Source organism: Anarrhichthys ocellatus, unplaced genomic scaffold (assembly GCF_004355925.1).
Source record: "Anarrhichthys ocellatus isolate YVR2014 unplaced genomic scaffold, GSC_Weel_1.0 scaffold23, whole genome shotgun sequence".
NCBI lineage: Eukaryota > Metazoa > Chordata > Actinopteri > Perciformes > Anarhichadidae > Anarrhichthys > Anarrhichthys ocellatus.
Genome location: NW_022280053.1, coordinates 468,832 through 520,781, shown reverse-complemented (window position 1 = coordinate 520,781; position 51,950 = coordinate 468,832). Strand labels below are relative to the sequence as shown.

Genomic DNA, 51,950 nt, shown 5'->3' with positions numbered 1-51,950 from the left:
GTGTGTGTGTGTGTGTGTGTGTGTGTGTGTGTGTGTGTGTGTGTGTGAGAGATTGTCCATGTGACCAAAACTCATAGAATCAGGAAAATGTGTAAAATGTCGGGGCAGGCTGTGTAACACATTTGCTTGTGTTAACTGTTCAGTAGCAGACCATGGATCAGCTGATAAATGTAGCAAAATGGCACTTTTTAAACAAAGTTTTAATTTTTTTTTGTTGTTGAAAAAGACTCGTATGGACTTTTATGAGAAGAGCAGAGGGGGACGAGACTTCCGCATCCTGCCTTCATACTGTTGAGCATTATAGTGCAGACGCAAACTTGATCCTTACTGTGGGGCAGGTGAAACCATGAATGGACTCACCATTTCATGTACATATGTGAAAATGTGCAACGTCACGAATCAAAGTGCACCATACCAAAAAGGATCAGTTCCCGGTTAGTCATATTCTGATCTGCTATGCAATTCTTTCTCCGTTTATTTCTTCAGAATTGTGTTTCATTCTGTCCCAACCCACCATATAAGCTTGTTTTATTGCTTGAAAAGTATCTTTTCCTGTGTAAATATCCAAAAAGGATATTTTGTCGAAACAGTAAAAGATACAGTAAAAAAAAAAGCTTATGATTTTTAAAAGATAATAATAGCAACATACACTTTATTATAGATTACTTTAACAACTGGTATAAAAATGGTGATGAGTATTTTCTTTCTTCTTCTCAGGCAGAGCCTTTTGAGTATTTGAGCCGCTTCAGTCACAAGTACTATTTCTTACAGAGCTCCATGCAGGTCTTTGTTGACACGGACAAAGAAAGCACTCATAGGAACGAGATGATGCGATTGTACAAACCCATATATAACCGTCACAGTGCAAACAGGTATAGATTTATTTTGTTATAAAATATATATGTTCCCACACGAGAATATATCAAAGCAGACCGGTGTTTTCAACTGATGGATATTGTTATTAAAAAGATCGATATACATTGTCCACTTAGTATTTTTCTGTATCAGAAAATCACTGTGTTTACATGGGTGGATCGGCTCATTTCAGATAGTCTTTAATTTCATATTTCAACGAGGACGTGTGCCAGTCACATCCTTGACAGACAAATGTAACCACAGCTCAACTTAACTTTCTTTCCCACTTCTTTATTCTGGCTCTTTAAAGGTCCAAGTGGCCGGTACGTGTGTGAGAAACCCAGTGGAATAATCATCGTGAAATATTTAGAATGAAGCCACCGGAACTACCAATGTTTCATTCTCATTAAGTCTAACCGATGTGACAAACTTCACTCACTCAAATGACAGCGTCTGCCACTAATAATAATATATATTTCAAACATTATTTAGGTATATTTTTATTCCCACACTAAAATGTAATCATGCTCTGCACAGCTGTCGAGTTAAACTGTTGAATATATCTTTGTGTGACAGATTAGTTGTAAAGAAACACAAACATTAACCTTAATGTAATATCGATTAGTTCTTTTCAAATTTGACTCTTAATTCTCTCCATCTTCGGCACAACTTCTGTTCGTGGTGAAAGGAAACGGACTTTGTGTAACTTCCTCTTGAAACAAATGTAAAATAAATGATAAATGATGCATTTGACATAACTGGATATGAAGAAATGTGTCAGCGTGGAAACATTTGATCATTTTTTTCGTTTAGTGCATTTATTTTACTAGACTTTATTTACCGCCCCAACAACTTTTCTTTTATTCTTATTGTCAAAAATATTTTCCTTATTTTCTAGTACTTGGACAACATGCACCATTATTTTCTTTGCCCCAGGTCTGGGTTGTACGGTTATTTTAGGTGTCTTCTTTCTTTTCTGTTCTTTTCTTTGAGGCTCATCTTGTTATGGGTGTCCCAGACATAATGATTAGATTGAGATTTACCAGTTTTTCCCCAAGTTATGCTTCAAATCTGTATTGGGCTTTGTTAAAAAGGAAATAAAACACTTCTTTTTAAGAAACTGGTCTTGTTTAAGTCTTATTGAAGTAATGCAAATATTCACAATGTTTTCCTGTTCTCTCTGACTTCTTCAACATATTATACGATGACTTTTTGAAATGCTATACGATGACTTTTTTCGACATGCTATACAAACTGGCTGTCTGATGCCCGGCTGCACAAAAACAGAATGGATGAAAGCAGCGGGGGGTCGTGACTGTTGAGCCCACATCTTCACAGAGACTTGGCTCCATCGTTCATCCCGGATGAAGAGACGAGAGGAGGTGGACTCTGTGTTCACATCATGATGCTTACACAGTCAAAGTTAATGGATAATATTTTCCTCATTTTTAATTTTTAATGTGGAGATGTCAGCCCAGAGAAATCTTTTTGTTTCAGCCGTTTCAATTCCTTATGATGCAAATTCAAAAGATGTACTGCTGGAATATACTGCTGTTTTTGTTTGGTTAGTCATGTGTTTACTGTGTTAAAAATGGGCTTCAACTGTATTTCGTTGTGCAGCCCTGTGTTGCATATTCACAATAAATTATCCTTGAATTACTTTTTTCAACTGGCAATACAATGATTATTTACTGATTCTTAATGACAAACTATTCTATGATTTTTTTTCATGACAGGCTATGCTGTGACTTTTTACTGAATTTTAAATAACATAATATATTACGATTTTTTCAACATGCTATACTATGACTTTTTTAGAATTTTTACGACATGCTATACTATGACTTTTTTTACATGCTATACTATGACGTTTTTAGAATTTTTACGACATACTATACTATGACTTTTTTAGAATCTTTACGACATGCTATACTATGACTTTTTTAAGACTTTTTTTACATGCTATACTATGACGTTTTTAGAATTTTTACGACATGCTATACTATGACTTTTTTAAGACTTTTTTTTACATGCTATACTATGACTTTTTTAGAATTTTTTTTACATGCTATACTATGACTTTTAGAATTTTTTTTACATGCTATACTATGACTTTTTTAGAATTTTTACGACATGCTATACTATGACTTTTTTAGAATTTTTTTTACATGCTATACTATGACTTTTTTAGAATTTTTACGACATGCTATACTATGACTTTTTTAGAATTTTTACGACATGCTATACTATGACTTTTTTAAGACTTTTTTTTACATGCTATACTATGACTTTTTTAAGACTTTTTTTTACATGCTATACTATGACTTTTTTAGAATTTTTACGACATACTATACTATGACTTTTTTAAGACTTTTTTTTTACATGCTATACTATGACTTTTTTAGAATTTTTACGACATACTATACTACGACTTTTTTTGAATTGTTTCGACATGCTGTACTGACTTTTATGACATTTTTCAACATGCTATACTGTGACATTTTTTGAATTTTTACAACATGCTATACTATGATGTATAGCATGTCATAGTATATACAACCTGAGCGTAACTTCTGGATTGCTCCACTCCGCACTTTTAAACAGCGATAGGATCTCAATGGGATTTCAATGTGGACACTGGAGACACATATTTAAGGTGTAAACTTATTCAGGTTAAATCATATCTAGATACAATCTGGAAACGAGACTCATTTTAATGCAAGGTGTAACGGGGGTAATAGTCTTGTTTTGCATTTCATGTTAACATAGATATGAATCTCTTTTTGCATTTCCAACAATTCAAAATCCAACTGTTCTTCCGCCTCTTAACTTTAGCAACCTGCTAACTGTCAAACAAAACCAGTTCTTTGGATGACAGCTGGAAGCCTTCGCCTCGTGTTGTGAAATATCTTTGATGTTTTTAAAGCAACAAACTAACTGAACGTGAGTGTCATACCAGGTATGCAACAAAGCTACAGCAGAATGTTCCCAATGTTCCCTTGTCTTCCTTTCATGGGAAAGTGGTGGAAAATGTATAAATAAATAGTTTAATCTGTAAAGAGTAACTTATAAACCTATCAATAGTCCTACAAATCAGTTAACATTAACTCCAGCAACTTTAAAATGTTGCTAACACACTTATGCATCAATAAAAAGCAATAACTCTGCATAGTGATTATTTTACATCTGTCAATACTAAATGTTATGAAATACTACTATTGTGAATAGTATTTGAGTTAAATCTCAAATGCAGGACGATAACATGTAATAGTGTATTTTTACATTGTGGTGTTGCTACTTTTACTTAAGTAAAGGAACCGGATACTTACACAACTGCTCTGAATGTATTGCAGCCACCTAGTTGGGGCAAATAAAGAAAAATATCTCTAAAAATGTAGGTAATACATCAGACAATACATTTATCAGAACAACACGTTCATCACTGAATGTCAATCATTGTTGTATTCCAAAATATGACAAAAATTGAATAAAATGGTCATTGTGAAATAATGCGATTAACTAATTCTCAACAAAACAAGAGTGTGCAGTCAGTTATTCACTATTGCACAAATGCTAATGAGAGGAAGATGTGTCTCTTACACAGACAGTATTAGGAATTATTGAAAATTATATATATATTATTCCTTTTATTTATTATTGATAATGAAGTCTAGAGTCTGGCTTTACATAGTTACATAGTTTACATTCCGTAAGCAAAAGTACAGTGCTATCAGTAAAATCTACTTGAAGTATGAAAAGTAAAACTACTGAATGATTCCTTTCAAAGTGTTGTATCAATATAGATTATTATATTATTACCGCTTGTATCACTGACGACTGAGAGCATGTAATATTGTACTTCATCGATGTTAGATACTTTATAAGCACTAATGGGTGCAATGGTAGTATAGTGCTGCACCGCAACACAGAAGCATATCATACATTTTTATGTAACTAGTAAATGAAAGTGTTAAATGCATTTTGTGCAATACAAAGTACAATATGTAGTAGAAGTATAAAGTAGCATAAATGGAAATACTACAGTAATACAAACTTGAGTGAATGTAACACTCAATAAACTGCAACAATTTGAAAGTAATTTTAAAAATTTCCTTCCTTTTCCACTAATGTCATTGATTTGAAATATATGGCAGTGACAATTAGCAATTACTGCATATTTCAATGCTCAAAAAGTACTGATCTGAAACTTGTGCTATATGAGGTGCCTGTATTCTGAGGACGGAGCATGTGATTTAATGCAAACATTATTATGTAAAGGACATCGCTTGTGTTTCAACAAACAAATCTAGCAAGTAAGTCTGTGTTTTTGCTTGAAAGGTAATCCGATTTAATGCAATCATAAACTACTATAAAATACACATACATCAGCTCTACTTTGACCCACTGCAAGAGAAAAAACAGGAACAGCAGTGCATCCTCTGCATTTCCACCAGGTTAATGAAGCAATACGAGTTGTGCAAGGGTGAAAAACGTCACAAGTCGACCACATCTGCTCTGGACTCGTTTCTGGTGAAAGGTGACTCTCAGTGTGGATCAATAAATAACATGTAGCATAACCACCGCCATAAATATTTAAAAAAAGTAGAGCATTTTAATGCTAGTGCAAGTGGCAATTTCATTCATGTGCTATCATTACAGGCTACTTCAGTGTTAAGAGTATTGGGGGGGGATTCTACAGCTCCAACAACTGTGATTAATGGGCATAATCTGCAGGGAATATTTAATAGCATGGGGTTTGTAATAGTTTAGAGTTTGAATAAGGACAGAGCCAATGGGTCGAGATATTTCAGGTGAATCATACATGAAACTGATACAGCTTGCTTGAAGCAATTACAGTGAAATGCCGCTATTTTTTCTTCAATCATCTGCCAGACAAAGCAAGTCATCGTACGAAGAATTCCCATTTTCGTAAATGTACTTTTGACTTTACTTCTTTTTTTTTTGTCTCTGGTCCTTTAAGAAGAGGAATTCTTCCTCCTTTAGGTCACAGACTGTAATGTAGTCAGACCAGTTAGAGAGCTGTAAAGGATGAGGTTTGAAGATATGCCAATGGGTTCAGACGGCTTATCTTTGAAAACCCCTGATAGAGGCAGCACATGCTCTGGCAATGTACAGCACCCTGTTAATGTTTAACAGATATATCTGCAGCATTGATGAGCAGCTCTCAGAAAGAGATCTCAGGGATGTGATTGGGGAACAAAGTCCATCGATCGTCTCCCTACAAAGTATTGACCTGATCAGTTAGTCATTTTCTATCAGAAAGCTCCATTTACAGATTTAAAACGCCCTCATGATGTTTTATCTCTCTGGTGTGTTTAAACTATTTTGTCTCTTTTGACAGTCATGATAATTCTCAAAAAAAAAAAATCAAGAACAATCAACCATTTCCTTCTCGAGCACGTTGCCTCGATGTGGACGTTTGATTCACGTACCAGGACATTCAGACAAGAAACAAAAAGAAGTTCCATTGTCGATTCTTTTTAGGTTAGATGCAATTAAACCTGTCTTTTTTTGGAAACTGACACGTTCCCGGAAGCAGGTTTACCGAGTGATCCAGATAACTTTGATGAGTAACAAAATGGGACCCGCCTAAAATCTGGAACGCTGGCTGATGTACAAAGAGACACGTTCTGGAAACCTGCTTCCTAGAACAGGACCTTTAAGTGGAGACCTGTTTTCTTAGACTGAAGGCAAATACCAGGAAAACAAACTGGGAATGTTCCATAAGTACATATAGGGCAGACTCAGACATGGTGCTTCCTGTCGACTGGCCCAATGTCACCCTGAACCCCCCCCCCCCCCCCAAAAAAAACATAAACAACCTCAACCTCCACGTCTCACATTAAATAAAATGACTTTATTACCTATAGTCACATGCTGCTGTGTGCATCGCACCATGTGGCCGCGCTGCAGAAGTGTCCACACTGTAAATACTCAGATTGTTAATGAATAAACCAGGCCATTATCCTGACTCAGCAACTCTCGCAGGCGCAGTATGTGGTGTCTGCAATCAAGAAAGACTATATGCCTTCACATCTGCCAATCATTTTAAACTGATAGAGGTGACTGCGGGTCCTTGAACTTGCGCAGACGGGTCAAAGCCTTTAGGTTAGGAAATAAAGCTGAAATAACTTAAATAAATGACTCCCTCTCAAGAAGTTAAGTAGTTACTCAAATGTAGTTTTAGCTCATTAAGGCAATTAAGGTGCTTTAAAACCCAGATTGCAGCAATTTGCGTCAAAAATCATCTTCTTGGAGTCATAACTCAGAAACACAGACATGATACACATATAATTAGATTCAGGTTGACTTATGTTTTACCGAAGATATTATGAACTCGGATGTCAATCGATCCGGTTAGAAATCATAGAAAAAAAGACGCTCCTTGTAATTTATTGGGACATTTTTAGGACTATTGGTGTTTTGCAGTAATGACGTATGGCACCGCTAATTCCACATATTTTAATGGTGACAAAAAATGTAACACGTGTAGGCTAATAAAGAGCCTATCTAATCTAATTAGACGGGGCTGCTATGTGTCCGTGTCATTTCCTGTTCACGTCCCCAATAGTCTATTAATTGTGGGAACTGTAGTTCTAAAAATTAAAGCATGAAAGAAAGAAAGAAGTAAGACTAAAAATGACAAAATCAATCCACTCTTTTCATGTCGCCACATTTAAATCATAATCTGATGGCAGTTGGTGGGTTGTTTGGTCAATATTAATAAAATCTGATCACAGTCATGAATAATAGATGAGTTATATGAGTTATATCCTGTTATACCTTAAGATTATTAACTTTGTTGCCTATTTAATCATAATATTTGATGTTATATGAAAATACTTAAGTTTTAAAGCTACATTTTTCTGTGGCTTTTACCCCAGAAAGGTTACAGACTAAGAGGAAGGTAAATGCATGATGCTGTCCCCAGACTATGTTCAAAGATCATGTTTGGGGCGATAATGTAATTGCTAATGTTATATGGGCCTATCAATAATTGAAGTGGCAGGGTCCGCCCGGCCCGCGATGACATCAGCTCTGATTAGTAGAAGTGTGTGGATGGAAGTCAAAGTGCTGAGAGAAGGCCAGACCATAAATCGTGATTCCATTACTGCACGCCTTAATTTATGAACTAGTCGGTCAGGTCACAACACAAACAGCAGGGACAACAGAGTCTCTGCTGCCCTAAAAAACAAACAAGGTTTCATTTTATTTTGTACCGTTTCCTCACAAATATCCCAAATGCTCTTTGCACCTTTGTCTCACGTCTTTGAGCTTCACTCTTACGTGAAAACCTAGAGAAAGATAGTTTTCCATCATGATACTTGTGAGCACATTTGAGCCACTCCTCTCTCACGGTTTGAGCTTGTGGCCGGTTCAGTCAACGTGATGGAAACGTCTCATTGTGTTGTAACTTCGCTTAACCGTCACAGTTAAGAAACTGTGGTTTGTGCAGTTTCAAAGAGGAAATCTGTGAACATGGAGGAGGGTGTTGACTATTCGCCTCCGGTTTTCTCCTCTTCCTTCTTTGCACATCGTCTGCTTCGGGTTACTTGCTATAAAATCACATGATGATGCACTGCACTATCATTCTTTTGTCATTTTTGCACTTTATTAAATCCTCATCATGCTCTTTATATTCTATATCACCTTAACATATCAGTATTTCACCAGGCCACATGTTCTTTCATTGTCATTATCAGCCTCTGCTGATCTTGATTTTAAACAGTTTCAGGCCTCATTCAAAGCTTCCGTTTTTTATCAAAGATTTTAGGACAAGCAATTTGTGGCTTTGCAGATATGAAGGCATATAGTCTATTTTGATTTAATACATTTTAGCTCGTGACAGAGGTGACTGCAGGCCCTTGAACTTGAGTAAACAGGTTAATTAAGGTTTGTGGAACAGGAAAGTGCTTTATTTATTCATTTTAAGTTGGAATAACTTAGATATTATATATTAAAATCTATAAATGACTCAAGGAGTTAGTTAGCGACCAATGATTTACTGTGTTCTGTCGACTTCACTCTCCATTTTAATTGAACTCATATGTGAAATATGAATTTTCTGTAAATCAATGAAGAATTAGATTTTCCTCTATTTGCTCCTCCTTTCTCCTCAGTTCCTCCGCAAACTCAGCTCGTCTTTCATCCAATATAAAAGGAGTCTGATTGAAATCTCGTTCAGGGTATTTACAGTATGTCTCCATCAGCTGAGGATGATAACTACATTTAAAATCATTTCAACAGGCTTGTCCAGGCTTGTGTTTCCTCGCATCTGGATTACTGTAACTCTCTTTACTACAGCCTGAACCACAAGTCAATCTAACAAACTAAGACTTTTACAACCAGGAATTTATTCCGCTTTCTAAATAATTACACAAGCACTTTTATTGGTATGTTTAATCCATGCTTTACTTAAATTATCTTCTAGCAGTCTCATAACTCCAGCATTTTTTTGTATCATTTACTTTTGTACACTTTGTAACTCTATTCAGTAAATAAAGTTTATCATATTATTATTAGAACTTTGTTATTTATTGATGTCCAGGTCCAACAGAGACAGAGATCAGTGGTTACAAACTGCATCTCTTTCTCTATTCACCACATCAACCATTGCATCGCAAAGAAAAAGAACCACAAACGATGAAGCGATCGAGGACCGGGAGCCAAAGAAAAGCAAGAGAATGCAGTTAAAACGCACCGGACGATGAAACCTGCCACCAGCGGACGGACCCTCTGAAACAGCACGGCACTTATCAAAAACGGACACCTCACTGGAATGACAGCTGATCAAATCTATGTTTAGCTATCGCAACACTGATGGGGATTTATAAACATTTCAAATGTCAAAGGCCACGGAGGAGCTGACCTCTGGGTTTGGATGCCAGGGGATTCATTGTGAAGCTAATCCCGTTTTATCCAGTCGGACCCTAAAATAAACCGAGCGCTCTGAAGAATGAGCCGTAATCCCCATCACCGAGCCCCGTGCGCTCCCGTTCTGAGCCGGGATGTTATGTCACAGTCGGTGCTGCGGAGCTAAAGCCATCATGAAATGAGGGCGAGCATACGAGCAGGTACAACAGATATCATAAAAGGATTTTCAGAGCTGATTTGAAATGTTTTACGCAACATATAAACAATCCAATTGTATGCACACAAACCCCACAAGAGCTGGAATTAACATACATACAAACACAGAATGATGGATTATCCTCCTTTTAAATTTAAAGGAATAGTGCAACATTTTGGGATGTACGGTTATTCACATTTTCACAGAGAATTATATAATACAAACGCTCGTGTTTGTAGCTTAGCATAAAGACTGGAGACCAGGGGGCAAACAGCTTGCCTCGCGCTCTGTCAAAATGTCAAATAAAATCCATCTACCAGCACCTGTAAATCCTACTTTTTAACACACATTATGTCTCGTTTGTTTAATCCGTGCAAAAACAAAGTGTAAAAACGGCAATTTGTGATTTTGGTCACTGGTACGGCCAAGAAATGGTCCAGCACAAAACCCTTGTAGACAATTTTGTAGAACCTTTGAAGGAGCGAGGCTAGCAGTTTCCCTCCGTTTCCAGTCTCTATGCTAAGCTAAGCTAACTAAGCGGTTTTTACCAAAATATCAAACTGTTACTCTAAGGAAGTAAAAAAAACTAAATGCAAAAGTAAAGATATTTAGTCTATTTCAAAATGCAATAAAGCCACGTACAACATGTCTTTTCGTTACAAGCTCTTTAGTCAGGATTACACCTCTCAATTCTATGCCCGAAGAAGACTTTTACTATACATTCACAAATGTGTGGGCTGATGGAATTTGTTAGCATTTTCTGTAAGGAGCTTTGGACCCAAAAAGCCCAGAAAGTCCAGATGGCAACTTGATGAGGTAAAGAAATTGGGGTTGTGATCTCTGTATATAGGACTGCAATAAAGCAGCTTGAGCCGTCATATGTGACGTTCAACACGCATGCTATAAACAGCTACAATCCTCTTAGGCTGCGGTCCAACTTGACGTACATCTGCAGCGACCTAATGAAATGTATTTTCGCCTTAATGCTCTCACTGTAAAGCTATAAGGAGGAATGAACATGCACAGCCATGTGAGTGATTACAAGATCACTTAATTTGGGCTAAAAAGGAAGGAAAGCTACTGTTCACAGAACAAAAGAGGTTAAAAATAGCTTTGAAGCTCAAATAATTCACCATAATGTAGCTGTGGGCTCTGCTTTCTTGGCTTTTAATCAGAGGTCAGACATCTGGCCTCGAGGCTTTGCATGCAATTGCTCCGCTTTTCTGAAATAGCATCAAATCTATCAATTCTGATCAAATCCTCAGTGATTAACTAAATGAGCTCTTTATGGAATAGGGATCCATTAGAGGAGATCGCTCGCCATCTTGATGGGTCACAAAGCCCCCGCCCCCACAAGCATGTTGTAAGCACATGGGAGGTCACTGACCCCTCTCTCATTTTCCACGCTTTCATTTTGATGACACGCCAGGTGGTTGCACCCATTGTTGAAGGCCACAGATGTCAGGAGATGATCACAACGATTGATGACGATATAATGGGATATCATTTCCCACAATCCCTTGTGACTCTATTGAGCACAAAAAGAGCTGTGCATCATTTTATGGTGGAAAAAAAGACATTGCATCACAATCAACTTCTGGATTGATGGATGAATATTGTCTTTACACCCCGTCTGGTGTCAAAAAAGTTGAAATTCTTTGGTTTTCTTCCATTTTTCCAAAAAGGTTCAGAGTTGTGTGCTCTAACAGGGTTGTTTTAACATGTTAGCAGCATGGCTCCACACCCAAATGACTCAACAACTATTAGAGTGATTGCCATGACATTTTCTGCAGACATTCCTGATGCTCGGAGGATAATTCCTACTGAATTTTCATTTTGTTACTTTATACTTTTACCCCACTACACTTTGCAAGCCAATACTGTACTTTTTATTAGACTATAAGATGTTATTTTGTAATCTTTTTATGACCCTTTAACATGAACTATTCCTACATACAATGATCGTCACCAAACAGATGCAGGCAGTAATAAACAGTAGTGGAAGAAGTACTCAAATCTTTTACAAAAGCAAAAATTGCAGAGCAAAAAAAATACTCTGCTACAAGTAAAAGTCCTTCATTCAAAGTCAAAGTAGAAGTACCACGTGTGAGTATGAAAAAAACCACAACCTAGATTTTAAAACAGTCAAAAAGATCATTTAAATTATTCATATTATGTCTGCAGGCTTGAATACAATATTAAAGTATATTTCTTTATACCAGAGTTATCTTCAATCTCAGCACACTGAGCATATGTGTGAGGGTGGAGTGGAAAACAGTGTGTGGAGTGCACTGACAAGGCCGTGAGCAGATGATTTAGATCCATGTTCACATAGTTCCAGGGACTCTGCACCTCAGGGCAGTGCCAATTCAAATATAGCACAAACTCTTGGGAAAAAGTTTCCTTGAAAAACATGATTAATGGCAGCCCAGCGTGTTTCTGCGAGGATGCATGGCGTGACTCATGCAAACAGGGATTTTCTTTTTCGGTAACAGACTAACCTTTGCTCCTATTTGACCTCTATGAATGTAGAGCGTTGCTTTCAGAACATATTTTACACCCACACCCACTTTTCTGGATGTTAAAAAACAGCAGCCAATCATACACGATTAATAAACATGATAAACTGTAATTTAACTGAATAGCAAGCAGACCGCGTGAAGTCAGACTGGTCGTTGCATTAGCAGGTTGCTGAGTTGGCTGTGTAAATTTGAGGCAGCTCTTTGTGCAAACAATGATATAACACTGTGCAAACAAGTTGTATCGCAATGTGTAGCAACACCGTGACAGTTCTGAGAACTGTTGGCTAATTATTTTGGTTCACATGTGTATTGAGGCAGATCCTTGTTGAACTGCAGCCGTACCTGGGAGGTATACATTACCCTATAGGACGCAGCTGCACAGCAGGTTTCTATACGTTAGTTATACTTTCTAGTGAAGATAAATGAAATGCCAACAAGACAAGTCTACAGCGATGCTAACTGTTAGCAGCTAACATTGAGGCTGTGTTGAGGCACCTTTAGGCTTTGAGGTAAATGCTAACACAAGCATGGACTTTATAAATAATCGTCTTTAAAAAAGATTTAAAATACTCATATCAAGCAGACATTGCACACACTGTACATTCCTTCTGTGTATACGTGTATAGGTATATCGTATATGTTGTTTTATTTTATACTTTTCCAATGGAAATATTTATAAATATCCTGTGTGTGTTGTGTGAAGAAGGGGCTGCAACTTGCATTTATTTGTGCAACCATGTGCTGTAAAATGAAAAATAAATTAATTGTGAATTTTGTGAATTTAGTACAAAACGGCCACTTAAAAAACTAGTTAGTGTTTTTCTAAGCATCTGCCAAATTGAGCTTGTGGGTGTCAAATCCTCATTTCACTTTTTTGATATAATTTATGTGTCAATGAATGTAGTCACGCTAGCAGCTAAATGCTAGCATCAGCATGCCAACATGCTGATATTTAGCACGCATAATGTCCATCCACTTAGATTAGCGTGTTAGCATGCTAACATTTGCAGGTATCTTGTCATAAACCAAATTACACAAAATAGTTTCCACCTGAACGCCAAAGGTGTTACAATTCACCATCTGGGGACCATGAATGTCGTACCAAATGTGACGAATGTGAGCGTCATGGTGGTGCTCGAGGAAAAAATCTAGAGGATCACCAACGTGATCAGGATTCATCGTCTGGGCACCGTGACAAAAAAAACGACCAATAGGCAGACATTGCCATCTCTAGAGCCACGCCACCAGAAAGGCTAAAAACAATAGCAATCTAAAATTTCCTTGTTTAGCTTTCTGGAAAATCTGCTTGATTTGGGGATATTTCACCAAGACAACCCATCAAAATACATATCGTCTCTGAACAGGGGCCGCTATCGGCTCTTATCTGTCGTCCTGGTGACAGGAAGTAATCGAGGGTCATGGGAAATATGGTGCTGCTGATTTTGACAAACACAAGTGCCAGACAATTGCATAATCTGATCTCCTCCTAAACATTGAGGGGTAAGATATTACAGATACTCTTCGAGCTTCATTACAAGGGTACTTGAGTCATGACCTCCGAGGCCTCATTTAAAAACATCTCGGGATGACATCTGAGCTCAGCGTTTTGCATTCGTAGAAATCCAGGTCAAGAGTTATTTCTAAATCCTGAACTTCATACGGAAAAGTCCCAGCTCCGTGCCAGCCGACATCTAGTATCTCCTCATTCCTCACAGTCATATTCTGACTACATGTTCCAACACACTAGACCCTCGACAGCTGAGAGTGTCGGGCTTCTCTCTGAACAGCACGAATATACTCAGAAACTTCCTGCTGTGATATGGACTCAACCAAACATTCAGTCCGGGTCCGATTGACCTCGAGGAAGATCGGATGCAGGGAAGATCGGACCAAATGTAGCCATTGAAGTGGGCTTCAAAACAAACATGCTGTACTAAAAAAAGAGAGGACACTGAGGTGGCTGCAGAGCAACACGAATGATCAATGAGGGAGGGTTGGTCGCCCGCAGGATGTTGAAAGACTGGAAAGAACCAGTACTGCCTGCAGCAGGAGAGAAGTAGAACATGCAGATCTTTCATATAAAATTCAATCATCTCTCTCTTAAAGCACTCGTGTTATTTCCAAGAAGTTGGGAAGTCTTCCGACACCAAAGTCTCCCCTAGTTACAGGTGAGGACTTCAGAATCTGGAAGCTAAACTATATGGATTTGAAGTGCAGAGCAAAGATATTGATTTTTTTTAAACCTTGTGCCGCTTGCACAAAAAGGCTCCAAAGGGCTCCAGTTGCAAAAAATAAATAAATAAATAAAGATAACACAGATTTTTGGACTTTGGAAACATGGAATAGATCCGATACATAAATACGAGGCTGCACTAAAGCCAGTCTGGCCGTCAGTGGCCGCCAGTGGCCGTCTAACAGGATTATCAAAGAACAAATTCAAACCAAGGCTTGGTTTCATGCATGTTCATAAAAGTCCCCAGACAGCAAAGTCAATATTAAGAGTTTTAAAGTTTCTTGTTTGAGAGTAACTCCCTACTCCTGCTATACAATTGATAAACTGAAATTTTATTTTTTAGAGGACTGAATGAAATTCTTTTCAAGCCTATAAATAATTCATATTTTTGAAAGCTCTGTAAAATATCATCCCAAGTAGCACAACAACCACATAAAAGTACATGTACATAGAAGTACATCTTACAGTTTTGCATGGAGAGTAAACACTGCCATCTAGTGGCACCGAAGAGGAAATCATATAAACTTGCCTTCTTTCGTTTTTAAAGAGTTCACACACACTTATCAAACCAATGTTTTTATTTGTATTGAAGGTTACAGAACATCTTTCCATCAAAATTTAAATATGAATTCAGTGGTATTAGTGGTCTCCAAATGGTCTCTTGGTTGTACAGTAAATACACGTCATTATATTCATTAAGATGTGTCATTTTCTTAATTTACCCTATAACTCATAATGAACATTGAATTAAATTTACGTTGTTTTAGAGGGTGTGACGCCTTCTGACTATGTGCCCTTGACATGTGACTGATTCATTTACACAATTTTACAATGAATTCCTCATACGATAACGGATGTTTGGTCCCAATAACACATGTACCGTATGTCCATTCATCAAACTCATCGCTGCTTTCAAATATACAATCATACATACGCAACAGTGCCAAATTTGGGAGAGCGACACAAAAAACGGTCCGACTCTGTGCCGTAAATGTCACCAGGTTCATTCCATAGTTTGAATTACATTCAGCATGATTGTCTTTTGTTTTGTGTGGACTTTACAGAATGATTTGATGATGAGGGAACACGGAAGTTCATGACTGCCATCGAGGCTTGAGAGTGTGTGTGTGTGTGGGGGGGCATAGACGATGACGGGAGTTCGCGAGTCTACGATCGCTTTTTTCTGCCCTCAAAATTTCTGAAGTTGGCCGGCCTAATCTTCATCTCTGCAAACTCAATTGAGTGTTCATGGCCCTTCCAGTGGAACCAGTTGATCCCCTGCAAAAAATACACAATGCAAATCGTGAGACATCTAACGCGTCAAGAATCGTCTTTCCTTAAACGGGACGTCCAACAAATCACAAACGTTTCTTTTTAACACCAAAAAAAGATGAGGCGTAAACATTTAAAAGGACGTCAGAAATGTTGGAATAAAATATCATCCCTATGCTGAGCGATAAAAGGAATATCTAAGGCCTCATGACATCAAATGTACGTACCTTACTGTGACTGCTGTCACCGTATTTTCCCATGAGGTTGACACGATGACAGTTTTTGTACCAGAAGGCACCTTTGTACGACAAGGCGCAGTTGGTGACGGCAATGTCGTTGTCGTTGTCGAAGGTGGAGAAGGGTCGACCCTGGTGGTACGTCATCGAGTCGCCTGGTGGAAATGTTTAAGAGCAAAGCTCAGAAAACACAGCTCATTATTCAATTAAAGACTAATAAGTAGTGTCATGGCGGCGTTTCTTTAAGTGCGTTTAGTATAAAGCTTAAGCCAGGAGACAATTAGCTTAGCTTAGCATAAACAGCTATCCTGTCTCCATCTAAAAGGAACAAAATCTCCCGACTGAAGATCAATAACTACACATATCACCTGGCACTATCGCCCAGAAAACGTGCCTAAATTTATATCCCCAAAATCAATCAGGAATAGCTTCTCAACCACAAGACTTTTATGCCTATTCATGGTCTCCTTTGAAAGTTAGGAAGCTAAGGAATATGAATCCATTGTAAGTAAACTTATTTCTACCAACATTTCAGAGTAAATAAAGATGCAACAAAAGAACTCGCCGAGTAAATTGGGTTTCGTCAAATCAACCAAGACTAAAATGTTGAGGATTGTCACTTTAAAGCCTTAATCATTGAGCTTTAGAGGTGCTTTAAAGTAACACCTACCTGCTGTTCCACTGTACGCCCCTATGTAGACTTTATAGCGTGTTTTTGGCTCTGCAATCGTGAGCTTGTCGTACTGAGCGTAGGCCGATTCCCCTTTGTCCCTCATGTCCACTCGCAGCTCATAATGGCCAGAATTCGTGATTTTATGGAGGTTGGAGAGACCTGTAATAATTGGATATGTGTCAGTTGGATAGAGGGGCTGACGTAAGAAAGAGAAAGAGAGGCGAAGGTGAATAATAAGAGCTCTTACCCAGCCAGAACTCATCGTTCATGTTACCGAAGCCAGCGGTGTAGTTCTTCCAATTCCTGAAGAATTCCAACTTTCCATTCTGGCGTCTGAGGAAAACCTGAAGAGCACAGAGCGTCAACGACAGCTTCGCAATAATTATAACAGGTTTCCGGATTCCAGAAGGTTGATTCACTCACCATCCATCCTCCGCCATCAGTGGTCATGTCACAGTAAACCTGGATGGGCTGGCTCTCCTCTCCTCTCACGTAGACGGTGTACAGACCAGAAGTCGTCTCTCCGTTCAGTAAGATCTGAGCACAGTCCTTAGGGCGTCTGTACAGCTGTCCAACTAGAAGCACATATTAAAAAGACATCAGCTGCTTTATCTTCGAGACAGCACACAGTATCGTGTGAGAGTGGAAAGAAAAGCAAAGAAAGGAAAAACAAAAAGGCTTTTCCATCGCTAGCAGCTCAGACAGAATGAAAAGTAAGCACAGGTGCAGTATCACATTAAAGGAAAGGAATTTACGTTGGAAGAAGTCAAATATTTCTATCGAGCATCTGGACAAATCACCAGCTTTCACTGCTACAAAAAAAAAAAAAAAAGTACCGGCAAGTTAACACTGCTTTTCTAGGTGCATACACACAAATAAATAAAAAACTAAAATGTGTGTTCTTGCATGCGTTTTCATCCTTACTTGTAGTGAAGACGGTGGTCACGTGACGACTCCTCTGGGCTCCAGCGATGGCCTGAAGTCTCACGTTGTACTCTGTGGAGCCGGTCAGCTGAGCCATGCTGTAGGAGGACGCTGTCGGGCTGAGCACCACTTCCTGAATCCATGAACGCGCATACACAACAAGACAACAAGACATTTACAAAGAGCAGAACCACACTGGAGGTTCAACCACAACATGTGCACGTTTGGCCTGATTGCTCATCTGTTTTTTATACTGACTGGTTCATTTTGACTTCACTTTGGTATGAAAAACTACTTCTCAGAGGTAAATATTGTATTTTTTACCATGATAATATTTATGTAACAAATTTACAGTTGGTGCCCAAAAAGTGTTGCATTCATGGGCTATGGGGGGAAAAAAATCTAACTTAGAACACAATAAAATAAAAACACGTGAAGACCGTGAAACATATTTTTTTGAGTGTCGTGCATTCAAAAGCAGATTTCAGATGTCCGAGTTTCCTTGAATGCACCAAAAAATAAAGTTTTTATTTGATAAGTGATTCCTTGACGGTGTAAACAGAGAACAATGAAGTTATATAAATCCATAACAGGGTGGCATGCTTTTGGAAAATTGTCGTCAGTAAGCATAAATTTATGCAGTCTGTGTTTTTTTAAGGTATAAACAAGAAGAAAACAGCAGTGATTGGACTGATGCGGGGATGTACGCACCCTGATTGTACCATCAGCTGTGGAGAAGGTGAGCGTGTAACCAGTCACAGCAGCCTGCGGAGGTTTCCATGTGAGAGTCCCACTGTCAGTTTGAATGTTTACAGCCGTCAGATCACGAGGAGGATCCACATCTGAAAAATACAACAACACACTGTAGATTTATCATTAATCAAAATAAGAATCAATACAACATTGAGTTTCAGGGCTTCTCTCTCTCTCTCTCCCCCCCCCTCTATGAGCCTACCGGTGGTGAATTCAGTAACGGCAGAGTCGCTCTTCTGAGCTTCCTTCATAGCATGTACTCCAACTGTGTAGTGGGTTCCTGGAACCAAGGAGCCCATCTCAAACTCCACCGTGTTCCCAGAAACATGCTCCACCATATGGGACACTGTAAGGCAGGACACACCCACCAATCAATTAACCAAACGTCACAGTATCAAAGCAAAATGTGTCAATCACACACACTTTGACACACACTGAAAGAAAAACTGTTTCACTTGTGTTCTGTACAAACATCTTCTCGGTTCAACCTGTTTACTTTCTCCATTCAAGTCAAAATCAACCAGGATTGAAATCTTAAGGAGTGCAGATAATAGATAGAAAAGAAAGAGATCACACCTGTATCAGCGGTGTAAGTAATGACGTAGCCATCAACAGTGGCCACAGACGGCTGCCACACCAACAGGGCTGAGGTGTCGGTGACGTTAGCTGCAGCCAGACCCTGAGGTCTGTCCAAAGCTGGAGGACACACAGAGACAATTCAGTTTACTAGGAACAAGTCAGGGTTCCTAGTAGTAGTAGTCTGACACAGACGTGTTGTATAATAGAAGAGGAAGAAGAGGAAGAGGAAGAAGAAGAAGAAGAAGAAGAAGAAGAAGAAGGCCAACCTGTGATTATAGTGTCGGTGCTGGGGTCACTTTCCTCAAGACCCTTCACAGCACTCACAGTCACTCTGTACACTTTTCCGGGGGTCATGCCGGGCAGCAAAGCCTCAAACACGTCTCCGTCCGTGGTCATGATCAGTGGGCTTCCTGTGGAGGAGAACAGAGTAAAATATGGGTCCTGCACTAAAAAACACATGTTGTACATTACAAATGATAGAATCATTTGATTTGATGATTTATCTGCAAGTGCACTCCATAACTAACTCTTTTATAGTTTTATATATACAGTATATCTCTTATTTTTTTTTACTTTCTCAATTTACAGCATAAGGAGGCTACTTATTTCTGTCCTCGTGATGCTGTAACAACCAAATTTCCCAAATTCCCTTGATGGGGATCAATAAAGTATTATATACTTGATCATCAACCAAAATACTGGACAAATTAACTATTCTTTGCTTTTCAGCGCACTATTTTATAGTTCTTATTATTCTATATATGTTTAATGGTTACATATCTTTTCTGTTTAATTCTCTGTCTGTCTGAAGCACTTTGTAAACTTGTTTTGATAAATGCATTCAAATAAATTATTATTAAAATCAATAGGAGGTGGATAAGCACAATCTGTCCAATAGTTGTCAAGAAAAACTAAAACGTCATCCTCATTGTGGCGCCAGAGGGAAATTCAGATGATCAACAAAGTCAATAGGATTCATCCTCTGGGGATCATGAATGTCTACACAAAATGTCATTGAAATCCAGCCAATAGTTGTTGTGACATTTCAGTTTGATCAAATTCAACTCCAGCTGAACTGTGAAAGTGAATTAAAATGTGGAAATAAACCAGCAGTCATCTGACGGATTGACCTCCTACCTCCTTCAAAGGGCACGTAGGTGATGCGGTAGTTATCCACCGGAGAGCGAGGCATGGACCAGTGAACTACAGCCGAGGACTCCGTCACTTCAGAGAAGCTGAGTCCTCTTGGAGTGCTCAGGCCTAGTAAAGTATAGATGGATATGCACAGGACAAAACAAGATGAGTTAAAGTGAAGAAAATGTGTCCAATAACATCGCAAGAAAGGAAGACGCTGGGAGGATCCATCAGAGTGAGACATGGAGTGAAGCCTACACCAGAGGGATGAAGATGATTAGTGGGACTTCAGTTCTCATCTCTCCCAAAAGCTTAGTTGTTAGTTTTAAACTGCATACTTTGCTGTGTTGTTTGCATATACATATACCTGTCTGAGCAACCCCAGTAATAGGTTGGGAGCGTTGGTCCAATGTGACGCCATAGAGCTCGATTTCATACTCGGTGCCGCTCATGAGTCCAGTTAAAACCTTGGTTCGGTCAACGCCGCGGACGCTGTACTCTTGAGGGTGAGCTAATCTTTTGCCGTCTCTTATTTTGATCACGTATCGGTCGAACAAGTCTTCGTCAGCCGTCCACGACAGACGGAAACCGTCGGCCATGATGTCCGAGACAAAGAGATGCTCCACCTCCAGCTCAGCCTCTGGTTAGACAAGGAAAACATAACGTTGCAGTGGGATTTGGTGCTTTTATCCCCCAGCAATATTCATCAACTTCAAGTATGGAAGAAGTCAGGAAATGAGCAAGAAGGTTTTTCCAGGCGGCAGCCACCTCCACATCTGCCATGCTCAGGCGTCCGTTAGTGTAAAGCAGTTAAAAACCCCACGGCACACGGGCAACAAAGGTTTTGGCGGATTAAAATGTCAAGATGCTTTTTGTAAATGTTTATTGACGTCTGTTAACCGGGGTCACGTTCCTTAAAAGGCTCTAAGGGCTCTGTTGGGACGGATTTCGACAAACGCCGGTTGAGACGAGGGCCCCATGCGTCTTCGAGGCATTCAGTGCATTCAAAGACAACGAAACAAATGAGATTAGAAGTTAAATCAACTGACATGTCATGCTCAGAATGTCTTGTTGATTTATCAGTGTTTTCCAGCGTCTGATCATTTAAGTTTTTTTTCTTTAAACCCGATTGATGAAACCAGCATGGAGAAGAACAAAAGGTAGCAGCTTGGTGAAAGTAACTTTAAAGTCCACAGACGTACGTGTGGCGCCAATCAGAAATCTGAAGGAAAACACATTTTAAAATATGAACACAAACAAAATTGCTTGCTCATATTTTGGGAGCTTCACATCTCGTCCTCCCGGTGACGAAGCAAAACGCTTAAAAGTAAAGAAAAGTGAGATCGTAGTGGAGAAGAGTCGTGTTATAAATCAGAGTTAGGGTTAGGTCACGGAACCGAGCTGCAGCCTCACCATCCAAACATGGCGGTGAGCAAACTTCGCTGGATGACATCTTTTATTTTAAACTATCAAACAAAAAGCATGAATTTCAAAGCTATATATAGACCAGCCAGGGTGTGATGGTGAAACTTCAGTTTATCGATCACGTATTTACAGTAGTAGACACTGTTTTTTAGTAAGAGGAGGGGCCTTGCGGTGCACTGTGAGTGGTACCTGTCACAGCCACTGTAGTCAGAGGCCGAGAGAGAAGCCCCGACTCTGACACCCCGGTCAGCCTGACCTCATAGCCTATGCCGGTGATGAGGCCCCAGATGTCCAGGTGACTTTGGTTTCCTGGCACAGTGAACTCCTGAGGCTCCAGCAGCCAGCCAGAGTCAGTCACCACTATGTGAAAACGGCTGAAGCCGCCACTAGAGGGGGCTAATTCCTCCGGCTGCTGCTGCTGCTGCGGCGGCTTCACCTCCCACGACACACGGAAGCCGTAGGGGGTTATGTTGGAAATGGCCAAGTTTTCCACTTTAGGCAAAGGAGCTGAAGAGGAGTGTGTTTGATTTATTTATTTTTTCGTGTGGAGGGGGAACAAGATTCCGTCAGGAGGATAATGTGTGCAAAGATTGCAAAAGCATGTCATAAAATCTGTTCCTCCTGTGAGGGTCATCAGGAGGCAAAACGATGGGAACATCTGAATATAATATTAGTAGAAAATGGATGCAACCTCTCTTTCGTAACGCCACATTTTGAAGCTTGGATTTAATATCTGGAGCCATAAAACCAAGGCAAGAACGAGGATGTTACAAATCTCAAGATTTGAAGACAGAAACATCTTGTACAAAAGTGACTTTTGTAGTCAACGCGGGCATCGACTGGTTATTAGTGGAACTGCATCTTAACACAATTTCGGCTTTAGGTTTTAGCACAAATCATCAGCTAACAGAAATAAATATTAATATTATTTGGGGTTATTAACTCAAATTATCTCATGCATATGCTACCAATATGTGCTCATGATGCATGTCAAATTTGCTCTTATGAAAACTTACAACAATATTTATTATCTGCAGGTCTAAAGCTTGAAATGCATAGAGAGATATTCTGGTATGTTAAGATGATAGCAGGAGACACATTTCCCCAAAAGCTACTTTAGTCCTTTAAAGGTTTTGATGCAAAACCATTTTTTACAGACAACTACAAGAGACGCGAGTTTGAGACATGAGTAAAATACGTGGTACCTGTGACGGCGTGGGCTAACACAGAGGGAGTGTGGCGCCCATGAGAGATACCGTACAGTTCAATATCATAGCCTGTGGCGTCCATCAGGTTAGAGATGGTAAAGTTACGGGCTTCGCCGGGCAGTCTGAACTCCAGCGTATCAGACTGCTGCTCGGGGTCACTGACCCGGACAACAAAGCCATCAAAGTGGCCCGACACAGCGCTCCAGGACAAGCTGAGGTTATGTGGGCTCACAGATGAAGCAGCTATGGGCCCCAACTGTGGGACATCCTCTGAACAGAAAAAAGAACACGGCCTTTCAGTTATGCTGTGCTGGTTGAATCACAATGTGGTTGCAGTGCCAAAAAAGATAAAAATGCATGTAATGTGATACCTGTTGTAGCTACATCAAACAGGGGCTGCATGTTCTGGCCCCCGGCGCTGGCGTACAGCTTTATGTTGTAGCTTGTGCGCGCTTTGAGGCCGGCCATGACCGTGGAGCGCGCGTCTCCTGGCAGAGCGCGCCCCATCGCCTGCGAGGGCAAAGCAGACTCTCTGACTTCTACTATAAAGTTATCAAAAGCCTTCTCTCCTGTCCGCCACGACAGAGAGAATCTGTCTGAGGTAACGTTAGAGACAACTAGCCTGGACAAATCAGGCTCTTCAGCTACAAAGGGGGGGAGAGAAAAATGTAAAATATGTTGATTTATGGACATAGAAAGCTTGTATTTGTCTCCATGTATACAGGCCCGAGCCAGATCTGATAATAGGTGATCCTATTCTTTGTAATACACAAAATCAAAATACCTGTTGATGCAACAATACTGACAGCACTGGTTCGGGATCCCTTGTACGTCCCGTAGACGTAGGCTACATAGTCAGTGCTGGGCCTGAGCCCCGTTACGTCGTGGGACTTTACACCGCGGGATATGTTATATTCCTTTTGCGCCGTCAGCCAATCAGAATCAATTATCTCCAGGATAAAACCATCAAATTCTCCTTCAGTGCCGTTCCAGGAGATTGAAAAGCTCTCTGACGTTAAGTTTGAGATATATAGTTTGCCAACAACTGGTTGATTCACTAAAGAGAGAAATCATTATTAGATTTTCATTAAAAGACAATTTGCAGAACACATTCTAAAAGAGGTGATAAACTACTGGTAGCTCAATGGTTTGATTGATCACATTAAGATGTGTTACAGGACACTCAGCACCACCCACTTGCAATTGCTGATAGTCTGAGTAGCTTAAAAGATTAAATACATACATATGTTTTTGCAAAAGGTTTAACTTGGCAGCTTGACTTTTAAATAAATTATGCCTATTGCTTTTATATATATATATAAAAAAAAGAAAAAGATAAAAGGTGAAAAAAGCTGAAGAATACTGGCCTGCAGGTGTTTATATTAATGTGAAAATGCGGCAAAGGAAGAAATATAATCGTATAAAATATCTCTTTCATGCATGTGGAGGGAGATCTGAGATCAATTCTGTTGCACCAGAGTGATTCAAAGCAGAGGACAGCTCCAAAGAAACTTATAAAAACATATTTTCTACATGCGATGACAAAGTCAGTTGCTTGCAAAACGTGCAGCAGATAAATGAGGCATCATTCAGATGTAAAACAAGGTGGCGTCACTGTAAACCTCACATCATATTATCAGCTTTTTACCTTGATAACGACAAGAAGGTTTAATCATTTGCCACCTAGCAGTTAAAAAGGAAATGAGGATATTTACTTTGAATCAGAATCGACAAACTGATCTCACACGAGCTAACGGAGCTCGTCACACAAAAAAAATCAAAACGTGTGAGCACATCCATGATCCCTCAAGGTTAATCAATTATTCACTGAATGAGTGTTGATGGGATGAAATGAGATGGTCACGCTGTCGCGGTGCGACTGGGCGTGAAAGTAGGTGAAAGTTATTGGTTTTTCTTTTGCAATCATTGCAGCACATCAGCGTCAAACCTCAACCACGATGCAGGGGACGGTAGAGGGGGAGGAGGGGGAGGGGCTTCATGCACTTCGGTATAACTGGGATGGAGGGAGCGGTTCGGGGGTAAGGGTGAACATTTGAGGGGCGTTTGCTTTGTTCAGTGATGCGGCACGAGTCCTCATCACCCTGCCCTCTCTCAGCTGGACAGAAACAGTGGCTGGAGGGTAAAGAACGGTTAAGTTGGACAGCGACGACAGGAATTAGGTTATTGTGTCGTTCTCGTTTCATGCAGCGTGGACGCTCCACTGTGAGTGGGGACAGCAGAGGTTTCGAGTGTCTGTGTGTGCTTCACAGACACCGACTGAAATGGAAAGTTATAAATCAAAAAGGGAAAGAAAGTTAAAGAGTTAAGAGGCCAAAGAAAAACAAAAACAAAAATGCTGCAACGCTGCGAGTTGCAGGTACCTGTGGTGGCTTCAGTGTACACGGGTTCAAGGAAGGAGCCCTGATACATCCCAAACAGGCCAACCAGGTAGCTGGTGTTGGGATTCAGCCCGGAGATGCCCAGGCTGAAAGCGTCCCCGGACAGACTGAGGTTCTGGCTCTCTTCGAAATTCTCCAAGTTTGTTACCTCAATGACAAAGCTGTCAAATTCCCCCCCGGTGGGGCTCCAGGACGCAGTGAAGCCGTCCCATGTAATGTCAGAGGTGGTGAGGTTCACCACCATGGGCTTCAGCTCCTCTGGTAGATAGACAGATCAGAGTGGGGGGGGTCAACTGAATGGATAGATGGACTGTAAAAATGACTCTCGCATAACTTTCCACAATATTCGTCTCACAATAAGTGCGACTGAGAAGTTGGGCCACAGTGAGAGAAAAATTAATATCAGAATTCAGGATTAAAGACGAACTATTCTGAAAAAAAGTACCAGAAAAATGTCAATGAAATGTTACAACTTTTTTCTCAAAATAATATGACTTAAATATGAAATAAATGTATTTGCAGCCCTATACTCAGAGGTAAAGCAAAGGAACATTTGGGATGAAAGAGGATGACGGGTTGTGATGAATGCCTACAAATAAAGAAAACATTTGCTCCATGTACCTGTAGTAGCAAAAACTTTGAGAGGGAAAGATCGCTTCCCTTCCACCAGCCCTTGCAATGTGATACGATATCGTGTGGAGGGGGACAAACCCTCTATTTCAGTGTCCCTCACACTTCCTGGTAGTGTGATCACATGAGCTTGTGTCGCCCCTGACGCCGGAGCACTGAGCTCCACCAAAAAGCTATCGAACGCCTCGTCAGGCGCCGACCAAGCTAGGCCCACACTGGTGGAGGTGACGTGGACCGCGAGGTCCCCCAATACGTCCAGGCTCAAGCTTTCAGGCTCGGCACCAGAGCTCGTGGTACCGGCATCGGGAGTGTTTAGAGGACGGAGGGGATCTGGGTTTTGGGCTGCTCCGATATCCAGAGCAGTTGTTGGGGCATCTTTGATGCTCAGCATAAGAACATCTGGAGAGGTAGGCTTGGGTGCTAATGTGAATAAAAGCAGGTTAATGAATGAATTTGTCACCAGATCTGTTGATGACTGAAAAACAAACCTGTGAAGAAGAAACTGGGTTAAAATAAGAACAACATATTGTAAAGTTCAACTAAAATAATTCTGTCCTTGACAACCTTATTCTCTGATTTTCTCGTCTCTTATCGTCCCAGTTATTTCCAGGACCGCAGACTTTATCATCAAGCAACAGCTCGGGCATTAATGGCGCTAGAGGCAGCGCCATTAATTCTTGAAGCCTTTTGAGTAGTCCACCAGAGTGGAAGTACACAGTTGTCTTCAAATAGAAGGTGAAGCCATGCACAGCCACTTTCATTGCTGCTGTTCTAAAGAAGTTCCGAGTCACTTTTTATTTGTCATGCGAGTGACATATGTTGTAATTTTGCTGGAGGATAATTTAATTCTAAAATGGAGACGATGAATGATGCAGATGGAATGAGCTTTCAGAGAGCAAAATGGTTGCATTTAAAAGCCCAAATGCAGGAGGAAATCGGGACGGACGGCATCTGAACTGTAGATTTCTTCTTGTATTTGAATTTTAGGAAGCAACATTCTGCTGCCGTACTGAAGCCTCGTGAGATGAGGTCAAATGAGTTTTGTCTGTTAGGTTTGCCTTCATTCGGTCATGCATGATGGAAGCTATGATCTCAATGAGTAAAATACCAGCATGCAAATCATACCGCTAAACAACTATTCGTCCTCTATGCAAAATGAAAACGGGACAAAGTGTCCCTATAAACTAAAAGACGAGCTTATACCTGTGACTGCAACAGCTTCAAGTAGCGCAGATCTTTGGCTACTGGTAATTCCGTAAAGTTTTATTTGATACTCAGTCGATGCATTCAGGCCCTGGATTCTAGAGCCAGTGGCATCTCCAGGAAGTTGGACCTCTCTCGCATCCCATAATCGCTGAGTGTCTTTATATTCTACTGTCAAACTATCATAGACGCCGTGAGCCTTTAGTTTCCACGTGAGGTCAAATCCATCAGGCGTGATGCCCGAGATTGTCAGCTCCCCGAGCTCGTCCTCAGGCTCCGTCCCGACTGAGAACTGGGACTCGGAGGGGTCTAAATACGCAAAGCTAATGACATTGTCCTCCGAGCCTGTGGCGGTCATTAGCTCACGGTCGTCTGATTCAGCTAAATAAAATGTGAAAGAGGCTACAAGAAAAAACAAAAAGGCACAAATCAAGAAAGCATCATTTAGGTGTAAGTGCATCTCATTTTCTTGGTGTTCGTTGGCAGCAAAGTCTTCAAATCTGTGGTGTTCATCCATTTATAATACACCAACTGAATACTGGTGGACTTAAAAAACACTAAAATCCAAACAATTGAACAGAAAAAGGTCGTTTTCATTCATCTAATACTCTGAAGAAATTCTGACAGCATATTTTGCACAATAAATCAGTTTTTATCCTCCTTTGCGAGACATATGTTATAATTTACAAGATTACATTGTGGTGAACTAGTTCCCTACCCACCTGTGGATGCAGATAAAGTGACAGGTGTGCTCCTCTTGAAGCCCCTCTCCGCAGCTAGAGTGAGGGTGTAGCTCACTCCAGGACTCAGGTCGGACAAGACGTAGCTAGTCGCTGTGGGCGGGATCTCCACCTCCCCGACCTGTCCATCCTTGGACACGTACACCAGCCGGTAGGCGCCAACCTTGGCCCGAGGCTTCCGCCACCTCAAAGTGAGGGAAGTCTCTGTGGACTCGACTTCTTCCAAATCTCTGGGAGGATCGATATCTGACAAAGAAGGGAAACTATTAAGTGTGTAAAATTGGCTCACTTCTGTTGCATGCTCAACACAAATCATAAATCACTTCCACCCCCAGTTAGTTTAATTTTGTCACCCAATTTGTATAAACAAACATGTCCGCCTGTGTGTTTATGAAGGGGTGTGAGGGACGGCTGTTTGGACAGCGTCTCTCACCAGTTGCGGCATTTGTAGTAGCAGGGAGGCTGTCTCTCTCGTTCTTCACCGCAGTCACACCAATCCCATACTCTGTCCCCGGGTTTAGCCCTGCAGCACAGAGGGATAGAAGGAAAATGACCACGTGGTATGACTAACGCAAGTCATGTGTGCTCGCACTTAATACATGTTTGAGCCTTACCAGTGATGGTAGCTTTCGTGGTGTCCCCTGGTCCTCGTGGGAACAGCTCCTCACCGTGAGTCGCTCCGGAGATGGGACTGTATTTCACCAGATAGCTGCCAACATCCGCTTGACTGTTGGTCCACTCCAGAGTGATGCTGTCGTCCGTCTGGGACACAGCCAGCAGGTCCACGGGGGCGTCCAGGGCTAACGGGGGTAAATACATTTATCATCACATCAGGAGAAATACTTTTCTGCTAACAAACTTTAGATTCACACAGACAATTTAATGTATTATTTTTGCCTATTATTGGAAATTGGGCCACTCCAGATTGCAGTATGCAAACAGATGTATGCATATCAATCAATCAATCAAACTTTAGTTCTGTAGCACCTTTCATACAAATATATAAGAAGATATATCAGGCTTTGATACACATACTTGTTGGTAGGATACAATAATATTTTTGGTCTTTTCCTGGGATTTAGTGACAATGAAAAAAACATCACCATAACTTCAGTATTCACCACAACATTTTGACCTTGCATTATGTTTGTCATGCATGTTATCCATATAATTGCAGCTATAAAGCAATTGAAAATATAAATAAGCCGTCACAAGCCTACCTGTAGTGAATGTGGCGATGGCAGGGTCACTGGTGAGCCCTCCGCTCCTGGAGACGAGCGACACCTTGTACTCGGTGTCTGGCCTCAGGCCGTCGATGCTGTGCTGCTTGTCCGGGGGGGAAATCTCCACTCTGGTTTCATCCGAGGGGTCGGAGCTGGGCCCGTAAAACATGGTGAGTCTGTCCGTGGGAGACGCCGGCTGAGACCAGCCGACCAGAGCAGAGGAGTCCGTCACGTCCTTCACCTCCACCTGCCGGGGGCCGTCGATCTCTAAGGGTGGGAGGCAAGGGGGAGGCAGAAATAAGTGGGACTTTGAGGGAGAGAAAAGTCTGCAAAGTTGTTCTCAACTATAAAAGAATATTGTTATTCTGCCTGTGGCGGAATGATTTATCTTCCAATAGCGACATTCACAAATCAAATCAAGACAAAGTCTCAGTCAGCATTGGTGTGAGACCAAACATTAACACTCCTGCTATGTTTTGGTTTACCCTTTATGCATAAAAACAGTTCATATAAAGCTTAACTTGGCTCTCTCATAATACAAAGCAATAACTTGGATCAACAAGGAAAAAGGCTATAATGAAATATAATGTGGTTCCCTTTCACTCTACACTACTACTTGACAAACCTCCTGTGTTCACATGTGGAGGAGACATCTTTTCTCCGTGTTAAAAGCACCTCTGGGGGTACAAAGGGGTACGAAAGGTTTAACTTTACTTCTATCATTCATCCCTGGAAACCACGTTTAGTTTCAACCTACACAAATAAATGACATCAGAAATGACGTCTTTTCCGTGCACAATGAAACTTGTTCAGCCTGGCGTGCCATATCGATTGCATAAGCAACTGGAGGCATGTCAACAGCGTAACGTATGGAGTAGCGCTGCAATAAAAGCTTCAGCAAGCCCAGAGCAAGATTTAGTGAAAGTGAAAAAAACAAAAACCTATAATGTGGTCATGCTCGGGTGAGACTCAACGTGTCTGTCATTACTCTTCTCTGTTAGATGGAACTATGGAGAGCCAGCGGGGATCACTCTTCTTTTCATTATGGAATTTCACTTTGACATTAATGTATTTATTTTTTTAACTCACTGCTCAACTGAAGTGAAGGTTTTTTTTGTATCTTCCCAAACTGCTAATAGCTGCCAGGCAGAGCAGGAAAATGACATAATCGTATCTGAACTTTTCTTAGGTAGAAGCTGGATAATTGTAAACATATTTGATCTCACCGGTTCAGTCTATTTAATCCAAAGTGGTGAGAAATTGTTTGTTTACAACCGTGAGACTCACTGGTAGTGACTTTTTTGGATGTTGGGGGACCTCTGGTGTTGTTCTTGATGATGCTAACGGAGACTTCGTACTCCTGTCCCGGTCCAAGGCCTGACTGGAGAAACTGGTTTTGAGAAGGTGGAAGGGTGCTCACCACCTTTCCGTTTTCTTCTTTCTGCAAGGACAGAAAAGACGAATGTAAAATATCCTGTTGAGGACGTGCACACAAGAGACCAGATCACTGTGAGAAAATAAGTAAGTTAACCTCCAGCTGGTCTGCATTTAGATTTCTGGCGTTTGATAGAAAAACACAGTTCAACATTTTTAGGCTTACTTTCTTTCTTGTCGAGGGTTAGTAGAAATAATCAAAAGCATTCTTATATCCGTCAATTTGTAAATTTGAAGCTCGAGCCAGCAGACTGTTAGCTTAGCATAAAGACTGGAAACAAGTGGAAACAGCTAGCCTAGCTCTGTCCAAAGATATAAAGGAATTATCCTACCTTTACCTCTAAAGCTAAATCAAACCAATCCGTACAAAAGCTGTGTCTTGTTATGGTTTCATTCATACAGAGCCAGGCTAGCTGTTTCCACCTGTTTCAAGTCTTTATGCTAAGCTAAGCTAACTGGCTGCTGCTTCATATTTAGCGTACAGACATGAGTGTGGTATCAATCTTCTCATTAAACTCTCAGCGTTTATGTCTGCATGACGCAGCAGCTGTCACAGGAAATGTGTAAGAGGACAGAGGACCGTCGTGAAGTAAACTACATCACACGGCCCGTTATCAAAATTAACTCGAAGGTCAGGAAAGGACATACATGTTTAAAAAAATGGATGAAAACTCTGCAGCATAATTTAAAAAGGCCTACAACTTATCAGCTGGCACAGTAATATACAGTATTTCCAAAGCATTACTGCCTCGGATTTACCCGCAGTGACATCCAGACCTCGCCCTCACTGAGGGTTTTTTTCCATATGTCAAAGCAATTTTAAATGGTTAGCACTGAAATAAATCCATGTTTCACTGAGACTTCCAATAAGCTGGTACAGATTTATCACCTCTCACTTTTTCCCCAGTCGCTTAATAAAAAACCCGGGCGAGCCTTCAAAAGAGACGGGCAGACTGACCGTGTTGCGGAAATAGATCTCCCAGCCATCAAAGTGGATGTCCAGCTGGTCCCACATCACCTCCACTGAGGTCTCTCTCACTGATTTGAATATTAAACCCTCTGGCTTTGGAAGCTCTGGAGAGTCGGAAACAGAAATAATCATTGTCGGCTGAGCCACATCAACTTGTTCTTCTATATTTATTCACATTAAACCAGCATGAGGACGCCTGTGACGTACCCGTGGCCACCCTCGCGCTGATTGGGACGCTCTTTTTGTTGCTCAGAACGGCGTAGACATTGATCAGGTACTCGATGCCGGGTTCAAGCTCTCCGACGGTGGCCGCCGTTTTGTCTCCTGTCACAGCGAACTCCAGTTGAAGACCACCAGGACTGGTGGGCACGTATGTCACGAGGTACTCTGTCACCAGCATCTCGTTGTCCCAGGACAGGTCCACCGTGTCAGCGGTGACCTCGCCAACAGTCAGTTCCTTTGGAGGAGACACTGGAGGGGGGGAAGCAGAATGGTGTTTCCTCGTTACCTCAATCACCACACAGAGCTTATGCAAACCCCCACATCTGGCTGTGGTGTAAAGAACTGCCAAAAACAATTGGGAACAAAGTGCTGACAAGGGCAATACACGAACCGACAAACCTCTTTTATATTCACTGAAATAGATTCTCTCAAGATGAGTGAATTTTGAGAATAAGAGGACATTACATCACCCCGGATTTGATTTTACGGTACAACTAGTTAACACATGGAAAGTTTCAGAATTTGTGAGCTGCCAGATTCTTTTTGTGTGCGTGTTTCTGCGGTGAATTAAACAGAGCTTCTTACCTTCTGAGCAGTCTTCTCCGATGTATCCTTCATCGCAGACGCACTGACCGTTCACACAGCGGCCTTTGTCCTGGCAGCTGTTGAGGCAGCTCAGCTCTGCGCAGCTTTCTCCTTCATATCCACTCTCACACGTGCACCTTCCGTCGACGCAGCGCCCCATGTTGTTGCAGTTGCCAGGACAGACGTGGACAGAGCAGTCGTCTCCCGAGTAGCCTTCCCGACAGACGCACTTGCCGTCCATGCAGTTGCCCCGGGCCAGGCAGTCGTTGGGACACGCCTTCTGACTGCAGTCCTCTCCGGAGAAGCCCTCATCGCAAACGCACTGCCCGTCGACGCATCGGCCGCGGTTTTGGCAGTTGCTGGGGCAGCTCAGCTCACCGCAGTCCTCGCCGGTGAAGCCCGTATGGCACACACAATGTCCCTCAATGCACTCGCCGTGGCCGTAGCAGTTCGAGGGGCAGGTCCTGATGCTGCAGTCCTCTCCGGCAAATCCCTCTTCACACACGCACTGTCCGTTAACACAGCGCCCCCTGTGCAGGCAGTCGTTTGGGCAGGAAAGCTCAGCGCAATCTTCTCCCCGGAAGCCGACATCGCAGGCGCACTGTCCGTTTACGCACTGGCCTCTGTTGTTACAGTTGTTCAGACACGCCAACTGGCTGCAGTCTGCGCCTTGATAGCCGATGTCGCAGATACACATCCCGTTGAAGCACGTGCCCCTGTCGTTGCAGTCGTTGAGGCAGGTGAGCCGAGAGCAGGCGTCTCCGCTGAAGCCGGCGGCGCAGACGCACTGGCCGTCCACGCAGTAACCGTTACCGTGGCAGTTGTTGGTGCAGGTGCGTTGTCCGCAGTCCTCCCCGGCGTACCCCTCGTCGCAGTAGCAGGTGCCGTTCTCGCAGCGTCCGCGGTCGTAGCAGTCTTTGGGACAGATGAGTTCAGAGCAGTCGGAGCCGGTCCAGGGTTCGTCACACAGGCAGTCTCCATCTTCACAGCGACCGCGGCCAAGACAGTTGTTGAGGCACTTGGTTTGCGAACAGTCTTCGCCGAGGAAACCATCCGAGCAGATGCAAACACCTCCAACACACTGGCCGTGTGCTCCGCAGTCCGCAGGGCAGACCTGGGTCGAGCAGTTTGTTCCGGCGAAGCCCTTGAAGCACTCACACTTTCCGTCAACGCAGTGGCCCCGGTTCTGGCAGTTACCGGGACAATCGGGTTTGGTGCAGTTGGGTCCATTCCAGCCCGGCTCACATATGCAGCCACAGGTTTCAGCGCTGTAGTTTCCATGACCGTGGCAGTAAGGTTTAGTTCCCACCTCACCTTTGATAAGAAAGTAAAGACCAATGCAATTTTTACCAATTCAATTACAAAGTTTTGTTGAATATGCAATCAACTTGAGTTTCTGGCATTGAAGCAATAGCTTATTTGCTTTCTTGAGAGTTAGATGAGAAGATCGATACCACTCAACCTGAAGGACAAGTGTGTAGGAATAAGTGGCATCTAGTCAACTCAAATCCCCTCTGCTCACCTTTCCCTTTTCAAGGGTTTCAGAGAACTACGTTTGCATTTAAGTAATGCAAATTAAAGCCAGTGTTTGGTTTTCCCGTTGTGGCTTTAAATCGTAAAAAAGTGTATTTTACCTGCAGGACTATTTCTTGGTTGTTTTTTGTTCCAGGCGTTATGCTAAGGTAAGCTAATCAGCAGCTGGCTTTATATATCGATGGCATCGATCTCCTCCAACTCTCAGCAGGAAAGCGAATATCCTATCTCCCAAATGTTAATCTCTTCCTTTACGAGTGCATCACTCAGAAACGGTCCAACGCTTATTTCAGCAGCTATTAGAAGAGAAGACCTTTTTACGTTCATAGATATGCAGCAACTGTATCTCATGGCATTTGAGCCAAATAAAGGCCCTTTCAAACTGGAGAGTATTACACCCCCACACTGGATTCCTGAACTCCCCAACAGATGAATGGAACAGATGTGCTGTGTGGTATTCTTAACGTTGCACTTTCCAATGCAGTTTGAGAGAAACAAAGGATTATTTTACCGTACTTGCTGTAAGCTACATACCAGACAAAGGACGACAGACAAACGACACCTACCCGTGGCCTGTGCACCGCAGCAGGGCCCGTCACCGGTGCACTGATCTCTAAGTGCTGAAACTTCTCCTTCAAGCATCTCCAGTCGGCTCATGAGGACTTTCAGGCCGGGCAGGTCTTCGGCGCAACCACAGGCCTGCCGAGGTACGTTGATGCGGTGGGTGAAGACGATCTGGTTCTCCCCATCGACCGTGTGCTCGGCGATGTGCTCGCCCGAGGAGACCGCTGCATCTTTAGGACGGAGCTGCGTGCTCTCTGGAGCGTCCAGGTCCACCGAGCACAGGGAACTGGCGGGAACATTGATGTTGTAGACGTGGTTGAACACCACGGGATGGTCCGCACTCGGCAGCGTGATGTTATGTTCTTGAGAGGGCTCCAGAGTCTGTCGTCGATGCCGGAGGATTTGCTTAACGAGACCAGCGTTTGATAAACTGAGCAAAGCGGTCAGGAGGAGGCAGCTCAGGACGCCTCGTGTACCCATGTTAGATGTGGGATTAGTGAAATAAATATCCGTTTGAACCTCTGAATGAAGGCCAATCCTTAGTTAAGGTGAGGGTTCTGTAAGACAGAATGAAAGTATTTCATCACACAAATGTAAAGCTGCAACGATTAGTCAAAACATATTAAGGATTTTTACACTCGGGAACAACAACAACAACACTTGCTATCTGATGTTTACATCCTGGCTGATTCCGCAGCTGATGGAAGAAGCCAATAAGAGACCCAATAGTCGGATAGGTTTGGAATAGATAGGCTTTGTTTTTATGTGTCACAAGCCAAAAAACACTGTTAAAGACAAATGAGTCCAGTTATAAACCCAATGGTTTGGTAATGGCAGAATTAATTAAGTCTTAAGTGTGAGAAGAAACCAACACAAACATGTGAAGTGTTTCAGAATTATTTACCTGCAGTTGCTAAACAATCAGCTATATGAAGTTATGATGTTCTTTTTAAATCCACTTTTTCTGAGATATTACTGGACTTTTCTAATTCCCGCTGCAACAAATGTGTTCAAATTGGAACACGCAGTCAGTCAGAGGAACCAGGAGCCCTTCACACTATTCAAACTGACTCCAGGCTTTTTCTGTGGCCCACCCAAGACTTCTTTTTTTTGTGCGAGTCAGTCTGATTATTATTTACAGTTTGTGCTACATTTCTAACTGACAACACAATACCGCAAGCCACCGTGGGTGCAGGAGTTCGCTGTATAAAAAAAAAAAGCTGTTAAAACCAAAGAATCCACAGCTGCGCTGGCACGTCAAGCTCTTTCATAGTACACACATATATGAAAAGTCTCAGCTGTTTTGCATGAAACACTATATAGAACGTATAAGACAGAGCATATCCTATACACAGGACTCCTTCTCGCCCACGATGACTTCATCAGCTGGACACCAACAACGCTATAATTTGTGGGAGCCGGACGAGAAGTAATGACAAGCTTCTTCCTCAGCGTGGGAAAGCCTGCCTGTGTTACTCAGTGTTGAGTTTCCAAAGGGTCCGAGTAAGCATACTGAAAATCGATAGAATAGGCCAACAGTGATTGCACAGACTAACTGACATACTGTATCTGTGCAGTGCAGGATGTCTGCTGCTATGTCTGGGAGGCTGCAAACTCTATGCGTCTATAAAAAGGGGGTTGTATCTCTGTCAGTGACGCAGAATTAGGTTCAGATTTTTTTTGATTGGTAGCATCTGACAGAAGCTCGCACATGCAATCAAATGAAAAATGACTTCCAGAAGTGAATAGTTCAAGTGGTGATAGCTATGAAAAGACATGTGGTGCTCTTGGATTTAGTTTCTCACGAGGACTTCTGGAAACTATTTGTTCAGACAATGCTGATACTCGGCTAAAGTAGATATTCAACAAAAGGTTCAGCAGAGTATGTAATGACTGCATTCACCTTTTCCTTGCCACTTGTTGATCTATGAACAGGATTTATTTTACACTGCAGAAAAACTGAATCACAACAGATCACAGCAACCGGCAACTTAACCAAAACCTCCATTCTGATCCACACATATCAAAATGCAAGAAAAAAGAAACCTAAACATACGAGATCCCGAGCAGGACAAGAAACTAGTATCAATGAAAAAAAATAACATGCAAAATTAAATACATTAAGATGTCACATGAAGAGAAAACTATTATTTATCCTGGAACTAAATCTGCTTAATCATTCAGCCCCCCATCATCCATCATTTAGACAAATCTTTTTAAACAGAAAATGTTGCAAATATGAACGAAAATGGGCCCAAAAATCCTCAATAATACACACACATCTTGCCTCCCTCTACATTCTCAATATTAAACCGGTCCCTCATCTACCTTTGACCCGACACCACAGGGTTAATGCAGCGTTCATGATATAAAGATATCGTAATATATTCTGAGGTTGTTATATCGTCTGACTTCAAGTTGAAACGGACAACATGGGAATCTCTACCATCCATCCCATTAGACATGAATGCTGCAAAACTCAAACCAAAACTCTGAATATCTTCTACGTCATCAGAATCTAAATAAATAAACTACAGTCACAAGGTTCAGGATTGATGGGCAGATTGAACCCGTGTGTATTCATCTTCTGTTCCAAAATATGAAGGAGCTCTTCACAGGTAGTGATGAATCTTTCCTGCTAAAGATTTATATTTGGGGAAAAGCACTAAAACAGATTAAGAAGCAGGAATCAACAGACCATAATGTGACAAGTTTCGGGCTATTGGCCAACAGTCTTTGACTGCAGCAACAAGCTGACAGGACATTTTGTGGTTTCAGAGGAGTTCACCGTTGTCCTTAACTTTCCATTTCTTCCTTTTTTTAACAGATTATATTTGGATGACAGGCTGCATGATTTATTCCCTAAATCACACAAATACTCACTGTCACCACAGTGCCTCTTAACCCCTCTCATCAATCCTCTTTCCTCTCCTTTCTCGCCCTGACCTCTGACCTTTTCTTTCTCCTCACCAGCATTTTTTTTTTTGCACCCCCGCCACCTAAGACACAGATGTAAACCTGAGCTCGAGTTTCACAAGTCCTCGCACATCTGGCGAGTGGTGGGATAAAAGGTAGGTTGTGGCCGGTGTTGTAAATCAGAAAACCCGAGTCTGTCAATATGTTTCTGATCTCCTTCTAGAAAACTTTACAAGACACAAAGAGGGATCGTTTGCAGGTCTCGAAGGTAAAGAATGAATCCTATAAAGAAATCCTCAGCACACGTTTCAGCTGAAGATGCTCAAAAGTGGCTCGATGTATGTTTTAAAAACGTCAAATAGGATTCATACTGTAGACATAATGCTTACAGTAAAAAGCCAAGTTAAGATCTTTTAAAGGAGACGAGGGGTTGACCGGGGACATCTGATGAGACTACGGGACATCGGAAGACAATTTGGAGAGAGAAATTTAAGTAAATATAACCTGTTCACTAAACTATAATCCAGAGTTGCTGTAGCTTTAGTACTCTCATGCTGGCAGAGAGAAGGGAACTTTTCCGCGTGGAAAAGAGAAACTGGGAATGTTGGCCCCGGACTGCCGACATCTGTTTTGCTTAGTCAAAGAAACAAAAAAAGAAAGAAGGCACACAGTGGTTCTTGTTTGGTTTCCAGACAAAAAGTGAAAGTGCGACACGCGTGCATCGTCTCTGATCGTCTTTGTGCAAATCAGCCGGCTGAAGAGCCGCTTCTGGTGACGAGACACAGACGAGGTCGTCTTCGTTTCACATCCAGGGGAGCAGCATGAGTGCATCGCGTCTGGACGCACTTATGGAAAACATTTGTGGCCGACGGCGGCGTGTCAGGACTCAGCGCAGTGAACATTAATCTGGTGCATCTGCTTGTTTGTTCATCTGTGATATTTTAGCTTTTTTTTATTTGTCTGATCCTCCTGGCACAGCTGGAAATCATCTCAAGAAAAGCTAATTGGGACTCGTTACTGTAGCAGATACGACAATAGCAGAAATCGCAACACCTCATTAGCGGATTGCACATTTTCCCCGCTGTTGAACAGATGAAGTGTTCCTTTAAGAATAATAAACCGGAGCTTTATGTGTTCCCATGTGAGCCGGAACAGGATGCAGACTTCACTTTCAATTTGCAATCATCGGATCTCTCCTCAATCAAGGAGAAAGAGCTTAAAGATTTGTAAAAAGAGACTAGTTTTTCCTTCTTTGGAGCAGAAACGATTAATGGATCAATGGAAAATTAAACAATTTTGATAGTCGGCCATTTGTTTCAGTCAATTTTCAAGCAAAAAATCCCCCAAATCGGCTGGTTTCAACTTCACAAATGTGATGAGTTGCTTCTTTTTTTGGTCAAACACGTTAGTAAACTGACTATCTTGGACAAATCAACTATTTTAAGATGTCACCTTAGCCTCTGGGAAATTATGGTGCACATTTTATTGACAAAGCGACCGATTAAAGGTGCCCTGTGGAGTCTTCTTTTAAAACATACACAAGTTAATATCCAGCGATCCTTGAGGTCGTTTTCTTCTAATTATACTACAGTTCTTTTAATTCTGTTTACATCCATGTTTACTAGCCTGCGGTCTTCTTTGCAGAGTTTAATAAGCCAGAAATTTAACCAATTACAAAACAGCCGCCTAATCGCCCTCCTAATCAACACACCTGCTTCAAGACGATAAGGCCCGACACCGACACCGACCCTGCGCCGCTACATCATCCTCAAATATACTTGTTCAAGTATTCTGCACTGTAAAACGATATCTAATGTTAGATTGTCTGATCGAGGACAAAGAGCGACGTGGATTATTGGACGAGTAAGCCCGTCACAACATCCTCATTAACTCTGCCCACACAAGCTCCGTCGCTCAACTGACCCTGAAGTCCAACACATTTAAGAAGTGTGATGTTGAGTTATGATCGACCCCTGGCTCTTCGAGTGCACAGAGGTCACGCAGAGGGAAAGTGTCTGGACGAGACCTGGGGGGGGGGGGGCTCAGGCTATTAAACCAGCTGTCCCTCCAACTGTGCTTTTGTTTCACGGAGACACCTTTCTCCCTCTGCTGCACGGACACATCCCAGGACGGCCAGCAGCACATAGCAGAGAGGCTGTAAAACATCCCCACACTGAAGAGCTGCAGACGAGACATGACGCGCACGCAGATACGAGTCCTGGGGATGAAACTAAAAAGGAACTAAATCATTATAATCTTCCTCCGCTGAAAACATTCAGAAGCTAAAACCACCGAAAGCCAGACTTGGATTTCAATTAAGCAGAGCTAATGGACGGCATGGATGAAGTGGGGTTTTTGTTCTCCTTGCCCACACTGGCAGGCGCTGCCATCCACTTTTCCCTTTAATTTAATCTCCATGATGGAAAAATGACACACAATGAAAACAGAATTGCATTGCAGAAGGTAATGTGATGAATCATCAGGCTGCAAAGCTGCAACCAGAGAAAGCAGATACTTGCACACAATGTTTGCCACCACACACACACACAGTTTATTTTTACTTTTAGGAGTATTGATCTACAACCTGACAAAAATCTGAGAAAATCTTTTTGGCACGAAGCGTGCTGGCTGCTGATCAAAGCTTCCACATGTTCTACTCCCCCAGCAGTCAGTCATCTCTGATCCTGCATTGGCTGCTGTGTGTGTGTGTGTGTGTGTGTGTGTGAGACTGAGGAAGAAGTTGCAGTATTCTCTAAGAATATACTTCCAATAACACCTTCTGGTGTCATAGTAACCTTCGCTAGACTGCTAAAGAAAGGTATGTAACCTCTATTGTATTCACCTCTAATATGGAAACAATAATTCAAGAAAAATGCACAGGAAAAGTCAAGAAAATGGACATGAATTCCAAGGAAATGTCTATAAATATACATAAAATATATCTTCCTACCTGTCACAAGTACTTGCAGGTTAGATGAGGCGCTCCTCCGAGTCTTCACGCATTCATTGAGGCCAAAAAAAAAGTGATGCTTTGCTCTGTTGTGACAACTGCAGCCTCTCCAGCAAGGTAGCAGCTCTGTCAGTCAGTCCTCCCTCAGCCAGCTTCCTTATCGCTCCTTCACAGCTCAGACTGGAGTTCAGCTCTTTTACTGACAGAGGGAGAGAGAGAGAGAGTGAGAGAGTGAGAGAGTGTGAGTAACTGTCTTTTAAAGTGTGAGCAGTAGTTTAGGTCAGACCCCCATTGCTTAGACTCCAACCCTTAAATAGCCATCATTTTCCCCTCCCTCCGCTGCTCTTCTGTCCTCCCTCTGCTGCAACTAATCTGGGCTGCTGCCTTTAAATGAGATGCCAGTGTTACTGGGAGTCATGACAGAGCGAGCAGCGTTCGTGGTTGTGCAGGAAAATTAGAGGGGGAAGCCGGGGAATGAGAGGAAAGTTAAGTCCGAATGTAGAGAGCAGACAGACAGTTTCCCTTCAATGGGTTTGCAATAATGATTTACGATCGTCTCCCCGCACAAATAAAGAACAATCAATGTTCTCTTTCCTCAAATATATTGTATTTGAGGACATCCCTACGAACAACTACTTCTGATTTCCATACTTTGCACAAATCCCTCACATGTGAATCTTCCTCCAGCTCTGTCACAGTGATGGATATCCAACCACATTTTATTCTTGCTATGCATGAAAGCACTCTTAATCAAATAAATGTGTGGCACGTCCCCTGATTCAGCTCCAGTGATTATCCAGTTGGTGATGCATTCATAAAAAAGTGCAGAAGTGGACATTTAAGAGTGAAGCCAACTTTCTTATTTCCTGGAGGAAATGTATTCTTGGTCAGACACAGTTGTTCCTGAAACAGACACGGTTACTTTCTCATACATTTAACAGATGGGATGAGCAGGAAACAGACACGTTCTCAAGCAGCCATCTTGGATTCAAATGAAAGGAAGCTTTCAGGGAGTACGTAATACCAGTTATTCCCAAACCTGCGTGTAAACTGGCAAGAAAACTTAGAGCTCGGTTGGGGAAACAGGCACCATATGGACGCAGTTCAGACTTAATATGATTAGATGAGGATTAAACCTCTGTGAGGCAGGTTTAGATCTTCACAAATCCTTTAGATTGAGTGGAACAAGTCAGATTAGGCAACTAACTATATTACTGATTAATGTGCTGATGTTTTTTTTTGTTTAATCGATAATTCATGTGGTTTACTAAATGATAGAGACCCACGGTGGTGTTTTTAAATTGCTTGTTTTGACCGACCAACAGATCCAAACCCAAAGATAATTTGTTAGTTATCATCAAATGGGTGACCGATACCCACCATATTAAAAGTTAGTGCTGCAATTAACAATTATTCTCATTAGTGGGTATTCTGAGTATGTTCTGTTTACTTCTATATATCATTTGGTCTTAAAAATGTCAGAAAACTGTGAAAAACTCCAGCGCGAAATGACAATCATTCAGTTATCAAAATAGTCTTAATTGCCTAATACTTTCAGCACTATTGAAAGTTATTGTTTGATAATAGATGACCACTGATTCATGTTTTCCTTAAATACAAATGTAATGTAATTATAGCTCAAAACAGAGAACCCGTCTTTGAACAGGATCTTAAATATGCATCAAAAGATTTGAGCCCACTTCTGCATTCTTCAAGAGAAAATAAACTCCAATCAGAAATGTGAGTTCTGGTCTTGTTTCTATAAACGGAGAAGATGAAGGAGCATCGGACTAAAACAATAGATCCTGACTAATCTAACGGCACAACAGAGATAAGAAGATTTGTCACTTTTCATTGCAGGACGGTCGGGTCGGGTCAACGAAGCCACGAGATGCAAAAAACCACAAGAGTCTGTTCTTCAGCACAGGAAATATGAGCATGTGTGAGTTCAAGTATGCGATGAAGAGGCTCCACTCACAGAGGCAGGACGATAAACTCATGAAATCTGTAACATTCGTTAAATCTAATATTCTCCTCAGCTTCAGAAGAGCCCGGGGATCTGGTCTGAAGGACCTGAAGGCCCCTTTTTAAATTCAAGGCTTCCCATGTGTTTCACATGTACTGCACTGAAATACAACCCATGAGGCTCAAGCACCAACACATAGAACATTGTTCACGTATAAACTAAAGCTATGCAGCTGTAAACAAAGGGTTTACATTGGGACTGGGGTTTTGATCTTTTGATCTGGACCCAACGAGTGATATGAAGATGGTATTTTTGACCTTTTTCAGTATTTTCTAATGTTTTTAATGACCAATTAATTGATTAATGGAGAAATAACCAGCAGATTAATCAATAATGAAAACAAAGAATTGGCATTCAGTTTTTGAGACACTCAATTTCCTTTTTCAAGAAACTCAAAGATGACTTTTTTCTCTCTTTAAGTGCACTAAAATATTCTTCTGTCACTAAAGACTAAACATGAATCGGTAGTTTATACACTGGCATGCTTATAGAGATTATAACCCGTCCATACAGGTGCTGACGTGCTACTCGGTCCAGTCCTCTATAATCTCAACAGGCTGAAAGTGGCATAAAGAAAAGCAAAGTGTCTCCAGTCTGACCGTTGGACGGGGTTGTAATCATATAGCGCGATGGGTCATGGGTAGTTTGGGCTCAACTGTTCACTTACAATGAACCATGAGGTCAGTAAATGTTTTGGGTTTTTTCCAACATGAATATAAATGACAAGAAACTGACTTTTTTTTCATGTATGGGCAAAATATGTGCCAAAAACATGTATGTTGATACGTACAGAATGCTGTTTATATGGAACAACGTGGAAAGAGCCAATGCAAGAGTCATTCATGTAGACATGGATTACAGGGAAATATTTGCATTGTTACTTACAGAATGTTTAATTATGAAGCTCTATAATTACTGTTTTTGCAAGAGGCGTTAAAGTAGGAGGTAAATGAACAGTTTGATCTTTCTTTAGTTAAAGAGTACAAAACTAAGGGGAAGAAAGAACAGGGAAATAAAGTTGAAATGTGTTGTGTTTGATTGATTACTCTTGAAATAGTGCATTTCCTTATCATTTATTTAATTGTACTTCGAGGCGTGTCTTGACTTGTGCTTTTCATTCAGCTTCCTTTAGAGTCGTTTGAAGTGTTCCTTCGTCTTCACGGTGGAGGTTTTGTCGCATTGTTAAGCAAACAAAATTTGGATCTTGCAGCTATAGATGCATTTATAATGCAATCAATTAAGAACTGCACTCCGTTGATTTTCATTTAACAACCTACGTGACTTCTAGAACCACTTGGATGCAGCAGAGGTGATTTAGGTTTATTCTACTAAGGTGAGTTTTGTATTTGATTGACAGTTTGTAGAGATCCGTTTTCACTTTTTTTAAATAATCAGTATCAAAAAGCCACATTAATTAGACTTAATATAAATATATGTATTTAATGTTGTAAAACTGCCAAGGGCAGTGAATACTTGAAGAGTACCAAGACTTTATCCTAGATACACAGAATCATGTTGTCCCGTATCTGCTCCTCTAGACTTCTACATTGTGAGGGTTTTTTCCAGCGCTGGGTCACCAGATTTATTATCAACAAACTGTCAGTAACTCATAAACACAGCAACACAGCTAGAAGCTCCTTCTTAGAAGACCTCATTAGTTTTAATGACTCTTGTAAAGTCGTGACAGTTGCGAGAAACTGCATCCGCCTACAAACAGATTGTTTCATGATTACAGCTGCTCCTCAAATGCTGGAGGGTGAAATAAAGACACCAAGCACCCTCATATGTGGCGTTACAACCTCACCAGTCTGACTCTGAGTCAGCGCCGGGCCATGTGCAGACGCTGAGCAGACCAGAGACGTCACAGCTCACACAAACATGAACTAATATGGCTCTGAAATGCTTCGCAAATCCCTCTCCGGTCGCTCCGGAGGATGCCGGCAGATCTGCAGTGAGCCTCTGATTGCAGCCACCAGAACCACAGACGAGCAAACTGTGCACGGAGATCCCTTTGTTGTCTCAGCGCGGTAGCTCTAATGAGCTTGTGTGCTTTACAGATTAGAGGATCTGCACTTGCAGGCATTAGTTGAAGGATTATACTGACACTGGGTGAATGAGCCGTACTGAACGTGACCCTTTGTTAACAGCTGTGTTTGGCTGGGGTGAGTTGGAGCTTAATCAACCACAGGGCGCGATATCCTCAATGAGATCAGTGATCAGTCATTCGTCACCGCAGTTAATGTCACAGCGATGAGAAGCATTACACAAAGCATCACACACACAATTCATATCATAAATGCATTATATAAGGCCAGCTGGCTCCATTTCTACTGAACACTAATAAAACACACTTTTGCAGAGAATATACACAAAAGGAAATGTTAAGCGCTTGCCGAGGTTTTTACAGCAGACACAAAACAGGAAATGTGTGTACTAAATTTGATAGCAATTCATCCAATACTTTTTGAGAAATGATCTTAAAAACAGATGTCCATCTCGTGGCGCTAAAGGAAAAAGTCAGTGGATCATCAAAGTCAGTGGGCTTCATCCTCTGGAGACTATGAACGTTATAACATTTCACAGCAGTAGATCCAACAGTGGTCGAGATATTTCAGTCTGGAACAAAGTGGTGGACCAATCAACCGACAATGACGTCCCAATAAATGAATATATTATCTTAATTCAACTTAAAAGTGTTCAGATAACCCCGAACACTTGAACAGATTCAAAACACAGCCGCGGCTTTAAGACTACAAAAGGAACGTGCGTCTGGTGTCGACGATCCAATTTGTTGAGTTAATTGTTTTATTGAGTTTGGAGGAGAAATTATCATCGTCAATTAAAACAGACAAAGAAATAAGAAAGACGTGCATTGACTGCATTAGGAGTCTTTTGTCGGTGCTGCATGCCCCAGTGGACTCGGTGTTGTAAAGTGAAGATGTTCGGTGGTTATTAAACTTAAAAAGAGAGTCCTGAAATAAAGAGAGAAAACTCAGGAGTAGATAAAAACTGCCTTAGTCAGAAGTTTAACATAAACTCATTACCTTTGGCTGTATCTGCAGACTACTTGATTATAAATAACTTCATACACTTTACTTCAAATAAATGATAAAGCAGAGAATTCTGTGTGCACAATACTATCGTCACAACGACGCTGCAGCTTGCCAACTCAAGAAGATGGTGGAAACGTGCACGTCCCCCCCCAGCAAATCTTCTCAGGCGTTCAGAACAAGCGACACACATTTTCCCAAAACACATCAGCGGAGCGGAATGAAGCCGTGAATGTGTCGACTCAGATATCATGTTGAACGCTCATGCCAACGTCTCTCTGGTGTTTACATCCCTGCATTAGACTGTAATCCTCTCCAGGGTGCTGATGACATTCACGCCAACTGCGATCCTGCCGGGTCTCCATTTGTGTTCGGGATATTTCTATGGAACAGTTCAGCTTCTAACTTTTGAATAACAGTCTGTTTGAGCAACGAATAATTTAAAAGTATTTTTGTTACATTTTTGAATAGTGACCCATCAAAGCAAGGCAATGGCTACCTTTGCTACAGACTCTCTGTGTCTGTGAGTTGTCTGCCAGATAGCTTAATTTCAATAGTACTTGTTCTGAAGAGTACTGAAGTACTGAAGACATACCGGCATATATTTCACTCGGAAATTAGAAGTAAAGTTGTGTGTAGGGTAACCGTTTTAAATCTTTTTCATAGAAAGATTAATTATCTTTCTATCTCTCAATGGTTTCTGTTTCAATCCATATTTGTTGCAGTTTAACCAGATAAATCTGTTGAATTCATTTAAAAACAGTCTGGATTACATAGTCTGTCACAAAATCAAAAAAAATCAGCCGATATTATATCACATTTTTTTAAACTGCCAAATATCGACAGCAATATCATCAAAAATCCAGTATTTGACAGCCTATAAGATGATGTACACTATCTTTTGTACCTGATAAACAAGGATAACTTTCTCTTTAGTTTTCTTCATGCACGGCTGATTCTGCTGTGGCAGTAGCTTCATATTGTGGCTCCAAACACGTCATTTCGTGCCTTTAAAATGCTTCGGCTGAAACCAGTCCTGGATAAGTTCAAGTATCACTGGCACCGTCTGCTGAGCTGCGGGGTTTTACCCGGTTTCCAGGCCTTCTCTCATTCCATCCAGCTGACATTTCACCCTCACTGTGGGAGATGGCTGGTCTTCACAGAGGCTACTCAGTCTGGCCTTAGTTAAGCAGCTACTCGGCGCTTTCATGCACACAGCTGCAGGAACTCTGCGGTCTCAACTTGGACGAGGACATATGGAAAATGTGTGGGAGCATGAAGCGATCGTTCTCATCGAGAAACAGTCTAATAGAAATATCTGGTCCGTCTATGAGGAAATGTTAAATGATTGTAAAAAAGTTGAAGTGAAACCCGTTCCTAACTTAAGGCTAATTTCCACAGTAAATAAGAGTGAAATATGGCAGCGCTAACGTCCACCAACTGCATTACATTCAACTGGGAACAGACAAGAAGTAAATGACTTCCTCTGCAGATGAGCCGGCTGGCCATCAATAACTGTCAACAGTAGCTCTGCTGCACAGAGGGCATGAAGTTTACACCCAGTGTAAAATAAATACGTCATGTCGATAAATACAGTGCATTTCAAACGTCAGGCCCCATTGAGGCAGCACAGCGCACCATGTTTCCCTCTGCAGATGACAGGAAGGATAGGGGTGTCTGCAACTGATCATTATCCTTTTTAAGAGATCCTTTCATGTCGGATAAAAGAAAGCTGGCGATATATAAATGGGATGTTCCGTTAGAGGAGATTAATTAACTTTGGCTCATCGGTGTGATGAGCAATGGAAACAGAGCATTTGTACAACGTGGCGAACATTAGGTCATGGGGATGACATTTTACAGTCGCTGTGCATCTGCAGGAAAGCCATCAACTTCACACATCGCCTGCCCTGCGTCCCACACACACACACACGCACACACGCACACACTAATGTACCGTACAAATACACACACTAAAGTCACTAGAGACAAACTCAGCCTCACATTTAATCTATCTTTTATATCATTTTTTTATCTAAAGCTGAACTAAAGCACGTCTGACTTCTGTACTTTAGTACCTGGGAAACAAGTACCAGGAACCTTAAGCTCCAGGGAAAGTCATTGTAACTGCAGAATAAAAAGGTATCAAAGTAAAGGCAGCAGTCCGAATGAGCCAAAGCTACCACAGGAGGAAACTTCAGCACTGTAAATGCGTGAAAAGCCACGAACATGTTTTGTTCATGAATCTATTTGTATAAAATGTGGTAGGAAACATTAACGAACGCACACAAGGCACAACCAAATATTTACCACATTAGGTCATGAGATTTACAAGAGTGTAGCGGACGAATTTAGAAACGGGAGGAAAAGAACAACAAGGTGCCAATCACGTCAGCAGAGGGTGTTTCCATGAGAACCACATCCAAAGGTTCATCACTTCAGTACTGCTCAGTCATCGTCATTTGTAGAAAGAATAAGTTCACAAAAACACAGAATTGATGAACAATAATTTAACCCTTCTAAGTAATTCTACATCTGGAAACTAAACAAAATACTGACATGTTCTTGTTTCAAACAGCGTAAAGATTGTTGATTTTTGTATTTGCAGGAGGGTTCTCTCTCTTGAAGAGTGGTTTCACTTCACTTCACAAACAGACACCTCTAATCATTTCCAGGAGACCATCATCAACCATTATACGGAGAAATCAGAGTTAAGATGAAGATGGCTTTTTGTTGACATGCCGGCTCAAACAGAGAGAAATGTAGAGAGCTCAGCAGCTGCTTTGTGATCCAAACAACAGAAGAGGAGAGGTGATGTCACGCTTATCAGGCTACTGGGAACGTTGGTTCAAGTCAAACTACTGGATAAACATGTCCACGTTAAGTCAAACATCACCGTGCCAAGCGTCCATTAATCGGATTCATTACTGGAAAGCCAATGGAATGTAATCAAAACTTTAAAGAACAGCTAATATCAAACTGTTGTCATTTAGAACGATAATAAAGTAAACGTTTTTTATTTCACATCGGAGTGATTTGTGGCTGTGATCATTCCTCCCGTCCATACCGGCAGTGAAGAGATCCTTTTCTAGAGTAGGAGACAAAATCTACATCACAAAAAATCATGAATGACGTCACGATGACTACGTCCACTTATATACAATAAGAAGTGGACGTAGTCATCGTGACGTCACCCATTGGTTTTTCGCCGTCGCCATCTTGGAAAATGGCCGTATGTTGTCATTTTTCTGCAACCAACGAACAGAATCTGTCAATCACCGTAAGCCCCGCCCTAAAGCATCCCCTGCTTTATGGTCTGTGTGACTCTAAATGGACCATAATGTACTAAATGAACATCATGCTGTATTGAAGAAGACTTGAAGCTAGAGATTGAGACCATAAACTCATGTTTACAATGTTTACTGAGGTAATAAATCAAGAGAGAAGTAGAGTCATTTTCTCATAGACTTCTATACAACCAGAGGAGTCGCCCCCTGGTGGACAGTAGAGACAATGCAAGTTTAAGACACTTCCTCATTGGCTTCACTTGGCAGAGCCGGAGGTTGCCGCCTGCAAAAAAGGCAATCAAAAGTTCAATGAATGCTAATAAAGAGTATTTTACCAGTGGATAGTGCCTACTAACAAGAGGGCAGATGATTTTGTATCAAGATAGACTTGAAAAGATGTGAACAAATCCATAAAAAGTACCAACAACGTTGACGTTCCAATGTAAACATTTCTCAGGGCCAAATCGAGCCTCACTGCAAGGAGGGAAAAGCAGTCGACTACAAACCGTGAACATGCAACAGACTGTGGCAAACACCAAACCACCGTGTCTTCCTGCTGCTCGCGAGTCAAGTTCTTCCAAATATGAAGTCAGAAGTTTACTGACTTTAAGTCTTTGTGGAGGAGATCTGTACCTCAGATCAAGCAAATCTTAATCATCTTCAAAAGTGAGAAAACAAAAACCCAGAAGCCCAACGTGTGCTGATGTTAATTTTCTAGTTCTCTAGTCTAGCGAGTACGTCACGCTCGTCGACCAAAAACAAAACTGAAGCCAACAAACATTTTGATCAAGTCAGCTATTCATCAATGTTCATTCGTTGTGGATTCAGTTTCTCTGGTTTATTTAACAGGTCAATTCCCCCCAAATGACACAAAGACATATTTTGAATTAACCCCTAATGTTATAAAGCCACGCAAATACAATCAGTTGTATGTGTGGAGCTTTTGAGCAATTTGTCTCTGAGATTTCTGCCTCCAAGCCAGTATGAGGAAAGGAATTTCGTTGGTTGTGCTGAGAGCATTGAAAGTAAATTTGAAAAACTGAAAAGCAATGAAAATGACCCACAAGCTGTGATGATCCACAGACCGCACTGTGAAGAGTTTTCACTTCTACAGAAGAGACAGTCCGTAAGAAAAAAGGATGAAATGTGTGTTTTGTAATATGGATGAATTAAACCTTTACTGCTGAACTAGAAGTGCAAACATAGCAGGTCAGTCACTATTCTGTCACTATTACATCAAACTAAAGATAAAACTATTAGTTGATCAACAGAAAAAGAATCAGCAACGATATTTAAAGCAAAAATGGTGAAAGAATGCTTCAAATTCTCAGGTTTCAGCTCCTCAGAATTTCCTGCTTTTCTTCTTCATACATCACTGTAAACTGAATATTTGGGCTTTGGACTGTTGTTTGATACAAACCAAGACGTTTGAAGATGTCACATTGGGCTCTGCAAAGTTGTTATTGGCATTTTTTCATTATGTTTTATATTTGTAGAGCATATAAATTGGGGAAAAAAAGACAGATGAATCGATAATGGAAATATTATAATAGTGGCAGCCCTGGAATGAACATGAACAGGTATTTAATATGAAATTTAAAAAGGTAAAACCACTGAACTCTAACAGACATTACACACATTAATACCTAATACTTAATTTCAATAGGGGAAGATGGTCTGAATGGTTTAACAGCTGTTCAATATGATTGAAGACTGAAGTCAGTAAAGGGATTTCTTCTAGAAGAGACATCTCTAAAGACGGAGCGGAGAGGAGCAGCTCCTCGGCCTCGCCGACCCAAACCAACCAAAACAATCTGCTGCCCCCATGACAACCACACCGCTGCCTTCAGATGTGGGCGACCGTGGGAGGTCGAACGTTTCTGTAGACGTTACTCATGCGATTATCCTCACACGGACATCCTGCTTACAAATTGAGCTTTTGGGAGAATCTGCACTAAATGCATCGTATTTAACAGAGCAGTCGCCGAGGCTGCAAGCTGCTTTATGGATGATTGAGTGATTTAAGAGGTGATGGAGACTTTAGTGGTATTTTTGCACAATTGGAGACTGATTACAAGCAGTGACTATTTAATTACATGAAGTTAATTGACGTTTTGCTGCTGCTGTAAAATGAATATCTTAGTGTTTTAGGCTGTCAGACAAAACACAACAAGATGTCATCTTGAGCTGTAAAGAAAGTGACATTTAACTGACTAAACACTTAATCAATTAATAAACAAGAGTCTACAGCAGCACCTTTTCAGCTAACGTCGGCATGCTAACATGCTGATGTTTAGCTGGTATAGGATTTAACCTGTTAACCATATTTTTCGGCATAACATAACCATAAAATATATCAGAAGCTGATGGGAATGTCACTATTTTTGTAGGTATTTGATCATAAACCAAAGTATTTGACAAATCACTTTCGACCCCGATGGTGGCGCTAGAGGAAGTGTCAAAGGATCGCCAAAGTAAGAGGGATTAATCCTCTAGTGAACATGAATGTCTGCATTCTGCAAATGATAGTTGATTAATCATTTTCAACCTCCGAAATATGATGATTTTCTGCTTTTTCTTGTTTTTGCACATTGAGCATCACGTGTTTTGAAGAGTTGGTCAGACAAATAAAGACACAAAGATGTGACTTTGGACTCTGGCAAACATGGCTGGACATTTTTCACAATTTTCTGACATTTTATTGACCAAATAATCAGAAAATAATCAGCAGATTAATCCGAAATTAAAACTATAGTTAGTTGCGGCCCCGATAATTACTGATCTTTAAAAAGGCCTACAAGTTACAAGTTACTTTTGACTCTTGCAACCACACTTCCTCCCATGCTAAGAGAAAGGTATACTGGTAGAATACCGTTTCCATACCTGCATTGAATACTGGTTATTTTTTAATTCTGTACAAGTGTCACCGTGACAAACTGGTTTGTCCTGTGAGGATATGGAGATGTGACCCCGGCAGTTTGCACTCCGACATACTTTCTAAGTTGCATTTAGCATCAGTTTGTGTTTGTCTCAAACTGCCATCCAGCTCCAGGAGAATGTGACTGCTGACACAAACATCTAAAACAGTGAGATTGATGGGGGAGACGCTCAGCGAAGGAGGCCGTCGGTCTGAACCAGATGTGCCGACACATCAGCCAACTGCTGTTTTCAACAACTCCTACATAATAGACACAGTTACATTAAAGCTGTGTGCTACTGAACCTTGTTATTTTAGAACACTCTGAAATAACTAAAGTATATTGCATTTCCAACCATCCCAAAGCAAATTATAAAGTGCAATTAAAACTGTCAA

At 41.3% G+C, this 51,950-nt stretch overlaps 2 protein-coding genes across 2 annotated transcripts; both read right to left on the bottom strand.

Moving 5' to 3' along the window:
• Positions 1–15,834: 15,834 nt before the first annotated feature.
• On the bottom strand, positions 15,835–48,493 carry LOC116390450 (tenascin-like). The gene is made up of 25 exons (XM_031860162.1): positions 40,275–48,493; positions 34,411–34,965; positions 32,312–33,625; positions 31,712–31,975; positions 31,493–31,608; positions 30,388–30,541; positions 29,098–29,367; positions 28,492–28,677; positions 28,311–28,400; positions 27,860–28,123; positions 27,138–27,539; positions 25,926–26,354; positions 25,287–25,562; positions 20,640–20,912; positions 20,276–20,398; positions 19,405–19,548; positions 19,136–19,255; positions 18,762–18,905; positions 18,518–18,648; positions 17,807–17,939; positions 17,306–17,457; positions 17,130–17,226; positions 16,880–17,041; positions 16,201–16,364; positions 15,835–15,979 (listed from the first exon to the last, which is right to left on the bottom strand). The coding sequence occupies exons 2-25, from the start codon at positions 34,886–34,888 to the stop codon at positions 15,869–15,871; spliced, it is 5,997 nt and encodes a 1,998-aa protein (XP_031716022.1). The 5' UTR covers positions 34,889–34,965; positions 40,275–48,493; the 3' UTR covers positions 15,835–15,868.
• LOC116390451 (tenascin-like) lies at positions 22,143–23,724 on the bottom strand. Its single transcript, XM_031860163.1, has 2 exons — positions 23,277–23,724; positions 22,143–23,175 (listed from the first exon to the last, which is right to left on the bottom strand). The coding sequence occupies exons 1-2, from the start codon at positions 23,596–23,598 to the stop codon at positions 22,859–22,861; spliced, it is 639 nt and encodes a 212-aa protein (XP_031716023.1). The 5' UTR covers positions 23,599–23,724; the 3' UTR covers positions 22,143–22,858.
• Positions 48,494–51,950: the final 3,457 nt, after the last annotated feature.

Bases quoted from the DNA above. Each gene is read 5' to 3' on its own strand.
- LOC116390451 (XM_031860163.1), bottom strand. From the start codon at position 23,598: ATGTCCATAAATCAACATATTTTACATTTTTCTCTCCCCCCCTTTGTA. The intron at 23,176-23,276 runs GTATCACATTAC...TTTTCTGTTCAG, and splicing joins GTTTGATGTAGCTACAACAG to AGGATGTCCCACAGTTGGGG.
- LOC116390450 (XM_031860162.1), bottom strand. From the start codon at position 34,888: ATGGGTACACGAGGCGTCCTGAGCTGCCTCCTCCTGACCGCTTTGCTC. The intron at 30,542-31,492 runs GTCAGTCTGCCC...CTGTCCTTGCAG, and splicing joins AGATCTATTTCCGCAACACG to AAAGAAGAAAACGGAAAGGT. The intron at 17,042-17,129 runs GTAAGAGCTCTT...CAATTATTACAG, and splicing joins GAACGATGAGTTCTGGCTGG to GTCTCTCCAACCTCCATAAA.